This window comes from Megalops cyprinoides, chromosome 6 (genome assembly GCF_013368585.1).
Source record: "Megalops cyprinoides isolate fMegCyp1 chromosome 6, fMegCyp1.pri, whole genome shotgun sequence".
NCBI classification, from domain to species: domain Eukaryota; kingdom Metazoa; phylum Chordata; class Actinopteri; order Elopiformes; family Megalopidae; genus Megalops; species Megalops cyprinoides.
In genome coordinates this window covers 36,910,291-36,982,379 of record NC_050588.1, presented here as the reverse complement: position 1 = coordinate 36,982,379, position 72,089 = coordinate 36,910,291, and the positions used below count along the sequence as shown (strand labels likewise).

The 72,089-nt window shown below is 42.4% G+C and overlaps 2 protein-coding genes across 2 annotated transcripts in view; both read right to left on the bottom strand.

The window, feature by feature from the left end:
- The window catches only part of LOC118779684 (phosphatidylinositol 3,4,5-trisphosphate-dependent Rac exchanger 1 protein-like), a 93,050-nt gene extending 61,374 nt beyond the window's left edge, over window positions 1-31,676 (bottom strand). Inside the window, exons 1-4 of the mRNA XM_036531873.1 lie at window positions 31,204-31,676; window positions 6,712-6,777; window positions 4,554-4,676; window positions 1,216-1,320 (exon numbers count right to left, since the gene is read on the bottom strand). Of these exons, the coding sequence (XP_036387766.1) occupies window positions 1,216-1,320; window positions 4,554-4,676; window positions 6,712-6,777; window positions 31,204-31,344 (435 nt within the window). The 5' untranslated portion in view covers window positions 31,345-31,676. The remainder of the gene's footprint in view (window positions 1-1,215; window positions 1,321-4,553; window positions 4,677-6,711; window positions 6,778-31,203) is intronic.
- Window positions 31,677-36,815: 5,139 nt separating this feature from the next.
- ralgapb (Ral GTPase activating protein non-catalytic subunit beta) lies at window positions 36,816-67,073 on the bottom strand. The gene is made up of 30 exons (XM_036530741.1): window positions 66,914-67,073; window positions 63,912-64,120; window positions 62,484-62,686; window positions 61,607-61,773; window positions 60,266-60,452; window positions 60,000-60,131; window positions 59,266-59,444; window positions 56,255-56,406; window positions 55,421-55,637; window positions 52,889-53,090; window positions 52,142-52,309; window positions 51,638-51,752; window positions 50,829-50,976; window positions 50,459-50,523; window positions 49,905-50,043; window positions 47,627-47,760; window positions 46,797-46,979; window positions 46,051-46,202; window positions 45,124-45,311; window positions 44,536-44,639; window positions 44,237-44,389; window positions 42,870-43,079; window positions 42,086-42,244; window positions 41,137-41,302; window positions 40,664-40,786; window positions 40,181-40,317; window positions 39,672-39,780; window positions 39,072-39,150; window positions 38,791-38,939; window positions 36,816-38,289 (listed from the first exon to the last, which is right to left on the bottom strand). Exons 2-30 carry the CDS (start codon window positions 64,086-64,088, stop codon window positions 38,096-38,098), a joined length of 4,491 nt encoding a protein of 1,496 aa, XP_036386634.1. The 5' UTR covers window positions 64,089-64,120; window positions 66,914-67,073; the 3' UTR covers window positions 36,816-38,095.
- Between the last annotated feature and the right edge of the window lie 5,016 nt (window positions 67,074-72,089).

Sequence of the window (72,089 nt, the reverse complement as noted above, 5' to 3'; positions counted from 1 at the left end):
ATTTTATACAGCTGGGTATTTACTGAGGCAATTGTGGGTTAAGTACCTTGCCCCAGCAGGGAGTTGAACCTGCAATCTTTCAGTTATGAAACCCGCTCCTTACCAGTATGCTACACTACCACCCCAACAAGGCTAGCCATCTACATGTACACAGTAATGGACTGCATATATATGGTACCTCTAAAGGGTATCATAGTGCTTTTACAGGGAAGGTGGAGTGAGTCATCTCTACTGCCATGGTGTTTTGCACCATCCTGGGTGATGCGGTGCAGCCATTTTTAGCCAGAACACTCACTATACATTAGCTGAGTCAGAGGGAGGGCGTTATTTAGCCAATTAAACTGGAGAATTACTGGAAGGTGCGACTCAAACAGCCTGAGCGGGGAAGGCCCTCTTCTGAGAGGTGTAACAGGATCTTTAATGAGCTTGATGAGTCAGGGCTAAAAGACTCATCCGATAGATGACATTTCCACAGCACAATTCCCTGGCCCACCGAGACCCACTGCTAATAGCAACCTGCACTTTCCAGGAGGTCTACTGTCTAAGTACTAACCAAGCTGAATGCTGTTTAGCTTCAGCCATCAGGTGGGATGCTGGATGGTTTCAGTGCTGACGCAAACAAGCATGCACGCACACACATGCACACACACACGCTCACATTTGCACACACACTAATTTAACATTTCAAAAGTCATGATCATTGTTACCCAGCTCACTAATTCTGAATAGGAAAATTTCTGCAACGGGGAACAATGATTCTACTGCTCACTGAAGGTCCCTTGAGGGAACACAGCACAGCAACCAGCAACAGCAGAGAGCCCAGAGATCAAAAGCAATGAATTTTAATGCCGAGGGCATTTAGTGAGCAAGTCGTTTCCATTCAATTATTCATGTGCAGGACTTTAATGATGCCCGTCTTTGACCAGTCAGAGCATTGAAACAGCTGTGATTTATTGGTCAGTGTGACAAGCTCTTCAAGTGGCACCAGTGCTACAATGCAATTTATTTGTGTTTGGAATCCTAAAATGCCACTAAGCAAAGCAAAATGTGTTATATCATTAGCAGATATAGTATTGTTTATCACCCACTAACTAGCCTTGCCACATGGAACACCACCTTGACCTTCTGGCATGAATCCCCACCTTGGACTAGTCCTCCAAATCACCCCTGCAGTGCCAATTCCCATCATTAAAAGAGGATAAAATCTCCACTCACCAGCAGGAAGGTTCTGACATTTGGATTCTTGTTCAGCTCCATTAGAAGCCTGAGCGCTTTTTCGTGGTTACTGCAGTACTCTCCATACACAGAGAATCTTCCTTTCTGAAAAAGAAAAAAAATCTAATCAAATAAAAAAAAAATCAACTATTCATACTGAATTACCTAAATTTCTAATTATATGACATAATAAGCGAGATTTCGCTGAATGATGAGTTGGACCACACATTTAGCCAGCAGAATTTAACAGCCACAGTGTTGACCCTCATGTGATGGGAAGAATAAAGTGTCTTTCATCACCACCATTATTCAAAGAAAAACGGTCAAAGATGAAAGCCACACAATTCACCAAGAGACAGGAGCACGGCTCAAAAGACACACTGACATACACAGTGCACTTCATTTCTCCTTCCTGACAGTCAGTATTAAACTTATGCCACTGCCACCAAAGGCAGTCTGGACAAGCCACTTCCCCACCAAGTGAGAAAAAACCTCAATGAACTCCCTCAGTCTGTAATATGCCTTTTTTTCCCCTCTTTGAACGTGGCCAGTTCATTAGCAGGAAAGCCCTTCCTCAGGCAAATTACCTTCTGAATAAAGACCTAGAGGTCATATTTACCATTAATTAATCATAAATATATATGATTTTTTGAAACTTTCAACCCAGAAGCCATTTGGAGGCCAACATAAATAAATCAATGTATATACTTCATAATACCATGGAATGACTGGGCAAGGAATGAGGCCAATATTTGACATCTGTAATATATCTCGATATTTGTTCATGTAAAGCTGGTTCACACTCAGGCCAAGCAAGCCTTTGCAGGTATATTTGCAGCTGAGTGTCGTCTCTCCTCCAAAAATAATCAGTAGACGAACCCAAGGGAGAGTCAAAAGGACTGCAAAAAGCAGAACTGGAGTCTAATAATAAACCTCATTAAAATAATATTGCTCAAGTGCATCAGCTTTACATGATGAGAGGCTGTACATGCCAGTTTAAGAAAATACTGAATGAATACCTTTTCAAAACTTTAAGCTTAAATTACTAATACATATGGGATCTTTAAGATACCATATCTGCAAATTGAGATAATTCTAAAAAGAATAACTTGAGGGTAAAAACTAATGCATTTCAGGAAACACATGTGGCTTGCATTGTGATCCACAATGAAATAAGAAAGAACTGCAAGAGCTGGGAGAACCAATGCTCTGTTATTTTAGCGTGTAACTGAAACTATATCAATGACAAAATTACACTGGAGAGTAATCAGACATGGGGCAGAGATGCCGGCAAGAATTTGACATAGAGTGGGGGTCAAAGGTCAGAGAGCGGCAAACAGAGAGCTACCATTTCACAGTGTGTCTATCCTTCTTTGTGTGTGTGTGTGTGCGTGTGTGGGGGGGTGGTCACTTCTGAAAGAGCAGAGCCTTGGTCTCGTATGGAGCTTGATGACATGGCCACGAAATAACGTTGTACCCCAGTGGCCTTCTGACTGCCTCCCCCCAACACAAACCGAGGTGGCAATCAGACCCCAGTCCCCCTACAGTCTATTCCCCTGTGGTTTCCCTTACCCAATCCTATCTCCAAACAAGACAGAATTCAGGGGGAGGGGGGCATCTGGAATGAGGTGACCCCATCAGAAGGTTAAAGCACGACCCCAGAACCCCTGTGACCTTCCGCTGGTGTTGCTCCCCAAAGGAATCCTTATCACAGAGGGGGCTGAGGAAGGCGATATGGCCAGCCAACAAGGACATATGCCAAAAAATTCTGCAGTTCACTGGCTCGTCCAATGTATGCCTGGAGCTTTCTAGCCTGAGGCTAACCAAATCAAACACATGCCAATAAACTGAACGTGTGTGAAAATGCACTTGGAGCCCACATGAAAGATTTTGAAAGACCAAACTGTAGCACATACTGAAAGGAGTTATGATTTACCCAGACTGATCTAGGATCATTTTGGGTAAAAAAAAAAAACTTTTCATGTTAAGAGAATCTTTTGTCATATTGTTATCCAATGTTACACATCAGGCATGACTAACAGTTGTTATGCATCCATTCAGGGATTGACAATTCTATAAAATAAGACTATGAAAGTATAAAAGTAAGAGTTGACAAGAGATACTGTTTGCATTGAATGCAAACCTCAGCCTGTGAGCAGCTCTCACATTAATACTACATTAGCAGTAATGTGTAAGATTATCTGAGAGCCATTCACAGCATCAAATCCTAATGAATCCTTTTAAAATACTGTTAAAACTGAGTTAGTCAAAATGATCAGGAACTCAGTGACAGTCTGCACCATTTCTGACTGCTTAAGCAATCAGAAAGTTAGGAGCGGTGGTGAAAATATCAGCTGTAAGCCACGGCTGGTCAGCTGGGGCGTCCAAAATATCAGGACTGGATCAAGCACAGACATGTCAGGCACGCCTATTGATCAGATTCCTAATTGCTTCTGGTGCCAATGCAGCACACAGGGAGATAAGCGAAGCGCCATTGTGGCCATTAAACAAAATAACAGGTAAGACCTGTCTGTCTTCAGGTTGCAGTTAGGGGTCTCCCTGGCAGGCTCTGTGTGAGAGATGGCTACAGGATGATCAGCACCATGCACCCTGCTAAATGCAAGCAGCTGTGAACTGGGTCTGCAAGACATCAACGGAAGGACCGTCAAGAAGATTCTGGTGCTGAATTTATGGCGATATGAAGCAAGGGTACGAAGGGAGACCTTTACTCTCCTTTTTGACATGGCTCCGCTGTCTGAGAGGTTGTTGCTACAAACGCACAAAGCCGACGAGCGTAAACAGTGACAAAGCTAAGCAGAACAGGTAAGGTTTATGAAAAGGCAGGAACTGCCTGTCTTGATGTGGGCAACAGTGTGGTGTAGTGGTAAGGAGCAGGGCTTGTAACTGAAAGGTTGCTGGCTCGATTCCCCACTGGGACACTGCTGTTATACCCCTGGGTAAGGTACTTAACCCACAGTTGCCTCAGTAAATATTAGGCTGTGTAAATGGATAAAACTGTAACCTATGTAAGTCGCTCTGGATAAGAACATCTGCTAAATGACAATAATATTAATAATGTTTAATGTGCTTTGGGGAAAAAAGACTGTTAACTAATCTTTGTATATTTGAACATGCTGGCATCAATATGGAGGTTCTTTTCATTGTTCACTGACACACCAGCTCTTCTCTATGTCAAACAGGCTTTTAGTGTCACTTAAAGGACAGGGTCAAGGGTGGTCCACATAAAGGACAGGTGACAGGGGTGAGTCCACAGAGAGCGTGTAGGAGCGAGGAGACAGGCGTTGGGGGCCGCAGCGGGGAGGGGCCGCTGTACTCACAAACTGGAGGAAGATGTGTCCGAGAGCATGGTGTGGCTGTGGCTCTGGCTGCAGACTGGACTCCAGGGCTGCCAGGACCTCTTTGTGAACCTCCAGGATAACCTCAATGTTGGAGAACAGAACCTTTTTTGGGCGATAAGACGGGGGGGGGGGGGGGGGCATGGCACCATGCTGTTAGCGAGGTTCTCACCGCGGAGAGTGCTGGCAGTGTTGCCGTGCCACCGGTCTCCTGGCTTCCTGGAGAGCTCAGAGCTCCTCAGTAATCCAGAACAAAGCCAGGACTGTTTCCCTCCCCCTCTCCCCCCCCACCCCCCAGTCCCCAGCCTTCCAAAGCACAAACATCACACCATCTCATTAATATGGATGCTACCAATGTGGAAAAGACAAAGGTATAAATGTATAAAACAGCCATGGTGCTGCTGTGAAAAGAGGCAGTGTTGGCTAAAGAGGAAAAAAATACTCAAGGTACTTAACCCCCAATTGCCTCAGTAAATATCCGGCTGTATAAACAGATAACACGTTGAACTGTCACCAATATAATCTGCTCTGCGTTTGCTAAATGACAATAATGTAATACAATGCAATGTAAAATAAGTCTAACAAGGAAAAAAAGCCAAATCAAATACTATGTCACACTAAGAGTGGTATTCTTTTAAAGTGAGGGACAGCAAATGGCTTAGAATGCAAACTGCACTATCTGATAATGCATGACCACTGAGCGTGAGAGGGGCCCATTAGCTCCTGCTTTCTCTCTCTGTCTGTTGAGAGCATTTGGCACAATTGCAAAGTGAAACAGCTGTCTGCTTAGTTTTGGATTTGGATTGATATTATGACAGCATTTCATGTTCATAAAAGGAGAGAGTCAGTAGCAAAGTGGCATACACATGTTTGTTAGGTTACGATCACAGGTCTGAATCCCAGGTAAAGCACCACTGCTTTACACTGGAGCATGGTGCTTACCCTACATTCCTTTAGTAATTTGTTGAGTTGCATAAATTCATATATAAAATGTACATTACAGTACGTATGTTCATCTGGAAAAAAGCTGTCTTCTTAGCAAATGAATGATTTTTTGTCATTTTAGCAGACGCTCTTATTAAGAGCCACTTGTATAGGTTACAATTTTTTCGTTTTAGCCATTTATACAGCTGGATATTTACTGAGGCAGTTGTAGGTTAAGTACCTTGCACAAAACTACAGCAGCAGTGCCTCAGTGGGGAATCAAACCAGCCACTTTTCAGTTACAAGCCCTGCTTCCTACCACTATGCCGCACTGCTGCCAGTTTAAGCACAGTTTTATCAGACCCTCCGAAAACATTTGGATTCCCCTTTAATACAGTGTAATACAACCCTGGACCAGATAGGGTAGAAAGAAGTCCTCAAACCCGGTGGCATGAATGACACACTAGCCGCTCCGCAGAAGAGGAACATGAGATCTTATGCATTCAGCAGTCCACTATCAACCGCTGGAGAGGTCGGGGTTGCAGTGTGGCATAGTGGTTAAATAGAAGGACTCGTAACTGAAAGGTTGCTTCAATTCCCCACAGGGGCAATTGCTGTACCCTTGGGCAAGGTATTTAACCCACAATTGCCTCAGTAAATATCCAGCTGTATAAATGGACAACATTGTAAATACCTGTAATTGATGTAAGTCGCTCTGGATAAGAGAGTCTGCTAAATGCCGATAATGTAATGTAATAATAATGCCTGATTTAGGAGGTGGACTGCACATACTGCCACAATGCTGAATTAGCCTAATCTGATGTAACACAATAAGAAAACGAGCTATGCAGGTGTCTGAATCTTGAGCTGATCATATTTTCTTAAGTGAGTTGCTCTATGTAATATATTTGGTACAAGATTACTTTGCTGAAAAAAATCATAAATGACCACCTCTGTCCAGACAATAAAGTCAAAAGTGCCCACTATGACACGTTTGGGAATTTAAATTCTCAAACTTTAGTGTTCCATCTCCTATGCTTCTCTTGCTTGTTTAGTAAATTAAGAATGGGCTGGATAGCATCTAAACTAATTGCTATTCACACAAGACTGCAACTATGAGCTGATGCAAGGAATAGCTGGAATAGTACTGAGCTCTTTTTGAACCATGCAATCAAATCCTTACCACCACAGACTGAATCTGTGTCAGAGCGTTTACCTTGACATTTTCTGGGGAAAGACAATGCTGATCTTCTGCAGTTTGCTGTATCCGGTGCAGAAAGGCCTACAGGAAGGCAGAGAAAGACAGGTGTCAGGCTGTGGTCAAGTCAGGTACCACTCTGACTCTCACAGTCTGTATCACCGCTGAAAGGAAATGAAACATTAAAATGACTATGTTTTTAATGCCATCAGGTTGCCATGGTCCCAGGACACAGGAAACGCAGTACATTTCACACATGGGCTAGGTTTCATGGTTGAAGATATAAAAAAATTCCAAGCCATTATCACTCCTTTAACTTGAAGTGTTCTTAATACTTGCCAGCTAAATCATAAACAATATCCAGCACACATTAAAAACCGGCAGCAACACGTTGGATACTGTCAGTGTTTTGTTGAAGTAATTGCTTATTCTCCTTGATTATGGCTCAGTTTGAATTTCCTAGCAGATGTTCACTCTTACTGTTAGGGCACACATACGCATCCAATTCAAGTCAAGCAGTAGAGACAGTTCTTCCATAGTGATTGGATGACCTTTGACCTATCTGCACTCAGGCATCTCAGACTTCTTTGACCCAACCATGATAGGTCAGGCAAACCAATGCTTACATAAAAGACCAGGGAAAATCTGGCATCAGCATGGTATTGAAGCAAAGCAGATCTGAGATCTGAGGACAGCCCAGCCAGTAGGGACATCTAAGCCTCAAAACAGGCACTGCTCTAATGAGATATCAACACAACAGCTGACAGAGGAATGTGACAACTCAGCAGCCTCAAAATGTCATTTTTTTCCCTTCTCAGATTCAGACTAACCAAAATCGCAAGATTTGAACTTCTGTTTCAACATAACAAGAGGAGATGGAAGTGAAAGGAGATCAAAGCTAAAGGATTTGGCAAACTGAAGACTACTCATGTTACTGCAGCTATGGAAAGCATATGAAAATGACCTGATGTTAGATATCTTTTATTTATTTTAAGGTAATGAAACGAGTGAAAGCCGTTAAACACCAAAACCAAGAATACAGCCCTAAATATAAAACACATGATCCATGTATGTCTAGAAACACTGAAAGCAAAATACACACTCCTTTGTCAGTAACTCACACCCAGTGCAAAATGTAATGTGTAGAGTTCAGGCTTATAATGAAAGACCAGAGAGTAATTTGCAAGCCCCCAGGAGATTCAATAAAGTGATTCTACAGTACATTAAATCATTTGATGTAAAGCAGGGGTGGGTGTGCCAGTGAGTATTATTTATTCTGCATTGATGAGATAATATTTGAGTGATTAATTATTTACTGAGGCCTAAAATCAATGCGCATTAGTACTCCAATGTACAAGCTTTAAGCATTTCACTAAGAAACGCTAGCCATGACGTGTCAAGTTTAACAGATTTACACAGCTCCATGTTTCATTCCCACATAAGCAGAAATAAAAAGGGTATGGGCATAGAGATGGAGCAGAATTACAGCTCTTAAACACACCAGGCATGTGTGCCATTTAGGTTCTGAGTGAAGGTGTATTATTTGCATAGTCAAATTTAAATGCCATTTTCCGTGTACTGAAAACATATAATGACATATGTAAATGTTCACATACAAAGCTACCACTAAGTACATACAGTACTAGTCAAAAATTTGGACACAACTTTTATTCTTCATTTCTATTATTTTCCACATTTTAGAGTAACACTAAAGACATCAAAACTATGAATTAACACAAATGGAATTATGCAGTGACCAAAAAAAGTGTTAAACAAATTCATAAAAACTTATACTTTAGATTCTACAAAGTAGGCAAGAAATACCTACATTTCTGGAAAGAAATTCATACATAGACATGAACTTCACTATTTACACTTGTCTAAGAAATAAATTTCAAGCATTTAAGCATAAGTCTTCAGATAAAAATGTATCCGAATGCATATTTCTTATTATCTTAATCAGGTGTGTCCAAACCTTCGACTAGTACTGGAAAAACTTCTTTGATCTAGGAGGGGTTAGAGTAAGCTAACTATGTCATTTCTAACATCAAGTTGGGTGAAGGTTGACATCCCTGATGTATAAAACCAAACCAACTATTATCGGAGGATAAATATGTATGTTGGACCATCTCTAACACCATTCACCAGGGTTATATGAATGAGGAATACTATATTCAGGACTCCCTCTACATGCTTTTGATTTACACGGACATAATATTTCGAACTCTGTTCCAACAGACTTCAAAAATCAAACCGATTTTGTGATTTTTAACAACTTTTTATATGGATCCTAACTTTTTCTTTTCCCCAACACTTGTAACAGAATATAACTTAGCATATTAGAAGAAACAGTGAAGTGGAGTGGATCTAATTAATCTACTGCTAATTAAAACTTGTACTGCTCCCATGGGAGGCCCCTATGGTGTACAGCTTTTGGGCTTTTTGACTCTGCTTGAAGGGTGCACTAATTAATCTCCCACATGGCAATTCTTGCAGCATCACTCATGTGGAAGATTGTAAATGACATGTAAGGAATGGAGGATGTGACATCACAGCTCCCACTTGACAACTTTCTCAAAGCAGGAAGTGGAGGGATCACAGCTCTTACCCTTTTCCACTTTTCAACTTAATATGCAAGGCCTCCCCACCCCATGAGAAATGTCAGCCATGTCAAATAATGTCAATGTGGCTTTCTAAGTAAACCAATACAATTTAACCTACTGAATCAAAGCAGCTCCACCAATCGATGCAACTCCACCAACACCAAAGGTTACTCGCTGATACGGGTCCTTCCTCTGGCTGGTGCAGACCAGCAGAAATGACTGCTTGTTTCATTTGAACAATAATGAAATAATGGATTTATACTGTAAGCAGAACACTGGGCCACCATGTCACAAGATGGAAACAAGGCTGACTTATTTTAAAAGCCCAGAACAGATATTTCATCACATTTTCACAGTTCAGGTGACCTTTCCACAGTGTTCCCTGCATCAGTAGACAATCACCGAGTGTCAGGCTCACCACGGTAGAAGCTCGGCTTTTCATCACACCAGTCTGGGTCTGGATCTAGAGATTACTCATCACTGGCTCAGAGGTCCTGGGAGTGAAGTGGTATAATATCATGTGGAGATCTCCACCCACAGCACTGCAACTGTTAGAACAGTCATTTTTCTTTAACGGCGTGGATTACAACACACATTAAAACATAAAGTTTGATCGAAAGGGGTTTCTAAGAAAATGTGAAAATGATTTATGCTTTAAATCACCATCTTTCAGTTGAACTTCGGTCTGTGATTGACTGTCATCATTACAGATCCCAATGTTATCCTAAGGTCTATGGGGTTGCCCAGTTTACTAGCAAAATTTCCAATCTTGCTCTTTCAATCTAGCATTCTAAACATCCCCCTTTTTTAAATGGTTAAATAAATCCCTCCCTCTCTGATGGGTCAGGGGGGATGTGGTAAAAATTGGCTGCCATGCATCACCTTGGTAAGTGTTACAAACTGGTGAAGGCTGTGGTGACCCAATCCCACTGGCTGTAAAGTATTTTGAAGACCGTGCATGAAGCAATATATATATAAGTTGTTCTTCATATTCCTCTTATTACTGTTATTATCATTATCCATAGTAATTGTAATTAGTGCTGAGCAATATATTTAACAGTTGGTAATTTACTCCAAGTGTAAAAAAAAAACTAGAGGGAGTTAGATAAAACTTGTTGTCAGACAGAATTCATCTAGGCAGAATACATGGTGTACTTGGTCATTAAGAAGTTAACACCATCTAGCAGCAATGAACACCTTAATCAATGGTTATATAAACAGTTTCAGTGATCTCCAGTGAAGAATAACAAAAAAGGAATGGCACAATCCCAAAACGGCGACTAACATGGCTTCTCATTTCTTTAGACTTCAGCCAATGCTCTTGAAGTGCACTGACTTCTAATTACAATGCAGGGTGATGGACTTAACTCAAAAACAGAAAACGGGGTTGCAAACGCCCCATATTTACTTAGTTCTCACCCCTATTTCAAAGGCAAATTTAGTCTTATGTGGTCCACCAAACTATTCTAAACCTATATCACAGCACCACAGATATGGCATGTCTTTAAGCTGCACAGCTCTATCCAGCATTTTTTAGTAAAACATATTACAAAAAAAAAACATCAACATAATAATATCCTCAGTCTACTTTTCACTGTATGTTTATACAATTCCCTTCCATTGTTTCTGACTGTTGAGTCACCAACCGTTTGCCACCAGAGTTACTTTGCAAATTGACTTTTATTGCTTTCATTTAAATAAATGTAGTTCCCTTCCAAAGAGACCTGTCCATTACACACATTAACTTGATAGGCACACAGTGCTTTGTAACAGGATATTATTAAACCACTGTTTATTAGCGAGGCATTAGGAAATGTAAGCCATTATCAGACATAAACAGACTGGCAGTATCTGTACCAGGGAAAGAGGTTGCACACTTAATGTGATTATTTGGGGCCTCTAAATAATCATGCATTTTTTTTCTTAGATGCCACAGTGGAAATTACATTCATTGAAAAATGTACTCAAGGCTGTAAAGTCTACTGACATACACAACAGTTAATCAACATTTTTTTTTTAATATTGAGTGATTTAGGACTCTGTGCAGAGTTTAGTTTTAATAACAGAAATGAATAAAAATAAGGGAAAAATCCAATGCTGCAACTGCACCAGATGAAAAGTAGCCACCAGACTTAGTATAGTGACACAACCCATATGCAAATGTATCACATGTAATCAAACTCAAATATGGTTTCGCACTATAATTCTACAGTAACATCAAAGCTTCAAATGTATTGGCCCCTGGGGACCATGTTTTTTTGGATCATATTAATTTCTTCTTTGTAATTCCATGAAGGTCCCATGTCCCACATAAAAAAATATGAATGGTACTTAAACTTCATGAGAAAGAGGCTGTGTTTTTCAATCTAAAAAAAAAAAATTCTGTAAAACTGAGTATGTTAAATTGCTGCTGGCTTCTGTGCTGGCGATATTTGTACAGTATTCCTTTCAGTTTTGGAACTCTATTCAAGCATGGCACACTTTTTTTTTTTCTTAGAAACTACTCCTTTGAAATTTTAACAGATCAGGATTACACATTCCAAATCAGTTTTATGGTTCATGATTTGAGACTAAATGTTTGATAATTCTTTCAAAAGAGTTGCCTTTTGACTTCTCCTATTAATCCTTACTGTTTTTTTATCAAGGAAATGTATTTGTGGAACTTCCAGTCAGAACAGCCATTTCAAGTTGAACAAAATCTGACACCTGTGGAGGACTTCCTGTTGCATTCTACAAGATGACAAAGTTTATGATTATGATTAACTATGATTAACTGGGATTTATAACCATCTGAAAATCATGTATGTTCAATGGGAAGGTAAAAAGTATTTTGTATTTCATTTTGCTGCCAGTGGTAATTGTACTGACAGGCCCAATGGTTCATGAGAAGTTGATGTTTAAGTGTTTCACAAAAAAAAAAAAAAAGTTTTACATTTAAAAAATTCTTCTAAAGTGGTATACATAAAAATATATATCTGAGCAACAACAGTAGTGTATGTTCTGTACATACACACAGTGCTTGCCCTTTAATGAGCAAGCTAAGCTTTTTATAAAGCAGACTTATGGCAGATCAGATCTCAGTATGATCTACACGGCCTGTCACTTCCTCTGGTCAGCCTGTTTTCCTTCACACATTACTGTCTTCTGGTCTGGGTTGCATCAACTTGTGATCTGGCCACTGTGTCTTCATCTCGAGCCACAGTCAGTGGGCAGACACCATGAAAACACAGGCCCAGCTACCACCAGCCAGACTTTCATCAGCTACCATCTGAGAAACACTTGAATGACACCATCATCATAATGAGTCACGGATGACTGGTCTTCCCTCGTGGGTGGCGCAGCGTCAGGACCAGCTTAATACCACGCCATGCCAGACCAAATCCCATTTTCTCACTCTACGGTGCCAAATGAGCGACTGTCCGCATTCATTGCACCGAGAAACGACAGTTGCTTCTGTTTTCATGTAAGCACTCAATGTTCCCTTTGAGAGCGATTATGGTATCAGTGCCCTACATACTGACCACGCCTAATGCAGCCAATAAACAATGCCATTCTTTAATCACCCACACAAACAAATTAGCCATATGTACTGATACTTCAAACTGTTTTTGTTCGTCATCTTTTGTGTTGAAAATATTGTTAGTGGATGATCCAGACGAGGATGGAAGTACAACAGAATTGCCCATTAAGAGGAAGGGTAATTTAATTACTATGCACAGTGCATGCCTCCAGCATAGCCAGTTTAAGACTGCGTTTGAGTGTAGGCTTTGGATTTGCTTTCAGTTTAGGCTGTGGGTTTGAGGTTTTGGGTAGGGTAAATGTGCGTAGGAGATTCTGCCTTTCTAAGAACATGACTTTGCCTGGTTTTGGTTATGCTGACCACCCAAAGGGGGATATCCGGTGCTACATATAAAAGAAGAGAAACCTACGAAATTGTCACGTTGTATAAGGATAAGGCAAGACAGTGTACAAGAGCCTCATTTTCTTTCAAGGAGACCAGTGATGGATAAACTCAGAAAGGAGCAAATCCGAAAATGCTTTTGTAGAGAATTTCATATGAACCTGGAATTAGAGGTATGTGCTATCACTGGAAAAAATATTGTTCCACATAAGCTGTATAGTATGTGGCACTTATATTCCACATTCTGAGCAAACAAAAAAGCTGAAGGATTTCTGCTGACTAACACATTCGAATAAAGCAGCCACAGTACAGTGGACAACACCTTCCACAGCCTCCCAAATCCAATTAAAAAGGAAACAAAACCAAAAAAAAAAAAACTACACAACACCAAAAGAGAAAGCAACAGTACACACATAACATGTGAGACGGGATGAAGAGTTCACTGCGCTCTCAGTATCAGCCGAGTTTCTCCTGGAGTCCTGAGGGAAGGATCTCGTCGTATTTTATGGTTGGAATGTACTCTCAGAGAGACACTGCCAACATCGGAATACTTGCCATCGACCGAACAGGATTTCCTTCAGCTAGCATGAAATGCGAAATGAGCACTACAGACAAATCACTCAAGCCTCTCCTCACAATAAAGGAATAAACACAGGCGCTCTGCTGGGTCCAAGAAGGACAGGCCCTGTCATTCATTGTCACGCCTGTCACTGGACATCTACTGAGTCACACGTGAAGCTGCTCTGAGTGTGCCCACACAAAACCAAGTTGTCGTTTTATGAGGCAAACCAGAACACAGCTATATGGTAGCCGATACGCTTTGTCTGTTTTAAGATTAGGATCTGGTCATCCTGACCTCGCTAAGGTGCTAATCACAGACGGGCCATGTGCTTCTTTTGTTCCCTGCGATAGTCATGAAATAAGCCCAGCTGCTTTGACATTCTGCTATCCTTTTTCTACCCACGCATTAGAATCTAACGCAATTACAGAGTCGTGTACTCAACTTAATTTCAACATAAAAGTGCATGGCTTCTGCAGGAAACAGCTGGTGGATGTTTTAGGGTCATAAAAGTCTTATTAATGGTACCCTGCCTGGGTTGGGCTCTGAGCAAGGAAAACCCGGGGAGAGTGTGCGGTTTGGAGTACCAAGTACTTACGAATCAGCCTTTTAAAAGCCACATACATGCTGTGTGCCTGGAGAACCCTACCACATTCCCTTATGTTCATTTTCAAAAACCTCAAATAATAATTTTAAATCAATCATTTGAAACTTTTCTAAAACCATAAATTAACTTCGAGGTCCAAACAGATAAACATGTTAAGGATGTAAATATAGGTTGAGAAATATACTGTTACATATACTTCCAATATAAAGCCTGTGGATCTGGTAAACACCACAAACAGCACACAAATGGCAAGAGAAGTTTCATAGTTTAATACCAGGTGCACAGTGATATGGACCGTATGTAGAACAGTGTGGGAATCCTTCATAAAACCTGTTGACCTTTTCACATAGGCTTTTGAAAGACAGATAACCCGAATAGCCTTGTACTAGCAAGTGTTACTCTTCAAAATGCACAAGCATACAAAATTATCCCCCATGACCCACGACTTGTGACCCTTGACCCTCTTTTTATGGACCAATCATTTCCATTCGTAAAACAAGCCGCTGTAAACGTGACGTGTACCTTCAGTCTGACTGTTCCGCTGTGCGTTAAAGACATAAACGCTCGCTTTAATGGCTATAAACAAGCATTCTATAGTTAGACCATGTCAAATTAGCTGAAAGCTTGTTTCCATCCACAGTCTCAGGCATTGGTGCTTCTCAGACATGGTTGTCAATAGGTAATCTAATGACTAATGGAGGGTGTGAGGAAAGCAATTGAATATCAATGAGCTCCATTCACGTTAGCAGACCGGACGAATTGCACAGAGTGGTCAAAATTAGACACAGCCGAAAGAATTCTTCCAATACACAGCGAAACCGAAACCATGCCTGAGGCTAGGATGGCCTTACGGGAAGGTCAAAACACCTCTGCTAAATAAGTGAGCCATTTTTGGATACTCTCCATTTCCCAGTGTGAATCAGCCATTGTAGCTAAATTATAGGTTGTTTACACTTTGTATTCCAAGGCAGAATGCAAAATGGTAAGCAAAAGCAATTAATGGAAGTAATAAAGGTCTTGTGTGTCAAACAAATTGATCAAATGAAACCTCTGTTTGCCAAGCTCAGCCTTAGCACCATCAATCCAAAAATACCCCTTTTTCATTCATACAGTGTACAACCAGAACAACTCAATATATTTGCCAATTTTCTGGTGCAGTAAAAAAAAAAACTGGAAGTATTGAGGATGGAATGTTATTCCTGTTAACACAACATTTACTGTTCGCTTAAAAAAAAAAATCACCGTTTCAGAAAGGAGAATGAAATTTGTCACACTGCAAAAGGAATCAAGGTTGAGAGAGGGAAGCAGGAAGCAAATTAACACAACTCAGGCCTGTTCAGAACATCACATGATCACAAACGGTTCAATGTTTGGAGCATGCAAAACTCACAGATTGCAACATGCATGTGAGTGTGTCTGTGTGTTTCACAAGGAGGGAGGGAGCAAGCTGTAAATACAGAGCCAAGTCATTCTGCAAGGGGAATTTAATTACTGCCATGGTTGAGTATGTTAATGTTGTCATCTTGGCACTGATGCCCCAACTCCCTCATGGCATTTTGGCCCAGTGCAAGCCGAGCCTCATACTACTTTTTTTTTTTTTACTGAGTTTTCTGTTATCACTGGTAGTTCAAATTTCATGTGTAGGAAGCCCAGTTCATTCTGTGGCTGAACACATATATTTGCATCTCCACACATGTCTGTTCTGAAATCTGACCAGGTGCTAGATAAGGACAAAAATCTGTAAGGATAAAATTTGTTCAGCTTTCATGTGGACATTACATAAACCATGCCTGCCTTCCATCTTCAGATCCATGATTTAAAAGTTTTAAAATAACTTTAAAAAAATAGATACCAATAGATTTGTTTAGCACTTGCCAATCAAAATCAGACCGTTTGTGGCAATGTGCCACATCACAAAGCCACAATTGTAGAAACAAATCAGGGTACTATTAGACAAGTAGGAAAGTAAACGGACCAGTCTCCTATCTCTACATCCAGGGAGTGTGTATCGTAAGGAAAAAGAAGGAGCGAGAATTGCATGAAACCTTGAACATCTTAACGTGAGAGTCATACAGGATACTCAACATGTGAAGTGACACGCCAGGAAAGTGTTCATCACCCCCGAGTTCTCCATGTTCCTTCCTGGTCTCTTCCTGGGGACAGGATAGAGGTCAAAACAACAGCTCACACATACATACATATATTTATATATATATATATATATATATATATATATATATATATATATATATATATATATGTGTGTGAATGCTCCAATTTTTGTGACTTTTATTGCTGCCACATTCAATTTCCTCTGTTTTTACAGTAATTACTCACATAATTACTGCTCACGACTGCAATGTGTGTAGTGATGTTGCTAGCAAAAACTCAAGTAGCAAATCCTGACTTCACATTAAATCAGGAAAAAAAAAAGTTCTGTGATTGAGGTTCAGTAATGTTAAAGTCTGAAATAATGTGAATGAACACCATAAAGCACAAACTAGAGCAAGAAACTAGAGCAAGTGCAAGAAACATCAAGAAACAAGCAACTAGAGCAAGAAACATCAGTTAAAGAAGTGAAACTGGGGAAAAAAATATAAATCCAGCAGAGACAGATAAGGTATGCCTTCTAAATAGCCTAATTAGTGAGGGGCTCCACTTGTTTTGCCCAGCTAGCCCATGTTCTCCATTTCAATCTTGTTTACGTTCGGCCGGGTGAAACAGAACACCTCACTTCCGAGAACACCCGTAAACTTGGTGCAAAATAACAGAATCAGTGAGCCGCTGTTATGAACCCAGGGGCATTAGCAGTCTTTGCTTTGCCACCCATTGTGATCCTACCAAACAAATGTAATGAGGACTGAATTATGTAACGGTAAGAAAGAATAGCCCATTTAGGGGTGTATTTAATCTCCAGACTTTACCAATGGTGATAATGAAAAAAAAGAAAAACATACAAACTCAGAAATACAATGCAGCAAAAATGAATGAATAAAATGCATGTAAAAAATGAATGAATAAAATGGTCTAAATCTAAATGCTTTGCTAGTTTGGGTTGGACTGAACTGGCTCCTTTGTGGAAGATGCACAGTGTTAACCATCTTATGTTTGGTTGGTGATGCTTGATCACTCTTAGAGGAGCAAGTTGAGAGGACAAAGGGTTAAGGTCCTTTTGGAAGTGTGACGTCAGGCTAACATTACCGCACAGGTGTTACCACATGTCATTAAAAGATGCTGCATTACAATCTAATCACATTCCTGTCATAGAGAAACGGAAGCTCAAACTATTCAAATGGGACTCCGCAGTACCTCCAAAGAATTTCTCAGCCGCCTAGAAAAACAGCAAACGGAAGCTCGCCACCAACAGACCCTGTCTGCGGTGCGCTGAAAGTTTGGCTGAACGAGGGAGAGGCCAGCGCTGACCCAGGGAGAGTTCTCTCCTATGTGTGCCGGAACACTAAATGAAGGCTCCTGTCTTTGTGGCCGGGCCCAGCCGAGCGTGACAGAAAAGCCTGATAGCAGAACAATGAGCCTGAATGGTGCAGACCTCTGCTGGTTGGCAGACCCAACCGAAGGGGAGTAGCGGGTGGTTTTTTTTTTTTGCATGGGACGGCTGGAACCCTGTCCATCCTCCCTCTCTTTCCCAAGCAGACGTCCTCTTAAACAGCGCCGGGGAAACCAACAATGTCTCCTTTTAAGCTGGCCCTTGTCTCCCGTTTCCTCTTTTAATTGCGAGTTCACGGATATTTGCGTTGCTCTCACGGGCGGGGATGGACAGCAATGGCCGCTGAGTCTTGAGGGCCCCTCTCCGCCGCAACACGGGGCAGAAAGACTGAGGGAAGGACCTACTCAATGTCTTAATTTGAGAAAGGAGTACTTCCTGCTCTCTGGGGTGCAATTAGCTAAAGCTCACTTCTGAATGGCTTCAGGTTTCGCCTCTTCCCATGGCACTGAAATCCAAGTGCCCTCATTCATTTGGAAATAGAGGAAGAAAAAAAAGACACCCTTATTTGAGTGCTTTGGAAAGTAAGCTACCTTCACATTGCATATGACACCTGCCATTATCCTTACCTGTTTAGCTATAGCTTGTTTAATAGCCACCACATAATCAAAGTTAACAGCATGCACTTCTAAAAGAATGTGTTTTAAATGCATATCTCTGCCTAAATGAATAACCTTGGCACTGCAGACTACATATAAAAATGTTTGTCTTCATGCTCCAGTGATTCTATACTTTCAAATATTATGCTGGGTGACTGTACATCATGACTGTACAACAGTAAAAGGAAAAAACTTAAGTCTAAAATATGGACATGAGAAACTGCATCTCAAAACTGAAAACGGGAAAAAAATCATTCATTCATTCGTTCATTCATTCAATAAAACAGTATAAGGCATAAACCAGCAGACTCATTCAAGCAGAAACAGCTAATGACACATAGGCTTGCTTTAAATACAACATTTACATACATGGATCACATTCACACACAGGCAGAACAATGGCATTTTCAGACTGTAGCACACACAGTGATATCGCAAACCACTGATTACTAGAGGTAAGACCAAACAAAATATCTCACTGAGTTCAATAATCTCAATACAGAATAATAATGTATTCTTTCTCCTTACTTTGGACAGTCACAGAGATCTTTCATTCATAATACAATTTATTGATATTCATGTTCACGTCAGAAAGAATTAATGCAGCGAGTCATTGCTTCCATAGAACAAAAGAGATTTTTGCAGCATGTGAAGGGAAAAAGGCTTAACTGCATGAATCATTGGTCTTGGGATCAATGCTCTTTGGTTGTGTGTATAGCTATAGGCACACTGAATGGAAATGTATGCAAGAGCCCTGGAGTGACACTCCACAGAGTGTGACAACCGCATGATTCAGGTTCGACAAGGACATCTCATTTACTTTGAAGCATCTTCTATTGGGAGGTTTAAATGCATAGATGATTTGACAATGGAGCCCAAACAACGTTTTCACTTATGTGCTCCCTGCAGCAGACAGAACATGCTGTACCATAGATACATTACATTCAATGTATCTTGCCTCAACTGAGAATACACTGATAGGATGTTGAGTGATGTAGCACACTAGTACTTGCATGAAATAATTAAAATAAGCAGTGTCGGAACTCTCCATAACCACAGCTCAGGGATACATCTGTAAAACAGAGAACTGAAACTGATTTGCCCAGGTAAATTACCACCTTGAGAGGGAAACTGCTGGAGAGCAGGATTAATCCAGTGAGAGATTATCTCCTAAATAAATGTATGCCCACTCCTCAGACACTGAGTAAACAGTGTCTTTATGGTTACCCTCTGTATGTAACATCAGCATAGTATAACATATGAGTAGAGACACAGTCTTTAAGTTTCTCAGGAGCACTTGGTCTTTCATATTTATTGCTTAATAGAAACTTAAACAGCATCCCGAGACCATCCAAAGATACTGGCAGGTACCTGTCGGTATCAAAGATAAAGGCCGGTACCCGTAGTACATTATTACTGTAATCTACAGTTTATATAACTGCCAAAATAACACTCAGTGTAGCAGAAAGCTATCAAGACTCGTCATACACCATTAAATGGTAAACGGCAACAAAAGCATATTCTGGGCAGGAAAATTATCCATATCTGTATCAAAATAGTACTTTCTTATATCACCCAGCATACAAGACATCAGACACATTGAGAAAGATCTGACTGTGGAAAGGCAGATTTGTTCAAAAGGTCCCCTGTCCGAACCAATGTTCATCCAAAGAGGTGACACACCCATCCCTCGACCCTAGAGTAACCCTCAGTGAATCTGCAGAGACTAGCCAGAAAAACGTCATATTCATAGACAGGATCATGTGGGTGAGGTTACCTTTTTCAGACAGATCTGCCTCTGGCCCGCTGGACACCCCCCATCCCCTGTAGTAATCTGACACACAAAAAGCTGGTTCATGAAGGACATGAGGTCACATTCAACAGTCTCATAGGGCCACTGTTTTATTGCCTACCATTTTCAAAATGGCCAGATTAATTCTTTCCCCATATTTTTACTTCCTTTTTTAATGTCTATCTTTTGTTGTTTAACAAAGTTTAATTCCCCCATCTATTACCATTAGCATGAGCTGGTAGGACAGAACAACAATTGTTTAACAAAATTCCACAGAAACAAGCTTTCAACAATGGGAAACAGTTACAGAGTAGTTCATTAACTCTGGGGTTTGTAAACTTTGTCAGGGTTTTTAGGTGGAGTTACTAACCCAGTAGCTTCTTCTCACCGTGGCCAACCAATCAGCCGTTTGGAAAATGAAGCTCCAGCACATTTTTTGCATATGCGTTCTCATGAAACAAGATCAGAGCTGGACCGGTACTGTACAAGGTTATGCAATAAGCTCACTCCCAGTCTGCACAAGTTAAAATTAATGTTAATATTAGTTAGGTAAAGTCAGAATTTGATCCTGATCCTGTGTAGCACAACTAAATGTCAATGAATATGCACACTACTTAACCTCATTTTAAAACATTTGAACAGTGCTCCCCATTTACCTCATATTACCATGTAAAAGTATATCATTAAAGTTTCTGTTCTCAATAAAACATCTGTTCTCACAATGCCCAATTTCACTTCAAAAATAAAACTTGTGTTTCCAATTGGGCAATCTGTCTGTGATTTTGTAATCAGGGAAAAGTAGTGGCCTTATCTACAGGCTCAGTGTCTGCGCTACGTAAAGAGGTCCTTTCTTCATAAAGGTCATTTCAGCACCTGATATCTCCCTAGAAAGAAACACATGTAGGAGAAAAGAGCTCATAAGTAGTTATAACCAAGACTTGTCTAAATTGTATCATTCATTCTAACAGGAAATACAAACAGTGAATGGTCATTCAGGCCATTTCTGAATAGATTTGGTGTACCATACAATACGCTCATTGGTTCTAAATGTTCCTCAAAAGTACTTACGCTTACCAGCCAACTCAGCAGCGTAAATCCAAGATCTCTTGTAAAACAAAAATCTTAAAAGCCCGACGGCTGCCAACTAACACTGCCAGTTGCTCCTGTGCCAGTTTACCTCATGTCATGTTCCACACTGGGGCCAGAATAGTGAGTTTAAACATGAACTGGCAATAAACCTGGTTCAATCTGTTCCTGTTATTTACAGTGAAATCACTGCTTCCCCCGGCTGTTCCTAGTCTAAACCAAATCAGACACAAGCCACCATCTAATCGGAATCGCCTCTCGCTCTGGTCAGCAGCCTGACTAAGCCCCGGACGATAACCTCTGGTCAGTCTTTAGGGAAGGCGTAATTAGCTGTCCTGACTTAGCCTTCCCATCCTACTGCTTTGTACACAACTACACATCAAGTCAACCATTGGATTTCTGACTTATATTTGTGTACCAGTATGTGTACAGAGTCCTTTGTTTGTTTTAAAAAAAAAGGAAAAAAAAAAGTAATGTAAGGACAACAACATTATACACAGACCCAGATTTAACCTTGGCTGGACTGGACTAGATACCACATCCAAAGTACCAGAGGCTGTAAAACAGCGTTTTTACTCTCTGCTGAAAAGGGCAGTGCTGTAGAATGCAAGAGAGTGCTACACCGCATCCCAGGGACAGTCAGTTCATTAAACCTCTTTAACTGGAGCCATCTCACTGCCATCCCAGGGGCAATGCCAGCTCATACTCAGCTCAGGCAGCTCTTCTCTCGTACTTTGAAAGGAACAACCAAGCTTTGATTACTGGTAGAAACAGGTTATTTTACCCAAAATATAACATCAGTTCAGAAGTAATTACACAGCCTGCCTCACGATCTTAAAGGGGCCATAGAGTGGATTTTTTTTCTTTATTTTTAACCATTTGTTGGTATCTAAGAAACTCATCATTTAGGTTTTTTTTTTTAATTGAACTTTTTAATTTCATGTTTTTAATGTTATGGTTGTGCTTCTCCCTGTCCTGAGAATGAACACACTGTTTTCAGTGGGAGTAACACATTTGGTCATTCATATTCATGAGACAATCCCTGATTGGCTGATAATAATCGTGACAGCACAGCCCCCTCCAGCCCTCAAAACATGAATAAACGTGCATGGCCCTCTCTCTCAGCGAGCCGGCTCACTCGAAAGACGGCTCAAAACAAAACCGCGTGACCTTAAGCTGGTCACACGCGCCCACCCACCAGCCAGTCGGTTGATGTGCTCCGATGGTACAGTCTGTCAGGGTTGGCCGATAATCTTTAATACAGATGTGCGGTAACACACAGCCCAGAATACAGCTGACTCAATTAACTACAGCTTATTTGGCTGGACTTGTAATTGTACTGCAGGCGTGTAGGTACTAAGACAAGAAGTACACACTAGTAAAGGCAGCTTGAACACTGCAAAAATAAGAAATAGTATATCACAAAGAGGCTGCAAGAATAGATTTTCTTTTTTCTTTCTTTTAGGGTAGCTAGCTACCAGGCATCAGCTATCATAACATCGTACAAGTTTACCTATCATCTCCTATCCCTACTACCCAGACACGAGCACATCGTTCATCACCTGCTTTGGTACTCATTATTCAGCAAGGTTACTTGCGAAGAGCCAGGCTGATGATCTCTCTGCAGTCACAGCAAGTCACAGGCACCATGGAGGGGAAACAATATGCAAATTATACACTAAATGATAGAACATGATTGGTCTGCTAAAAGGAAGCCCAGCTGTGATGTAGAAACTGGGGCTAATTGTGAACCACTTGTGCAAGAGGGAAATTTTCTTAGGTAGCAACCAGAGCAAAATTACACTGACCACAGATACCGTATTTTCACATTTTTCAGTTTTCCTTATAGAACACAGAAAACCACATCACTGACCACATGGCTCCTTTCAATATTTATTTTCCTTACAATCTGAAATGAGCAGATGGTGAAATATATCTGCTCCATTATTGAAGTTTTCAGATAAAACTGTCATTTCCAAAGTAGCTACTACTGCTACTACTATTACTGTTGTTGCTGCTACAATGGCTACTATTACCACTGTTGCTGCCGCAACTAATACTACTAATTATACTACTACTAATATTAATAATAATAATAATAACAATAATAGGGCACCTTCCAAACAAACAAACAAGTAGCCCTAAAGTGTTTCACAATGTAAAAAAAAAAAAAAGGCAATACATACAAAAACAACGGTAACATGCACATAAAATCAGTCGAGCAGATAGATATAATAGAACAGAAAGGGGGTAAGATCAACGGTACAATCAAACCCAGTGCTGTGACCTGGGAACAGCAACCCTGGGGTAGAGCTGATTCCTTTCCCACCTCTCCAATATTGCCCTAAAGATAAGTGTGTGTGTCTGAGTGGGATTTCCACAAGCATGTGCACCGAAAGCGTGTCCTGCAAGAGATAGCCCTCGGAGCAATTCCCACTCTCTGGTCCTTACTTCTGTTTGGGCTGGTTTGACAATCTTGACAAATGTCTGGTGCAACTTCATTATGCAACAATGGCAGCTATCTCCACAGGAAATGATGGAAAGGATTTTTTTTCGCCCCTTCAGTTCCTGCTGGGAAACAGGCAAAGGATTGGTTCACTTGGCTTTTGTCACAAGTGCACAAGTTAACTTGTGGTAGGGCTTGAATAATGCCATGCTTACACTGACTGGTCTGGGAGTGAGATGAGCCTGGTCTGACACTGTTGCTTGTTTAAATTGAATGGTTACACTTATGTTCTATTGTGATGGAAGTTGCCCTGCTAAATGCATGTAAAAATGTTAATGTTTCCATTGTCTCCAAAGACTGCCTCCATTCAATCTCTAATCAAGAGTTGCTTATAGCTTTACATAATAATACTTAATATATGCTTATATATAACTTCTCTATTATTTCTTTATACAGTAGACTGTATAAAGAAGACAGAGAAAGTGTAGTCAGAGAAAAGTCTACCGGTAGTAAAGATAATAACACTAAAGGAGTCCCTGTAATGGCAAACCAAACATGTCAATCTTTTACAGAAAGGTCAGAATTTTCTCAGCTTGTCTTCTTGATAAGAATAAAATTCTGGAAGATGGGAAGACTTTTAAGTTAAGAAAAACATTTTTGTCTCATCCACATTTCAATGATTTCCACAGAGAATATGATCATTATTCAGTTCACACTCGAACTTCAACTTCTAACTTTCATTAAAAAGATATTGTTGAGTCTTTTCACGGTACCCCAGTGACTCAATCTGAAGTTCACAATGGTTCTCTGGTCACCTTCTACTCTCCTAAAATGTACCACCCATATTACATTTATTCATTTGGCAGATGCTTTTATCCAAAGTGGCTTACATAGGTTACAGTTCTTTACAATGTTATCCATTTATACAACTGGATATTTACTGAGGCAATTGTGGGTTAAGTACTGTGCCCAAGGGTACAGCAGCAGTGTCCCAGCGGGGATCGAACCGGCAACCTTTTGGTTACAAGTCCTGCTCCCTAACCACTATGCTACACTGCCGCCCAGATATTATGCACATCCTAAGGCACAACAAAAACGGGGCAGGCTAACAGTTACTGACGACTGGGGTGTTTGATGTCCTCAATCCTCCGAATATTGCATCAGCCACACAAATAAACAAGAATGTGAGGACGCCAGCAGCAGCTTAGCACTGTAGACAAAGCAGACTGAATTAATTAACCCACAATCCTTGATTAACTCAGATTGGTAATTAAAAGTAAACAGCACATACATCTATCTGACCACTTCAATACTAAAGCTTTGCCTAATCAGCTGAAAGACTTTATTATGGACATTTTTACAGTAATGTGAAATATTGACCCATTAATTTTCTATAAAAAAGTCAAGCAGAAGAATCACTCTAATACTTCAAGTATTATGTCATGCTGATGTCCAGAAAAAAATATTTAAATTCAATATGTACAGGAGCGTGCTGATTGATACATCCACTGTGGAAATTTGCCATCTGACCAACCAAAATACAGGTCTGATTCTCGTGACAATATGAAGGTTGATTCAGAGGGATTAGATTTCTGTAACTCCACCCCAAAGAGACTGCAGAATGCCTTTCCTAAACTAGGGTGGAAAAAAAATCAGGACTTGTTCCCTTTACACATACTTCTTCATAAGTGGAAATTAATACGGACTCTTCCAACGATCTCTCCCATGGAGTCACCCCGATGAAAGACACCAGGGAACCTGCCGGAAACTTCACAGGACAGAGCTGCCATCCTGTTTGTGTGGCCCTCCACATCTGTGCAGCTGTACTGAGGGATATCCACACCAGCTGGCATCTCCAGAAAGGGTCAGCTCCCAGGCAGTCAAAGGAAACAGACTAATGACCTCTGACCCCTGATCCCTTCAGAGGAAAAGGGGGCATATTTCACTCACCCTGATAGAGATGCAAATACACAAGAAATTAAAGCTTGTCTCCTCTTAGCCAAGAAGATGAAGGTCCTGTTATTTCACACAGTTTGACTTCTTAATCACGGTCATCACCATTTAGAATTTTATAGATGCTATTTATACCTGCATGCAATGTAATTATCTTGAGAAATGCTGAAGCTTTAAACAGGTGAAGGAATTCAAATGATTTTGAACAAATAGGGTTTTGTGCCAGCACATTGGCTGAGCGCTACTGATCCACAAAATTGCCATTCTTCAGTCTGGGAGCCTTGTAATCAAGTTGTTAACATACTAGCCCAGTGGGAGAACAGAGAAGCTACAACCTCTGATTTAGATATTGATCTGGGCATAATATGCATTTCCACATCATGAATAAAATGTACTAAACAGTGAAATCTCCAACGTTTACATTAATTCTTAGATATAATTAATAAACAGTTACAATACGCAAGTCTTCCTAATTTTCTGTCAGGCTTTGGTTTACCTCAAGGAGGTATCCAGTGCTAGTATCTGTCTTCATTCTTTCATCTACATTTACAAATTGCCTATCCTCTCCCAAAGTATTTCAAGAAATGACTCAGAAAATGTCCTTTGTCTTACAATGTCATGACAGGAAAAAGCACAGTGGATCACTTTGCACGATAGGAAGTGTAGTTCTTTGTAGATTGGGATGACATTGCCATCAAACAATCAATGCCATCAAATCTCTGCAGCTAATCCAGAATGCAGCTGCACAACTCGTCTACAACCGCCCTAACACATGGTCAGGTCACACCCCTCCTCACCTCACTTCACTGGCTTCCTGTTATCGCTCACATCAAGTTCAAAACCTTGGCGCTGACGTACAACAGTTCTATAAACTGCAAACCTTTTGTTTATTCATTTCATGAGAGTAACACAAGGGTATTGGCTACAGCAAACAAAATTTTCTAAACAACAAAACAGAAAAAAAATTACCCACAATTCCTCTGATAACAACAGGGCTGAAGGCAATAGCTGTGCCAATGACATTGAAGAACGGCACTTTAACAGTCACTTAATGAAAGGGTTAATTGCATGCTGTAGCACTGTCAGAGACAATACTGAGACAGGTAGTAATTATGCCATGTCACTGAAAAAGGGAGGGAAATTCCAGATGTTTCTGATTGTTCGCAAGTCTGGCCAATCTCCCCTTCCAGCTTTCCCAGCGCTCTGACAACACTCATCCATTTGGAGTAATTACCATACACACGTCCTCCTGGCAAACTGGTGTGTTCCATTCATGCAGTTAAAATTGAAGGTCATGTTGTTTTTTTTGGGTCATTTGGACCACAAGCGTATGGGATTTGGGACTTGAAGAAGGTTGAGTCTTATGGGCCTGCTCTGTCTATAAAGTCCTTTTGAAACAAAGACTTTTATAGACGCAAAGGTTGCCCGTCACTTTCATGTTTTACAGTGAAGCCAATGCTTTTCAGTGTTGGGTTACTGGATGCCTCAGGTAAAGTCTCACTGTTATAAATCCGCCATATGGCACACGGCGTAATTACTGCACTTGTCACTTAATTGCTCCCTGGAGTGAGAAAAAGAGCTACAGCACGGCATCCATTTGCAAGGATCTTCAAACAGGGCAGGTGTGTTCAATTATTTAAATAAGACTACGGTAATAATTCAAAAAAAAACTTTTTGATGTGTCAGAATTTCTTCGTAAACATCTTTTTGACACCACAATCATCGTCATCTTTACAGAATACCTGATTTAGTAACATCAGCAAAAGCTCTGTGGCATTTGCTGGTGTTTGTCCTGTGGCACAACTGCCCAGCAAACAGGGGCTGGCTGAAGGTACTGACGGATGTCAAAACAGTCCAGTCAATCCACCCCAGCTCTCTTTACCCACTCAGAGAGAGCGCACACGATTCCAAACCCAGGAGCAGCGGCAATGCAAGCAACAGAGAGCTTCCTCATGGAGAAAATACAGCGAGCTGCACAAGGACTGATTCAAAGCCTCTGGCAAGTCCATCCATCCTCAACTCCCTGCTAACTCTGCAACCGTGGTGTGAGCACTCTGGGCTGTCTTTACCCAAACCATATGCCCTGCCTTCTTACCCTTAAGCTGCATGCCTTATCTGCGCCAAATGAGCCTTTTAATTACAAAGCATTCCCTCCTAGGGAAAGGAAAGCGAGTAGGAGAGTCCCTATGAAACGAGTATATGAAAATGAATACATTTTTACGGGAGGAATTTGAATATGCGTGAATTTTTAGAGACATGGCACTGATATTGGCCTCTCCAGTGATGAAACTCACACCTCAATATGCTCTTCACTGGACCCCTGGAAATACATACCCTCATACAGATACAGAATTTGGGGTTGAAAGAAAAAACCTATCAGGTTTACTGGATTTTGTCAGCACAGGCACAGACAAGACCAACTCACATGCGGATAGCCAACTGATACTCTTTGAAATGCCACCTTTTAAAAAAAATATATATATATTAATTTTATGTTTACATTAATAATATTATTATCACCAAGCAGCTATATACTGACTCATATGATGGATCAATAATGAATTTTCTGTTGCCGAGTACACATATGGGGATGAACAGGGCAGAGAGGCAGAGAGGGCCCAGAGACCAGCGACAGCGTTAAAGATATGGGACAGGGCGGCTATTCACTGCTGTTGCTGATCCACTCTCTCGACTCCCCCTTTTTGGGGGGAAATCAGTATTGTGTCATGGGAGAGGGGAGACAGTGAGCCCCCGTAAGACGTGATCCAGACCTCTCCCCGACAGCCAGGCTGGACGCAAATACTCTTATCATTACCCTAAAGGCTGCTGTTTCTTCTAAAGCAGACCCAGCCACTGTCACAGTTTAAAACGTCTGTGAGATGCATCCTCAGTTTTAGCTGGGAAACTTGGCAGAATGCAGATTGCACAGTAATTCATTTTTAATGCATTCCAAACTCGTCTGGTAAGGCATTTAAGGATGATTTTAGGAGCCTGCCTTCATATGAAGAGTTTTTTTTTTCATTATTCCTTTGTTAACCTTAGGGTTCTGTTCACCAAGCAGACATATGTCGATAGAAAAGAGTGGATGGAGCTTAACTCTAACTACAATTATATGACTATGTTTATTTTACTATGCTCCCCATAGGCAGTAATCTGCCGGGACTTTTTTGTTCTCATTACTGTGGTGTGTGTTCAAATACTTCTCTTTTTTATTGCATGATACCACATTACTCTCCTGCTGTATTGCACCAGTCTTCAAAAGGTCATGCATTTCTGCCAAATCTGTTGTTTGGGCACCACCTGTCTGAGCATGCTCTACAGCATAGGGGCTCTGCTTATGGGACGGGAGGGAGACAGGGGCTTACGCTGCCGCACGCGTTGGGGCTGGTTAGGGCCCGGGGTAGATCGTTTCACGGAGGAACCTTAAGCAAACGCAGGTGCCCTACCGTGAGCCAGTGCGCTCCAGGATCGACACCACGATGTGCGATCGCTATCACGACTGCAAACATTTGCGACGATGCTCGTCGACCGTCCAGGCACACTCTGAGCTGAGTTCATCCGTGCGGAACGCTCCGATCGTTCCAGCGACACACCCCTCCACTGCCCGCCGGCTTCTCGGAAGCGTTCGCCCTCTCTTCATATCGCGCGATACCCTGGCAGACTGCCAGCGAGATTTCAGCATCACTATTAGCAGCCAATATCGGATGTTAGAGTTCCTTAACTGATAAGGTGAGGCTGGTGATTTTTTTTTACATGTTGTTGCATCTCTGCTACTTGCCACCCGGTTAAGGAAAGCCGTGCACACAAGAAGAAAGAGGGGGACATGGTTGGCATCTAACTTAATGTGAAGAGTTTAAAAAAGCAAATCTGTGAACAGTGTGATATATTTCATGATAGCCAAGGTAGACACTATAGTGAACAGTCATGCTGAAGCCCCCGCTGCACCGTGATTTTGCTTTGTCTATACACTGATGTCCAACGTTATTTTCAGAGAGGTCTCATAAAAGGTCTTTTTTAATTTCAAAATCCTATCCATAAAGTGTGAAAGTTCAGTTGACCCAGTCGATTTAGGACATCGGATCATCTTATGCATTTAGTTACTGGGCAACAAACCTGGACGATCGACGAAGTCATGCCAATGCAAAATCATGGTCTCAGTAAATAAATTAATGACATCACTAGCCTACCGCAACGTCCATGAACAGCAATGACATTTACAATGAATTATATCTTTAACTATGGACCAAGATTGATGCGCCTGCCTCGGTGGAAATTTTAAAATTCCAAGCGTTGCTCAACATTTTCCCTCAGACTTGGCCAGGAGTTGTCCACTTTTTGAGCAGCACTACCTTTGGTTTCATAATGATCTCCGCTGGAAAAAATGAAACAAACGTCTCTGATCGAACAAACTGTAAAGTCGGCTGCGATCTCGTTTAAAAACACCAAGCTATCCGTCTTTGCTGTCAGTCCTGTCTACAAGCTAGCAAGGAGAGCAATGGGTGATTTCTCTCAACTCTTGCTCTACCCATGAAATGCCCACGGCAATAACAAAACCCTCCGAAGTCACGACTGACAAGCAATCATAAGAGAGAGAGAAGCCCAGCTCCAATCACTCTGTCACTCAAATAAACAGCTTCAATTACGAATGGCATGATATTATTTAGTATAATAAGATTAAATAATGGCATGAATGATCATGAATATGTACAATGTAAGTCTCAGAGGGAATAGGAGTCAAAATGAACCAAGCACCCAGCATTTCATTCAAATGCATGAGGAATATTTAAAACGCAAATTTGCTGTAGGCAAGTTAACCATGTTGCTGTTTGCATGTGCGGCTAAAACCAGAGGGCTACATACAACTGACATACATGTGCCATGTTGGGCTACTTCAGGCTGAAACATCCACCGGAGAGGCAAGGAGCGTCTTGGTAAACTGTGCGATTCAGGTAGGACCGGTGACCGGTGATGAGGTGAGTTTAATGCAACATTCAAACCTCTAAATCTACTGGAAACAATTTTAATTCGACCACGCTCTTTTATAAGGATACGTCTGGAAATTGTTCCGTCAACAAACACGACTTTACTTGCACCCCAGTACTGAGAAGTGCAAAAAAAAAGAGCATAGATCTGCGGTTGGCATCTAAAGAGAGCAAACTAATAAACCAAGTCCTACTCCAACCACCCCACGCCGTTTTTCTGATTAACAAAATACTGGCGCTTATTTTGGGTGCTGTGCGTCATGGTGTCGATTCACGATAAACTGTGTTTCCAGCTGCAAAACAATCTGTAGACTGGTAGACAAGCAGGGATTTCACCTATTAGGCTACATTTGCATCTTGCCGTTTCACCAAGCAGCATGTTGGCGTATTGTGCTGTCATAATGTAACAGAGGCAGTATCTCACTGAAGTTAGCTAATTATTTGCCCTTACAAAGGATGAGCAGAGATACAACAACTTACGGACTGAAGGAAAAGGAGAGTCCTCACGTAATCCCGCTCGGTATTCAAAATTTCATTTAAAACGCAAAGTCTCAGGCGGAGTTGGCGGTCCGGATCTTTGATGGTCTGAACTCCGTTCTCTGGGTGCCCTTCCTCCTCCATGTTTGCGTTGGTATCACTTAGACCTATAAATTTTAGCTAACAGAAACCCCTCATACAGAGTATCTGATTCGCTTGCTGCCGGAAGATCCAGGGAAACAGGTTTAATCCATTCCGCTATACCGCATGTTCAAACACGGGACCAAGGATGCGCGTTGAGCTGGTTCCAGAGAAAGTTTTTCTCCAAAGTAGCAGAACAATAACATCAGCGTAAGATAACGGCGTTGTGTGTTCGCTTGCCTCTTTAATAAACGCAAACAATGCATAATCCGTGTAGAACAAGTGCAGCAAGTAAGCATAAAATCGCACAGGTTTAGAACAATTCCAGTTTTAGCATGGATTAGTTGTTTTCTTAAATTGAAAAGTTAACACAACGCCAAATGAAAACACAAATAAGCTACACAGTAACCAAACGTGTTTGTGAAAGAGAACTAAAAGAACGTAACGCGCACTGCCAGGACTGCAGGAGCCAAAAGCGCAACCCCTTCAAACTTGCCTCTTCAGTGTCTCTAAAGGGAAAAGTAAACGCTCTCATACAACAGCAGGCGAAATGAAGCACCGCCTAGGGGTTATCTGTAAATTACCCCTTTTACAAAAGGCGCACTTCTACAACTTCTCGCAGTGGATATTGGTAGTTTTAATTTTCCCCATTGCCTATTAAGATTTGGAATATATTTATTCTTCTATTTATAACTTTTTAAAAATCTAGAAGTCAAAATACTAGAAATCATTCCAGTTGTTTAAATTTCCATGATTTATGGCAGGGGGAAATATCTGTACATCAGTGGACTATAGCCTACTGAAAATATGAAATATAGTTTGCTTTATAAATTCAGTTGGACCCGTGATGAACATCAAAGTCAAAATTATGAAGAGAACTAAAACAGCCGTACGTCTCTTTCCATTTCAGTAACGTCAAACACGGGAATTTATCGACAATCCCTGCTATGTAGCCTATGCGTGCGTTCACTGTCAGCACCTGTCTCAATTGTAACAACAGAAATGAGAAGACTGAATGGAAACAGCACGGTAAAGGGACAGTCAACAAGGCGGTCGAGGAGTCGAAATATTCATCACAATCCAGCACGACATCATTATCATTATCGTCGTCATTATAATATATTTTAAGTGTTTAAAATGCGTACCCTTATAATAAAACAAAACATTGCTTGTTTTAATTTATCCGCAGCTTTACCACTTTAAACAACCTGTAAAGCACTGTATGATTCAGGTAAAAGTTCATTGAAAGAAAAATCAAGTAACTTAATGCCAAGAAATGAACCATGAAAGCCGGCCAGGGACATGTGAGAAAGCATGCGGAGTGCAGTAGATGACAGACGATATACTGCACTATATTGCTGCCCTAAGTTTGTATTACAAATCTTCGTGCAGTCCCAAACAATAATATATATATGCACTCTGCGCTCACAAGGACTCTTACTACGGGAAGAGTGCTTTAATTTGGGCAGAGTAAGTGATGAGGATGCGATTTCGAACACCAACACAAACCACATGCCAACAGGAGAAATCGTTGTTTTGAAATGCCTCCTTGTGGTTGCAAATAGTACTGCAGCACAGTGGGTTCGTGGCATCCCCTTCGCTATAAAATACAGATCATGATCAAGCGCGCAGCTCGCCGATTTCAAGCTGTTGATGGATAAGGCGAGTTTTAAAAAAATTACATCAATGAGCTGGTCGGTGGTGAAGTGTAGTGGTTGTGGCTTTAGATACTGAAAGACACGTCTGTTGTGACCTTGAGCATAGTACACTCTATCAGTTTCTCACCTGAGACATTGGATGTGTAAATAGGTTAGTTCCACTCTGCTTTACAGGTGCTGGCTGAGGATGTTAAGCTAATAAAAAATGGGAAAAAATTATACAGAATACAGCCAACTGTTTATTACTATTACTATTATTATTATTATTATTATTATTATTATTATTATTATTGAATGAAAACTGCAATGTTTTCATTCAATAATAATAATAATAATAATAATAATCAAAACCGAAATATTGGTCATAGGCCAAAATTCAATCAGGAGCAAACTCACTCATTTTACATTGGACCTTGATGGTGTCTCCCTTGCCCCGAGTGCAGCCATCAAAGACCTTGGTGTTGTTATTGATCCCGAGCTCTCCTTTGAAACTCACATAACTAACACCTCTAGGACTGCCTTCTTCCATCTGAGAAATATTGCTAAAATCAGGAAAATCGTATCAATTAACGACGCTGAAAAACTAATCCATGCCTTTGTAACATCCAGATTAGACTACTGTAATGCCCTCTTGTCAGGATGTGCAAACGTCTCATTAAAACCCCTTCAGCTGGTGCAAAATGCAGCTGCTCGAATCTTAACTAAAACTAAACGCTTTGAGCACATCACCCCAGTTCTGGCCTCTCTCCATTGGCTACCTATTAAATACCGGATCATTTTTAAAATACTCTTACTCACATTTAAGGCTTTAAATGGGCTTGCCCCCCCCTATCTTAAGGACCTTCTTCATCCATATCTTCCGCAGAGAGCCCTTCGCTCCCAAAATGCCGGGCTTCTCACCATTCCAAGAGTGGGCAAAACTACTGTAGGCGGTAGAGCCTTTTCCTATCAAGCCCCTCTCCTGTGGAACAGTTTACCCTCTGAGATTCGGGGAACAGACTCTCTCTCCACCTTTAAGTCTAGGCTCAAAACATATCTATATAGTAAATCCTTCAGCTGAGGGACATGGCCTGGTGCTGGCGTGGATCATAGAGTCTCTGGTGGACTAAGTGGTCATTGCTTTCATGGACCCTGTGCCGTGATCTGGTGTTGACCGTCTTAGGGTCGCCCTCATGACTATGCCGGTCCCTTGCCTCCCGTCCCCTAGGTTATGCTGCCATAATGTTAGCCTGCCGGGGTCTTTCCTTATTGCACACCTTTTTCTCTGCCCCTCCTCTCCTGCCTCTCTGTTCTACATCCCTGCCATTCTTATCATCCACTAACCACTGTTTTCTGTTTGCTTCCTATTCCCTGCTCCGGGCTCCTGTCCGGAGCTGTAGCCCAAGCGTCTCATCTCGTTTTCCAGTCCTGCTACCTCGCTGCCCTGCCCACCAAAGCCAACTGCATTCCAAGACCCGGACATCCTAGGAGACATTCTTATAATCACTCTACTGTTAACTGCTATTGTTTGTCAATAACAAATGTACATTGCATAATATTGTGTCTAACTCTATCTGCCCAGTGCCGGCCAGAAGCAGATGGGCCCCCCCATGAGCCCGGTTCTGCTCAAGGTTTCTTCCTGATAGGGAGTTTTTCCTTGCCACTGTTGCCTTGTTGGCTTGCTCTCAGGGGGTCTCAGGCCTGGGAACAATGTAAAGCTGCTTTGTGACAACTTGTGTTGTAAAAAGCGCTATACAAATAAAAATGAATTGAATTGAATTGAATTGAATGTGCATAATTGCTCTGATCTCAGACAAAGTCACTCACAAGACCTGAAGCATATACAAGACACAGGTCACTATCTTGTATCTTGTATTGCAATCAGTGCATCTTTCATTATCTCACGCCTTTCTGTGGTACTGTTCACTCCACCTCTCTTTGTTTTCACAGGCTGGACTGTCTTTTCTGGGATCTCCTGATTGTCTTTGTTGTAAAATCTCAACATTCCGCAAATAGTTTAAAACTAATTTCAGAAAAGATCTTCCAGTTTTTGGTGTCATTTTAGCTAGTTGTTGGTGATATTTGTAAATGTTGACTTGTTAGTCTACATGTATCAGTTCTAAATGGAATTTAGAATGTTTTCAAAGCTGCGCCCTATTATGGAATTTTTTTTTTGCTAGAGCTACTTCGTAACCATGCAGTAATCCAAAAAAAAGAGTTCAAATCAAATCTGTCTCAACCAATCAGAATCAAGGAACCAAAGCTCGAACAAATCTGTGGTATAACCCATGTTAATGTAAGAAACAATTCAATTCAATTCAATTTCAATCCAATTCAATTGAAAATAAATGTGGTGCATATTTCTGGATTTACTTTGTATTGACTTTTGTAGCACACTGCAATAGGTCAACTCATCACTAAAAAAGGCAAGATTACTATGCGATTGATTTTGATGTCTTTTTCCCCAGTTGTCCTTTCAGGTGTTACAATGAGACAACATAGAGAGGCACATTGTGGCTGGCCATCTCATAAGAAAAGATCAGTATCACACTTTTGTATGATAAGAAGTTCTTTAAAATTTTTATTCAGTATATGTGTTACATTCAATATCCAATGTGTTTCTTTTGGACACATATATAATTGGCATAAATACAAACAAGCGTTTTTGTGCCTTTCCTAATGAATAAAGAGAACAGACAAATGAAATATACTTCACACCTTCATATTTACATATAGTCCTCCAACTAGATACATCTCAAGTTAAAGCCTGCAATATTTACAGAGAACAAATGTCGTTTCATAGGAACAGGGAAAAAAAAATCAAGTTTGTTCTGTTGAAGTTGAGATTGTACATCATATTTGTGGTACACAATGGCTTTGATCATATCTTTCAGTGATTTTTCAAGAAGCCACGTGCAGAAGCAACATGGAACACATTCCATTCCTCAAAGGGTTAGGAAAACTCCAAGCCAGAGCCTGAATCTCCATTCACATTTCACTCTGTCTGAAAGAAAAAAAATTCTTCCCTCTTCTAGTGTTTGGGTTAACCCATAGACACCAGACTGCTCAAACACTACCGAGAACTAAAACTTTAAAACAATGACGTAAAATAACAGAAAAAACAAAAAACAAAAAAACAAAATTCTTATCTGTAGTGGACCGCCCAGAGAAATGGACAACTAGTCAATTCCGAGTAAAGAGGCCAGTCTTTTTATTAATTGGGATTAATAATGTTGATTTACTCATTTTAATAACCGTGATAATAATAATAATCATCAGAAAAAATTACTTCCTGTAAAGATAAAGGTAAGAGAATCTATGTAAGAAGCTAAGGGATTGGGAATTTAGTAGGGAAAACCTGATTCATCAATGACTGATTGGAAGTAATTAAAAAGTGTCACTCAGAGTACAGTAATTGTGATGTAACATGTCCAACAGAACAATAAAAGGGTATTTAACCGCTATGCAATGGCAAAAACTTAGGGAAGCAAACATAAAATGGTCTAGAATTAACTGCAGAGACGGGGGAAAAATAATTTTCTAAAGCACAAGTTCAGTAATTAGATGAATGTCTGTACGCGGTCACGCTTGAGAGAAAGCACAGACAAATTTCTTTTTGGGAAAGAGTGGCCTGCCAACTTAAGATAAAATAACAGCGAGTTGTTCCCTTCTGAAGACTTTACCTGTCTCTACAGGAAAACATACACACAATGGACACAGGAAAAGAGCTCTTGGTCTGGTCAAGTTCCTTTGCACTTTAAGCTATACTTAAATAGCAAAGAAAGGGTTGGGCACTTCCTTGAAATAAGAAATATATAAAAACTCCAGAGCCTCCAGAGCCAGACCTCAGTATGTCACAAAATAAACTGGACTGATGAGGCACCCACCTGAAATGTCCTTTTTGTAATCAATTATTATAGGATGTCACTGCTCCTCAATCAAAAAATATGGCTTTCGATTTGACCATATCAGAGTTGATACAACGAGCAAAAAAAAAGACGGAAGACTCAAGTAGCTTGAACTGCAATTATATTGACTGTGATATCGCCGAAACAAGACCTCTGCCAATCTCTCCTTTCACTGTGACATTACTATGGACTCTTACATAATGAATGTTTATATATTATGGGCATCTGAAATAATGGTGCACAGATACATGGTCAGATGCAGTTCCAACAAAGTTCGGATCAAGCTTTTAAAAGGAAAGGACTCCGACCACTGCCCATTAAAAATACACCACTTCTTTGAGCGTGTGACAAAACATGCTGAAAAAAGCCAAAACTGTGTGATTAATGCCTTAACTGAGGTCAGCTGGTTGAAGTGCATTAAATACATGATCAGATGTGAATGCATATACAATATGGTATAAACTACCTGAGATTTAAAAAAGAAAGAAACAAACAAAAAAAACAACCTTGCTCATTTGAGTAGGGGGAGATCATCATTCAACAGGCTTGCTTTCTAAAAGTTTGGCAACTAACTGCTTGCTTATGCACCCATTACTGTAATTAAAGGAAGAGATTGCTCACGTTATGCCATTGTAGTGGCTGTAGTGGTAGTATTTTTGGTTCAAATGCTTCTTTTCTCATTTGCCAAGATATTGTTTGTTTCCTTCTAGGCCTAAGTAAAAAAAAAAAAAAAAATTACAGTAGTGTTAAAGATGATACACAGTTAAGATACGATGAACAACCAAATGACAGTATTGCATTCTTTGGGAAAAACAATAAAATTCCACTTCTTCTCTGGGCAAAGGTTTGGTACAGGTTTGCCACTTGCATTGATGGTATGGCCTAATTTTTGCTATGAGGGACAAACCCACATTTGCTGTGTGTAGTTTTCTTAAGCTTATGATGCTATGCTCCCAACCGCAGTGCCGAGGAGGCCCGGGCCTCGGGGACGGCCGTGTCTGTCCTATGTAGTGATTAAGGGTAAATAGTGTTAGGGCGGGGCACACTGGGGGGGGGTTGCCGTGGCTGTGTGTCGGTGCGGAAACTCACTTCTCTTTGAGGACATCCTGCATTCAAAGCGTGTGGCCACCGAGTGCTGATATAAATAACAAAATAGTTTTATAAATATATAGAATCTGCGCAAGTCCTTTTCAGTCTGTTTCGGGGGGGTCACGGATTCAGGCTCCTCTCTCCCACCTCCTGGAAGAGTGAGGTATAAAACTCGGGTTCCAGCTGCTTGTTGCGGTACTTGTTGACGATCTCGGCGATCTTCTGTTTCCTCCGCACGTGCGGCGGGTTGTACGAGTCGCTCTCCAGCCTCTTCCTCCGGCACGCGTTGATAACCGTCTGTCTCACCAAAAACCCTGAGAGAAGCGGACGAAGAGCACGGAAAACTGAGCATCATTGCTTCCCCCAGGCAGACTGACCAAGAGAGGAGTGCTTACATGCTGACTGTTGAAGGGGTGTTTTCATTGGACAGTGGAGTCGTGATGCAATTGTTTTCTTTGGTTCCAACTCAATCCCCACCCCCTAACACCATCTATTTGTAGTATTTGCTGTTGAAGTTACATTTAGTATCATAATGTGTTTTGGACTCTGATCTAGTGACTGATGTATGGTGGTACACTTGGCTCCCCTTAACTATTCAGGTTAACTTGTTGTTAGGGCTTGAACAGTGTTATGCTCACACTAGCTGGTTTGGGAGTGTTGTTAGCCTGATCTGACGCTATTGCTTATTCAACGTGAATGGATACACTTCTGTTCTTTTGTACTGGAAGTCGCTCTGGATATGAGCGTAATGAGCGTAAATGAACGTAAACGTAGTGTAATGGAATGTAACTGTGACATCATCTGAAACATCGTACCTAAAGCTCTCCTGCTGACCACCATCCCATCCACCAGAGGTATGACCATGCTGAACTTGCCCACGGCTCCGTGGAGCTTGATCCGGAACAGGCCGGTTTTCAAGGGGTGGATGAAAATGACCGGGACGTCCTTCTCCGACGCCATGGGTCTGATAGGGGACATGGAACAAATATGAGAGAAAGCCTGTCATCAGCCAGTCAAACGGAGCCCCTCAGCAGCAATTCCTGTGTACAGAGAGAGCCCGGGAGAGATGCTTCTGCAAGTTTCACACATGTGGTACCTGTAGGAAGTGCTGCTGTTCGTTGTTGTCTCCACTCCAGTGCTGGTCTCTGCCAAGAGTTCTGGAAGGGGAAAGTTTTCTGGAAAGCAGAGGGAAAAACTGCTAAAGGATTGCAAAACGCAAATATGCTCTCAATCCAGCTTCAACATTCTAGGACGCAAGTTAATACACTGAATTTTAATAATGTTGGGTGTTAATTTGCTGTTGACACCTGTAAATTTATGATTTAATATTTTTAATAAAGATGTATTAAACGGTGCTTAAGGCTGTTAAGACTGCTCTCTGGAAAAAAAATTCCGCAGTAATAATTACTTTAAAAGGAACCTCAGGATGAAGTCTTTAGCTGGATGTATGAGGCCAACAGCCTTAAAAAGGCGGATCAATTCCTGTTTCATGCACACAAACACTTTTCCTGGGTTTTACAGTCTAAATGAGTGTAAATGTTGGCAATAAAATTTGCCTGAAATATTAAGAAATAAACTCCTCTACACAACAACCAGATCTCTGGATACCAATTAACTGCTTATGCAGAGAAAAGTAGTGTTAAAACATAAAAATGTTTTTTTTCATTATTAATGCAGATTTTTAAAAATATTTTACCAATGTCGTCATAGCGCTCGACCCAAACTACTAGCACTTTAGTCTCTGGTCCCAAAGGTGGCACAGTTCGGCTCAAGGGAATCTTCTTGGTCTTCACTGTGGGACTCTGCTGATAGGACAAAATGGTGAGCTCATCTCACCTTCGGTTGTATTTCATGTTTCAGAACCAAATGTCTGTTGTTTTTTTAAAGAGGATCAATTACTGGATATCTAAAAAAAATCATTTTTCATCATTATTTTGTGTTTTGATGGATGTCCTTCAAAGCACAGAATAGCTTCTAGTTGTATTATTTCAATAACTATAATTGATATTTTGATGTGCACTGTACTATGATACTGCATTTTATATTCTAGAACAAGAAATAGTTTCAAATAAAATGTGTATTGGAAAGATACGTTTTCACAGATTTTTTTTTTATTCCAGTTTAATACCAGCTGGAATACTGAACTGCTGAAGGGAGCACCTCTGTTGCTAATGGAAACAGCAACCCTTCCTCAGCCTGGCTCACCCTTTGAGACGGTCCGAGGTTTTCAGAGTGGTTTGGGAAGAGCTCCAGTGTCAGGTTAGACTGTTTCAGTAATCCGGGAAGCAGGTCCATCTGAGAGTCTGTCTCCATAGTGGGGAAGCTGTTCTCTGATGACTCAGCTAGACAAGGAGAATGCACACACACATAATGTCACCAGTGCTCTGTCAGCCACACAGGGCTCAGGGTATCTGCTAAAGAAATAACAATAATAACCTGCAAAAGACAGACTTCAGACAGTAAACTGAAACATAGCGTCTAGACTTTAACGTATATTATGTCCGTTAAACAAAAGTGTTGTAGATGATTGCCTCTTAGAAAGACATCCTACATAAAAAGCCACCTGGCCATAAGCCACTTACTGTACTACACCATGACAAATGGGAAAAAAATAAAATCATAAAACCTGGTCAGATGACAGAAAAAGCAATGGTGGCTGATGTGATATAATAAGAGCAAGTTACTTACTAGAGGAGTCCATCAGTGATGGGACTACGAAGGCTATTTCGGTCAGGGCATCGGCGTAATAAAGCACCCTCTTCTCCCCGTTGAACACGCCCCCACCAGTGTCTCCTATTGTGACTGCCTCATCTGCAGAAACGGGACACTGCTATCAGAGCGGGGCCTCACAGAACTCAGACAGGACTCAGACAGGACTCACACAACCTCACACGGCCTCACACAGCCTCACACGGCCTCACACGGCCTCACACGGCCTCACACGGCCTCACACGGCCTCACACAGCCTCACACAACTTCACACAGCCTCACACAGCCTCACATAGCCTCACACAGCCTCACACAGCCTCACACAGCTTCACACAGCTTCACACAGCTTCACACAGCTTCACACAGCTTCACACAACCTCACACAGCCTCACACAACCTCACACAACCTCACACAACCTGACAGCGAGCTGGGCCTGACACAGGACCCTCACCTGGCTGCTGGCCCTCGCTGCCGTTGCAGGCGTTGATGGACCAGCTGGTGTAGACGCTCCCTGTCCATCCCGGGTGCTGGCCAACCTCCACTGGCCAACCAAGAGACAACAGGAACTCCAGGAAGTGGGGCTGGACATTGGCCGAGGACTCCACGTTCCTCAGGATCTACAAAGGAGAAAGAAAAACACACAGACAGACAGACACAGTCTTTAGTTTGGCACACTAAACATCAAACTCGCTGAGTTCCCATTTAATGTCTTATATAAGCACTGCAATGGCACAATGTACGTAAAATACGTAATTACATTATGTATTAAGGGTTTTCCTTACCTCTCCTAAATACTATGTAAAGAGGTGTACTTGGTGTTCTTGGTGTAAGAATGGATGAATACTTGTGAATGATTAATAGCCCTTACATTTCACACTCAGTAAGGATAATATATTTAGGGTTTAGTGTTGCAACGGCATGCAGAGAATACATTTATATTCTCGATAAGGCAAGACAAATGCAAACCTCCCACACACTCATACGCACACTACCGTAGAGTGGGCAAAAATTGGAGCAATCCAAGCAACCTGGAATCACAGGGTGCCTAAGAGCGTTGAGATGAACAGCTCCTGCCAACACACCCACCCCCATCCCGGGCGGAACAAAGCCAATTTGCTCTCTCACTGTGGGACCCTGCTTATTGTTGGCTGACGACACAGCTGGGATCGAACCCTGGCCACAGAACTTAGCTTGCGGTCAAGCCAAGTGCTCTGAACCACTGAGCCACCTGGGAGCCCCATGCAGAGAATGGTTTGAATGTATTCTAGAGACAATCTGCTGACAATAACTTATTTTGTCGAGTCATTCCACATCTTGGTCTCTCTCCAAATGTAGCAGCGCAGTGCCTAGATCTTTTGCCAGGTTCACATTCCGCCCTTTAATTGCCCACCAGCTCTTACCTCTTGACTGCTCTTCTGGCCTGCCTTCATGTAGAATATGAATACAGTGTCAAAGGGCCGGCAGGGGAGGAGGTCAAGGTAACCTATGTCATCAAAAAAGCCAGGCAAGGCAGACTCCAGTGCAATTAGATGAGGAGGTAAGCGGCTGTTTCCCGGCTCCTGCAAGGTGAACGTTCAAATTTCATTCCACTTCCAGTTACGACATCACAGGTTTAATAACATTAGGACTGCAATGCTTACGCTGAAGTGGGTGACTCACTTCCATTTCACAATTAACATTCGGTGCTGTGGCCCGGCATCAGAATGCCTCAACAATATGGCAAAAATTATTATTTCTAATTTTAAGTAAGAAATAATACATGATCATACTTAAATGCTTTTATTTCTTTACTGGACATCTTATGAAAAAAAGTATAATTTAACAGTAATTAAAAACCTTGAAATAAGCACAAATGCTGGAATTGTGTTCTTATGAGACCCTTGCTTTAGTAAAGTCATAGTTTTCTAGCAGTGAGAAATATTTTCTTGGAAGATGAATGATTTTTGACTGCAGTGAGAAGCCAGACTGAGGCAAGAAATATGGAGCAAAAGCCCCACTCCCACACTCACACATTCCCACACTCACTCACACACACTCACACACTCCAACACCCCCACACTCAGTCCCACACTCACACACACACACACACACACACACACACACACACACACACTCCTACAGTCACACACTAACACACCCCCACCCTCCCACGCTCTCTCTCACAGAGGATTTCCTGCCCTGTACCTTCAGTGCCTCTAGAGACAGGAAGCCGAAGTGTGAGAGGAAGAGGCGGGCGGTCTGGAACTCCTGGGAGGGGGGCGGGGGTTTGCAGTCTATCAGGGGGTCCGGGAAGCTCTTGTTCCTCCACAGGTCTTCGGTGTGGCGTTCCAGGGCCGTCTCGTACTCCATCTGCTTCACCATGACGGTGCGTAAGCGCTCATGCTGCATCTCCAGCTGGGGAAAGAGAGGGCCTTCAGCCAGGGGGGGGGTCCCGCTCCCCACCACCCCCAAACCCCACCTCCACCTCCACCTCCACCTCCACCTGCCCCTGCCCCTGCACCAGACCGCCTTCTGACACCGACCACCCAGATCCCAACCTCCTGCAAGTGTGCCGTTACAGGGTCTGCAGCTCCAAACATGCATTCCCAAATGTCGCCTCAAAAAAAAAAAAAAAGAAATTCCTAACAATTTGATGCTGCTATTGATACAGAGACCATGATAGAAATCGTGAAAAAATGAGAGAGACAGGAGGATATTTTTAGCTGATTCTAGGACTGTCAGTCTATGTTTTCTGCAAGTGAAACGAGATGGGGGAAACATTTGGCACAGCAGCAAAACGTCGGGGAAAGAGCCCTCTGTTTGTGTCCACCTTGTCCCGTTTCCAGGAAAGGACAACTCACTTCTGGGTCAGTGTACTTCAGGCTCGTAGTGAGAGTCATGATTGGCTCAGCCTGTCAGTTGAAAGATATTGCATTCCTCATAAATTCACACCACAAACGTCATCACTCAACAAACTTTTAAACCCCACACCAAAACGAAATGTATATTTCACACGTTTATGATTTATACGAAATATAAACACACGCTGTCAGTTCAGCCATGTTAGAGTTAGTTATTACGGTGATATTGTTTTTGAATTCAAAACACATAAAGAATAAAAAAATATAAAATGATTTACAATGCCATATATAAAGTATAAATGGCTAAAAAGGAAATTAAAGTACAGTGATAATACAGTCAAAATGATTTGCATAAAAACAAAAATTAATTCATATCAAAAATGAATTATCGTTTAATCTATGTGCAACAAAAAACAAGCGAATATATATAACAAACCACGACAATAAAGATAAAATCAAATAAATCATTTTGAAAATAAGGCAAGCATCAATATACAAACTATGTTTTATTGTAAAAGTATCCATATATATTTGCCATTTCAGTCTCTAATATACGTATGACGCTCATTGCTGTATGATCAGAAGTTATCAGGTGGAGTACAGACTGCTGCTGTAGGTGAAGTGGAGAGAGGAAAAGCATGGTATTTTTAATGAAGCATTAGGTAATTAAGCTCAGACACACCTAAAGACGGCACGCATCTCATTTCCTACCTCCTTATTGACGATGTCATGCAGGTCCGGAATGCTCAGGTCAGCTTTCACAAAGGGAATCTTATCCACCTCTTCCGGGAAGGGTCTGTGTTTGACGTTAAACCGAATACCGACGTCGTTTTTAGGGGTAGGACGGCTCTCTGGGACGAACACCTGCTGCAACAGAAACACGGATTGGGCGCTGGAAAAAGCACGATGTATCGTCTGTGGGAGAGAATGTTAAAGGCCAAAGAAAATACAGTATGAGAAGAACCGGATCTGACTTCTGAGGAGAGGGAACGTGATCTTGCGCATCTCACCTTCTGATTGGCCCGCGCCCCTCTGGGCTGGTGGTAGAGCTGCATGGTCCAGGCGTGTCGACCGGACATCCCTCTCATCAGCACGGTGACGGATGGACAGGGGTCTGCTGGGACACGCATGGGAGTGACTCAAAGGGACACGAGAGCAGGTCACCCAGCTGATGAGGGTCACGATAAAGCAAGCCGAATGGTGCACACTGACATGCATTGTGATGGGAAATGATGCTTCTGGCAATATAAGGAGCGTTTTGAACAGGTCAGGTGACAAGATGCGGAGACCTTCCATCGCACATGAATCTTTTTAGGTTTCAGGCACCCAGGTGCAGTTCGTCACAGTCCGTCCCACGGTTTTCTTCAGGCAGAACTGGAGAAGGTGCGATAACCACCACAGTGAGGGGGCGGGGCCAGTGCAGGTCAAGGGCGGGGTCAGTGGAGGTCGGGGGGTGGGGACAGGGCAGGTCAGCGCTGCTTGGGCGGGGTCAGCGCAGGTCAGAGCCGATCTGAGGGCGGGGTCAGTACTGGTCAGGGGGGCGTGGTCAGTGTCGGTCAGGGCGGGGTCCGTGCAGGTCAAGGGGCGGGGCCACTCACTCTGCTCGTTCCCCAGTGGCTGCTCCAGCATGGCCAGGATGACCGAGTTATCCAGCACGAAGTAGCGGAAGTTACTCCGGCTGGTGGACGTCAGCCTGGAGTACTTGATGAGGGTGTCCTCGTTGAGCAGGCTGCAGGGAGAGGCCGGGCCGCTCGGGGAGGGGAAGGCTCCCAGTACCTGCATGATGCTGAGAGAGAAGGACCCCAGAGAGAGCTTCAATAACACATTTCACCCAGCCAGCTGCTCAGCGTGTGAGAACAGGAGGCATAGGAGGAGTAACAATGGTGCAATCTGCCAGCCCGCTGTGGGCTTCAGTTAAAAAGCAACCAAAGCCGTCCCCTGCAGAGTTAAAAACACCTTACCCACCAATTACCTTTTAACATACCTATTCTGAAGCTGAAATGGCTTTTTTTTTAGTTTTCAGGTTAAATTCAGTTGATGAAAAAGAACAACAAGGAAAGCGCTGAATAAATCAATGGCCATTATAAAGGTGACTGGTAAAATGTCACAGCTTAATAGCTTCTCTTGGGGTTTATGTTTTCTGCAGAACCACATGGGATGCCTTTTAAAACTAGGTCATTCTACCATTTAGCAACATTAATACAGCAATCAAACAGACTAAATGGAACAGGATACATATGAATATAAAGAACTGAAAAACCATTATAAATCAAGTATGCAGATGAAATATAGAGAACACTCATCAACATGTACTATTCGGAGCCCGCTATTGCCAGTATTTTTATTACCGTCGGCATTTAAAGAACTCACAAGTAGGTAAATTATCAAAGGATAAATGAGATTAAATTTCCAAGGAGCCAGAAAAAGAACTCAAGATGCCTCTCATAGTGTTCCCCCCTGCACTGTCTGAGTGAGCAGATGGGTCCAGCGGCGCGTGATGGCACCCATCAGGGCGGAGCTCTTACCAGGACAGGGTGGCTTCTGCCGCGTCCTTCACCCTCATGGAGGCGGGGTTGTGCTCTTTGTCCCCCTTGTACCTCACCTCCTGGTCGCCGGTCTTGGACTTGCTCCCCGATATGCCGAGCTCCACAATCTCCAGCACCTCTATCAAGCAGTCCTGGAGGGGGAGAGAACAGGACCATCAGCTTACCTCTCAGTGCGGTGTGCGTGTTTGCATAGCCCTCAGTGCACCAGGCACGTTAGCATCGACCTCAATACAGCAAGAGTGTTAGCATACTGGTCAGTACAGCGGGAATGTTAATTAATCAAATAATTAAAAGCCCTTAATACAGTGGGCATGTTAGGCTAGCTACAGTACAGCGGGCATGTTCGCACAGCCTGGTTGTACAGCAGGAGTGTTAGCACAGTCCTCAGTACAGTGGGCGTGTTAGCCTAGCTACAGTACAGCGGGCATGTTAGCATAGCCTGGTTGTACAGCAGGAGTGTTAGCACAGTCCTCAGTACAGCGGGCGTGTTAGCACGGCCCATTACAGAAGGCTTGTTAGCACGTTGGTCAATATAGCAGGAATATTAGCATAACAGTACAGCAGGAGTGTTAGCACAGCCCTCAGTGCAATGGGCCTGTTAGCCTAGCCCTTAGTACAGCAGGTGTGTTAGCATAGCCTGGTTGTACAGCGGAAGCGTCAGCACGCCTGTCAGTCAGGTGGCCGTGGCGTTGGGGTGCTGGGAGCCAGGAGGCGGGGCGCCCTGCCTTTTCGTTCAGCATGTCGGGGTGCTCAGTCAGCCACACGCAGAGGCACTGGAAGGCGGCCACGATCATGGAGTGGAGGTCCCGGGAGTGCAGCGGAGCGGGCCGGCTGCACTGGTACACGATGTAGCCGCACACCGAGCTCACCGCACGCTTCTTGTCCGTCGATTCCGCGTTCGCCTTCACCTGTGCGAGAAGGCCGACCAAAACAGGCTTGTCAATGAACAAACACCACAGACAATGATGGCGACAGGGAGAGACCCCAAGTCTGCATCCAGAAACTCGAATCCTGACTGCGGAACTGCCACTGTACTCCAGAGCAAAACACCTGACCAGATCTCTTCCAATGTCTCAAAACTGTGTCTTACTAAACTATAAAATAAAATTAAAAAATTAAAAGAATGTAATCTAATGGTTTAACGCACTTGTTAGCTCAACCAGCTAGCTTGTACCTTGTCTGGCCAACCATTGAAACCTGGCCATGCAGCCCTTCTAATACTGTTGACTCCTTATGGTTTTTTTGCTTGTGTTGTACTCTACCTCACTTGTAAGTCGCTTTGGATAAAAGCTACTAATGTCTACTTGGACAAATGGACAACACGTCAAAGTTGCAAGCTATGCAAGTTTCCTGCATAAGAGCAGCTGTTAGGCAAATACATTCCGGAATCTCAGTTCCGGGATTCGCCAGTGTGTAAAATGAGATAATTCACACTCATCGGTGTAAGCAGTTTCACCGTGTCACACAGCATGAAACCGCCCTAAGCGGGCGCTGGCTGTGTTTGGGGATTAGAGGGGTCTTGCCGCAGCCAGTTGCCAGGTGCTTTTGGGGTTACCTTGGCCAGGCCGGCCAGGAGCTCGAGAGCCGCCAGTGAGATGCTCATGTCGGGCCGCCACTGCGAGTTGAGCCTCTGGGTGACCAGGTGGATACTGCGGATGAGGAGGCCAGCGGCTGTATCTGTATGAAGAGCTAGGATATAACCCCAATACCACACCACCACAGAGAGGGAGAACAACTAGGCATTAGTAACTACGAGCAAAGCAATCCGACGAGCACACAGGCAGATGCAGCCAGACAGGCAAACCAAGGTGAAGAGGGACTACCATTCCAGTGGCAACTACCCAGAAGGCCGAGTACACAGTGACTTATCATACTGAGGGGGGGCGTTTAAGAGTAACCGATGGCACCTTGTCCTTTCCCTTCCCTTCAGGGAACAAACTTAAGTCCTGCTTTTTTGATGTTTCAGCATCACCAAGAGTTTGATAGTCACCGACATGAAATTATATTTTTAAAATAATAAAAACACTTGCTTAAATATGTCCCTCAAAAGGAAAGGACGAAGAGCCAAAGTGGTCAGAACGAATGTTCTAGAACATTCTTCAATTTGCAGATCGAAAGACAACAGTTGCCCTGAGTACAGGAATACTGGTGTTGCCACGGTTACCCCATGTTGTCTGACACCGTTACGACCTCACAGATCAGTTGCCAAAGGGTTGCCGCACACTGCACACACGTCACAAGGCTATTAACATGCAAAACTGAGATTCACAAAGGGAAACAATCAACAAGACACTTTATTCCAATTCACAAAGCAACCTTTTCACATGAGCATCACTTGTGTCCTTAGTTGAATGTGTTATCGCCAAAACGTTATGTTACAGTAGAAATCACACAACAAGAACACATTATTATTAAGCACTGCAACATGTCTTGCAAAGCCTTTCAGTAAGAAAAAGTAAGACAGCAAAGGGCAGCAGAAGGCAGGTATATAAAGGAACATTTCTATTCGATAAATGTGCATTGACATTAGCAATAGCTTTAGTCTACCTTCATTAATAAATCAATGCTGGCTTTCATGGAACAATATTCTATTTCTACTCATTATGACTTTCTTCATTATTGTATGAGTCACAATAACTCCTCTGGTTCAAGAGCCATCAAGTCCCATTGATAAGAACTCATTAGTCACTCTGTTATGGCATTGTTACATCACACAAAGCCTGACAATGTTCTCCCCTTTGTCCTTTTATCACTCTCTAATTATTCAGTCAGGGATGAAGATCATGCAGGACTATAGCTGACAAGATTTCGACACATAAATATTCAAGGAATATTTATTTAGAAACCGTTACTCTCTGACCCTCACTTCAATCGTTGCAAGACAGGGATGGACTATTTGGTTGATGGGCAGAAGTATATTCTTATTAATTTACTATTTTTACTTTTTTCCTAGACTTTTTAGTTGTTTCGGTTGTCTTGAACCAATTCTAAATCCAAAAGTCTTCCAGTTTTCCATCCTTGCCTCGGTCAGTTCTTGTAAGGCACTTCAGCTTCTCTCCAGACCATATTAATATAACATTGCAGCCCTGCATGACAATCGCATGCATGTGCCTTACACAGGGAGACGTGCCGTTAGTCAAACACATGTTCCTGGACCACTTACATATGTACAGAGTTCAAAGAATGATGATAAAAGCAACAGAGTGATTTATTTCACACTGAGAAAAAAAATTTCCTTTATAGTCCAGATTCTCACAGCATCACTGCACACATGAAACAGAAGGGTTTAACATACAGACTACTTTCACCCAGCGCTTGCCACACCTCCATACCACTTTTACCATGTTTGCTAAAAAAGGGTAAAGCCACATGACAGGTTTTTAATGTGTCTGTTTTGCCCTCAATGAGGCTTATCGACTAAGCAGGGCGACTTTACCATCTCTGATGGTAAACATTAAATGTGGGATAGGCAACATTAAAAGCTGCCTACATTAACAATGGTCAGGGAGATTCATTCTGCACCCTTCCTTTAAAAAGGCATTGCTACATCCTCCGGGTGACATCTAATGGACATACGTCATATGCAGTCACATGAACAAATCACAAGACATTACTGCTTGACCACTGTATTGAGCTCCAGCCAAACATGAGTGCATAGTGCAGTAACACGATAGGCATGACTATCTGTAACAGTATAACTAGATAAATAACAGTGAATGATACACATGGTCCCATTTCATTCTTCAGTGGGTTTATTAATTCTCTGGGTTTATTTATGTCATTTACAGACATGGGTGGTTCGCTCCCTTCTTTAAAAGCCCCCGGAACCTTACCATAGTCTCTGAGGAGCGCTTGTGCAGGCCGCTCGCTGTCCGGGGTGGTGGCCTCGGAGCTCCCCCCGCTGGCGGTGCTGATACCGCTGTTGTTGCGGCTGTGGCTCTTCACCGACACGTGGCTGCCTTCCGTGCTGCCCTGTGCGACCAGCAGGGGGCGGTGAATGGACCAGAGTGACATAACGGGGTCACAGATGACTGCGGCAGACTGTCTGCCTGCGCTGCACATCAGCACATCCTGCTCCTGTCCTACAACGTCAGCCTCTAACACTGAAGCAGTAGCCAATCGGGAATTTCTTTTAACATGAAACGTGACGCTCCCGTGAAACCGAGACTGCAGGGACCCATAACTGAGGTGGAGAGGTGATGCACTGTTAAGAGCATCCCGTATCAGTCCACAATGAGGAAGGAAAAATGGGAGCCACAGAAACGCCTCCAAGGGCACATATTTATACCTGCATAACTTCCATGTTGGTGAGTCATGTGTTAACAGAACAAAAGAGAAGTTTCACTAAGGTCACACCCAGACTGCCTGACGCATAACGGTGTCTTACCATTTCTGCCTGAGCTCCTATTGCCTCCAAAAGGGCCGAATCCTGGACAATATTAAGCATTGCACCTGCAAAATGAAGTTCAGCGTTTCTATCACATTGCTCATGTATTATTACATTACTGGCATTTAGCAGATGCTCTTATCCAGAGCGAATTACATAAATTACAGGTTTTTACAATTTTATCCATTTATACAGCTGGATATTTACTGTGGCAACTGTGGGTTAAGTACCCTATCCGAGTGTACAGCAGCAGTGGCCCTGTGGGGAATTGAACTGGCAACCTTTTGGTTACGAGTCCTGCTCCTTAACCACTGTGCTACACTGCCGCACTGAACAGAAACAGGCTACAGAATGGAGCTGAATGACAAACCCAGAATCATCTGCGTGTTGATGGGGTCAGTCTCGGTCTGCAGGGCCCCGATGAGAATGTTGACCAGCCGGAGCTTGAGGGACAGGAAGGTCACAGCCTTGTCCTGGAGGGAGTTTTCATCGTTGCTGAATTTTCCCTCCAGAAGGACCTGGCGACAGACAAAACGACCAGTTCAACACGGTTCGTAGCATGTGCCACGGAAATCACCACCATAAGAACCACACCAGCCAGGTCCGTTCCAAACAATTGAGTTACTATCCTTACAACTAACATGGCTGTACTCATATTATTCCAGACACAGCAAATGGTGCTTTGACAAATTCCCAGCGAGTAAATGACAACACAATTACTCTACCTTCCAGAACGCTCTACATTTCCTCTTATGGTATGCTTCTATCTCGCCTCCCTCTGTGATACCTCCTGATATGACAGCTCATCACTGCCTGCTGCTGTTATTGCATATTGCCTTGTCCTTTGCTTTTTCCGTTCTGTGTTCTTTGCCTTTCATCTGAATCCCCTTCCTTCACCTCCTCAAGAGGCCTTTTGCCTCTTGCCAGGTTTTCATTGCATTGAATTTAAGAATTAGTTCTTAAACTGCCTGCCTGATAAAAATGAATAAGAGCACTGGAAATCATTTAATTCTAGACATAAAATAAAAAATAACATTAATTGATTATTTTGAGACTTTTGAGATTTCTTTGCAGAAATTGTTCCAAATGCTCTCTACACCAGCAACATTTACAACTAAAAACACTCTCACACAGAGTATTTCTGGCATCTTTAGGAAAGAGATCCGGGGAGGGCCGCACCTCTGATTTTACATTTCCGAAGTGATGGGGAAGAGGCAGCATAGACAGCAGGATGTGGATGGAGGACCGTCGCAGGTCGGTCGGGTTCACGTAGCTTTTGAACTTGGACAGTTCCCTGGGAGGACAGAACAGGAAGGCGGTTAAGCACTAATGCAAGGCTATTCCCACAGAGCCACTATCTTGCACGACATCACAGCCAGCGTTATCTGCAACACTCTGTGAAATGAGGCGTGGCAGCTGAAGTCAGCAGCAGAATTTCCCTGTGCTTTCTTAAAACAGAAAACAACAGGAGACACCGCATCTCTAAAGGATGCCGGACATACAGACTCCGGTATCACTGGAACAGAACTGACTATGCCAGCAACATTTCCATACTTTTTACAGTGACTGAATGTGTTTATATTTATTATATTGACTATACTGGTATCCCAGCTTGTACATGACCTCTAGGGAGCAGCCACGGATGAGATTCTCTTTTACGGCTTTGCGTCCCGGATCACTTGCCTGTCAGGAAGAATGGTTTCCAGTGCAGAGATGAAGTAGGGGACGACGACGTTGATGCCCTTCAGGTCGGAGCAGAAGAGCGCCGAGGAGTTCAGGATGATACTGGCCAGCACGGGCCGGCAGATGAAGTCTGAGATCTGCAGGCCCTGGATCAGAACCATGTAGAACCTGCCGAGGAAGGAGCCGCGCTGTCAGCGCACCGGAACATTCTGCATTTTCCACTACTGTGCGCTTCCGTCTTCCTCCCTTTGTGGTACTTCCTGCCTTCATGGTAAACCATCACTGCCTGTTGCTTTTACTGCATATTGCCTTTATTATCTAATGCTTTTTGTGTTCTTAATGCCCTCCCCCTACTCCTTCAAGAGGCATTTTGCCTCTTGTCAGGCCGTCATTGTCTGTAAGAATTTGTACAGAGCACATTTCTGGAAATCATTTAATTCTAGCCATTAAATTAAAAGAAAAAAACACAGATGAGAAGCTATCTGATGCCAACTTGGATGACAAACAAATCATTCATATAATGTTTGCATTGTGGTGTCATCTTTGAATACACATTTTCTGTATCTGAGATCAATCTAACATTTTAAGATAACATTATGAAGCACATCGGGCTGTCCAGGTTTAATTATATTGTAAGATAAGACCAAAAGGGATTTAATGGTGATTATATATTACAGATAATTTTTACTGCGACAGGCGCTGCTATGGCTAATATTGTATCTAAACGAGCTGTTCATCTGCCATTACCTGGACAGGTAGACAGGCAGGATCTCCTCTCCAGTCTTCTTGCTGCAGAATATCCTGCACAGCGTCCCACACGCCTCGGCCCTCCCAGACTCGTAGTTATCGGGGAACTCGTTGGCGTCGAACATGGGGTTGGAGACCATGGTGTCTGTGGACATCTGGGACCCCTTCCTGCGTAGCTCCACGCCGGCTTGGGTGGCCAGAGCTGTGCCGGAGAGAGGAGCGGCCCGCTTGAATGGACCCACTTACCACCCGCAGCCACCACAGGGATCTCTGACACAAAGATTTTGCCAAAACCGTCTACGAAAAAGGGTATCGTTATTCGTCATCCGAATAACATCAGCAGGACTCTTGGGACCGTCTCACAAACTGGTTGCTCTCCGTAAAGAGTTAAAATGCCTCGACCATGATCAAACACAGGGCCTGCTAACATTTTTTGTTGTTCTGAATTATGAAATAAGGAATCTTGATTCCTGCTGATGTACTGACTGAATGACGCAATGTGACTGATTATCAACAAAATTCACCGGACCATGAATGACTGCCGCCCCTTGTTCCAAAGTTGGTGTACATTCCCTGCACTGAAATAAAATCTGGGTCTTTTCAGATGCAGTGATATTCATGGGGTGTAGGTACACAGTGGACTTTTACACTGTCGTCTTTTCAATGTACTGCTTGGTCTGTGAACAGTAAGAAATCTTACTGTGCCAAACTGCCCAGAGCCCAGATAAGACTGAAGAAACGCCTAAACAACTGCAAAGTCTCTTTGTCAGCTCCCTGTAATTTTCCACAAAAAAGAGCATCACTTGCACTTGCTGGACAGACATCCACACCATGCATTAAGACACATACAAACAAAACCAACCAACCGAGGAACAAAAAAAAACAAAAAAGAATAAAAGGAACAAAATTTTTAAACTGAGGGTAAACTAAGGGGTTGTTTGTTTGTTTTTTTTTTTGTAAAAGAATGGGTGGTGCACAAAGCTCTGGATACATGACGTGATCACAGACTGGCAGCAGCATGGTGGGTGGGGTTAATCCAGGCGGAATGAGTCCGGCCTGCAATCGCTTCCACCCGGAAACACAGGAAGGAAGTGGACGGTTCTCTTTCCCCAAGAAAACAGTGCAACGGCAAGGACGCAGTGACAACAATGTTAAAATCAAAGAAAAAAACTTGTGACAATGGCAAAATACAAATTAAAAAAAGAACAAAAAGAAACTGACTGCAATTTAAGAGAAGCTAATGTTCCTACTTACAAGATTTATAAGAAAGAAGAATTTGGATAAAAGATGCTGCAAAGATAATAGAAATAAAAATGGGAAAAATCAAAGGACAGCAGTAATATAGGCCTAAATATCTTTAGAGATCACGTCTTAGTATCAATAATCTTATCTTTTTCCAAAGCAGCCCTCTGTTTTGCTAATTATTGGAATTGTTTTAGTTTATTTCAGTAAATCTCACTATGTGAAAGCAAACTATTCTATCTACAAACACAATGGATTGGCAGTCAGGTTATAACGGCCAAGACTTTGACATCCAGCATGCACAACAGTAGCAGAAAACTACAACATACAAAGGAAAGAGACATGATGTATCAAAGATACTTCTAAAGATTTAAACTTTACATATCTTTCTAACACTTTCAGCTCAGAACGCTTTTGAAAGAAGGTCCATCCAATTTGTCCTTGGACAACCACAGGGTGAATCAATACTGGTATCAGTGAGAGTCTTAACACTCTCACAAGGGGATACACACTCTTTCTAGTATCTGTAACACTAGGTTTGTGTGCAGTTGTCATCTTCTTGGGATTATGACACTTGCATACCGTGAGTAAATTTATTTCACTTTTAATTTATTTTGGAAACTGACAATTCCACCGCATTTATTTTTTTTCCCCACAAGGAGGGGAGCTTTGAGGCGCTGTTAAAAGGTGAAGTGATTTGCCACGCTTTCCTCCTTAGCGACCAGAGGAAGTAAGAGTAGCAGGCTAATCTCCAGGCCCCGGCCTGCTGGTGTGGCCCTCAACAGAGAAAGAAAGTAGACCAGCAAGCTGTGATCAAACACAGGGAGGAAATAGCCTCCACAGCCGCACACAGTACCTGCTCAATAACTGCTGCAAGTGCTCTCGTCTTGGTTTAACGACAGGGCTCACTTTATTAGGCCTACTGCACGATCACACAATAAACAATAATGCTTCCTCTTGGCTAAATTTGGAGGGCCGTATAAATACAATTCCCACTGTGGAGAGCCTCGATATATTAGACTGAGAGGATGCGGGAGTCCTCTGAGCTGAAAGGGGTTAGCTTGAGACCACAGGGTGGTGCTACTTCAAACTGCGGGTTGCTATCCTTTAAAAATGCTGCGTTTTTTTTCGGGAGCCAAAGCGGATGGAACGGTTAATCTTGCAGGTAGGAAATCAAGGGGGGTAAAAAGGGAAAGGAAAGCATATGAAACGAAAAGAAAATTAAAAAGACTTAAGAAATTAAAAGAGGTAGGAAGGCCTAAGCTGGCGCGACCCAGAGCTCGCTCTTACCCGTCATGCTGCTGTCCCTGTTCATGCCGTTGTGCAGTTTGCAGTGCACCAGCGAGGCGTCGAACAGCCACTGGCCAAACAGGTTGAGGATGCTGTTCACCTTGGGCCGTGTTGGGGCGGGCAGCGGCCGGGGCTCCGAGCAGGTCTGGTTCGGGCTGGACAGCGGCGACGTGGAGGACGTCTGATGGGACACTTTGGGTGGGTGAGCTGTGGTCCCCTGGACATAAAAACGAGCATGAGTATTCACTCAGGCCGCTTCAGACTCAAAACTCAATCTTTGTGCCACACTACATTTTTAGCCAGTCTGTGTTTGTAGCAGTACACTAGTTGGCTGTCTAAGATAACAGATTTCCTGTTATGTACGACTGCTTGGTCACATTACAAAATCCTTCCTGTGGTTTGATACATTATGCTATCATACTGTTGTCATTTAGCAAACATTCTCACCAAGAGCAACTTACATCGGGTGCAATTTCTACACGTTACTCATTCATACAGCTGGATATTTACTAAAGCAATTCTACCTTGCCCAAAGGTACAGCAGCACTGCCCCAGCAGGGAATTGAACCAGCTCCTTACCACTATGCTACACTTCTTCCCATACATGACACATGATACATTTTCCTTTACATCTATAGTACTTTTCAAGGTCAGACAATTTGTCCCACAAATTATGATTACACTGCAGCAATGTATATACCTGGGAATCTGGGGCAAATAATTTAATTTAAATAATAAAAATAAAAATAAATAATTTGCTTAGGAATAATGGAATCTGCTTGAATAAAGAGCTCTTCTGCAGAGCCGAATGCAGGAAGTGGAGACGCGGCGTACCGTGGAGGCTTTGCTGGTGGTCTTGGTGACCCCCGTGGGCCTGTGCCGGCGGCTGTGGGGGGGCGTGGTGTTAGTGGTGGTGGGGGGAGGGGGCATGCTCAGCCGGTTCACGGGCGTGGGAGGGGCGCTGTCCGACCTCGGGCGGGAGATACCTACGGAAAGGTGCGAGATGGACAGATGGAAGAAAGGGCGGGCCTCCGTTAAAATCGACACGGCCCACACTTTTTCTGCCAGCGTTTTTTTTTTTCCCTTTTTCCCCCCATGCTCTGTTAGAAACCTCCCCCCCCCCCCCCCCCCCCCCCCCCCCCAAAAAGCACTCGATGCAAAAAAAAACTTCAAACCAGCAGCATGTATCGATCACTGGTGAACCAGCAAAACAGGAACAAGATGATTTAAATTCACATTAGATGGTGCCCATGAGGAATGAGAAAACATCACCTCCCCCCTGGGAGTGCAGTTTCCTGAATTCAGAGCACTTATGATCCTTATGTTTGGGTGAATCAAGAACGCATGCATAAAACTCAGCAGATTTCCTTGGCTTATACAGCGATTGATTCGGTAAGTCCTGCCCCACTGTACATGGATCAATAATGCATGAAAAATGAAAGGGTACCATGTATATGAATGTGCTGATCTTCACCAATAAGTCAGGTGCACCATAAATTACCTTTACCTACCTTTGACTATGCACAGCTCTGTTATTGAACTGCCAGAGCAATTTGTCAAAACAAGCCATTGACCTTACTACTGGAAAATAAAAAAAAATGCATGGCAGTGTGTGCAGGATGGAGAAGTTCACACAGACCTCTGGAAAAAGGTCCCAAGTATGTGAACGACAACGCTCCACCACAGCGCTACCAAACCCACTGGTCATAAAAAAAAATCATTCGATCAAAATGTGGTAACTGTGAAAGTAGCATTTTTGCAAAATGTGTTTATCCTTTAATCTTACAGTATTTCAGTAGTGTGTGACATCATGACAGTTTCATCACCCAATCAGATTTTGCAAACCCCTGAAACCCATGAGCTCAGATCAAAGCTCCACTGTGATTGGTTTGGAGCACAACTCTATACCATAAGAGGGTAGTCTTTCCCGAAAATTGTTCCTAGACACTGCGACACCTGTAGGAGAAACACATTGATTGCACTGACTCAAACACCGTATGATGAAAACTGCTATTCTTCTGTGGATCAAAGCAAGGAACTGACCAGCTCTAAAGCCAATTTGATGTTCATTCAGATGGCTGGATATAAACAGTACAGAAAGTTAAACAGTAAATGAAATCATTACATTACAATTTGTAATTCTTATATTACAAAGGTGGTGCATTTCCAATTTTCTCTTTTCCCCACCAGAAGTAAAAGTAATCATTTATAATACCCCGCACACGTGTTAGTAAATGTTAACTGTATTGATTTGGGTTAGTCAGGCTTAGTATACCTATAGATGGAAGTCTGTCACGAATATAGGTCCTAGACACTGTAATTCCTGAGAAACAGAGACAGAACAATACTGTTTAACAAGCGGGAAACTAAAATAGCCAACACGTTGCGGATGCAGGAACAAACAATGGTAACCTAGAAACACACATCCCCAAACTTTCAACATTCCACTGTTCCATTTTCAATGAGACAAATAACTTATTTTTGTAAAAAAAAAAAAAAAAAATCTCGAAAGTGCCTAAAAATACAGTTTTTTTATAAGTAATTACATGCAAATTATATTTGAAACTTAGCAGTTTATGAATAAATTGATAATTGGTTTAACTGTGTTGGACTTTGTTTAGGGCTGAAACAAATGCATGTATTGATCAAATTGAAATAGATGGCTACAGGCACAAGGATAAGATTTTAAAAGCAAACAGTGCCTGAACAGCTATCTCCAGGGAAAATGCAACCAAATTGCTGGATGTTGTTCTTTTTTGCTTCTGAAAAATTTTTTACAAAATACTTTTACTAAATCTTGTGCAAGCAGCCAACTAGCTAGCTAGTAGTCGTATCTAGTTAGCCAGTAGAATTATCTAGTCTATTAGTTAATTGTTACTTGCATAATTCATATCACAGTGGAAGTGAGGTACAGTCTGGCATCCATTATACTGCATTACTGTCATTTAGCAGATGCTCTTATCAAGAGCAACATAAGTTACAGTTTTTAGATGTTATCCATTTATACTGCTGGATATTTACTGAGGCAATTCTCTGTCAAGGCACATCAAATAACGGGGTGTTAGGAGAAAGAGGTGGTCACTGAGCAGCGGAGAGATGAAGCATTTGGTTCGTATTTTTTTGTGAAATGTATCACACTAAATAAGGATGCCTTATTTGTGCATGAGAAGGTGATATAAACATGTGGATAGCATGCACTAATCTATACCTAAAGGGTTATTATTGGCCTACTAGGTCCAGAAGTTTGCATTCCACAATAAATGCTGCAGCTTCCCACTGCTTTTTGACCCATTTCAAAAAACACCATCAATAAGAATCAGCATTTCTAGTTGTAAACCCTCTGGCCCGATTTATAGCACAAATTGCTTCATTGCAAAGATGCAATTTTATCATGTACCATAAGAGGGCAGTCTTTCCTGTATCTCTTTCTTTGAGACTGCAACACCTATAGAAGGGGAAAATTCATACACTTTTTAACAGTGACCATCAATCTGTCATCAACTTAGCAAAGCATTTGCCTTCATTTAGCTACTTGAACAATGAATGACATTTTATGTTAATTTGTAGCCAACAAACTCTACAACAATAAAGTAATCGTCCATTCATTGCCAGGGAAGAGTAAAATGCACTGCTGTTACATTGAATCTTGGACAACAATCAACAATGTCCACCTATGTCTTTGAACTGTGAACTTCACAGACAAGGAAAGGAAATCACTGCATTGCAAACGAGGTCAGTCATAACTTTGCAACAAGCTCGAGCGATACATCTGAGTGACTGAGGCACCACTAAAGAGGCCTGAGAAATTGTTCTTCTGTTCCCCTCTTTCACCGCGCGGTCCTTACCCAGGAAGGCGTCCACCAGGCAGCTGACCCCTCTCATGGCACGGAAGAAGATCTGCGGCAGCTGCTTGAGGCAGGGGTGCTGGATGACCTCCTGCGGAACGCCACTCACGTTGAGCAGCTGCTCCTGGAACTTTGGCGTGGAGCTGATGATCACAGGGTTGCTCAGGTCCACGGGGTTACTGCAACACAGCAGACGGCACAGGGGGATCACAGAGAGGAATGGGAGAGGGCTGCTCTCATGGAAAAAAATGAGGAAAAGGTAGTGACGTAAGGCATGTTGCTTTAATAGAACAGAGTTGAATAGAATGGAGAACTCAATAGAATGGAATGGAATGGAGAACTCAATAGAATGGAATGGAATGGAGCAGAATTGAATAGAATGGAATGGAATGGGGCAGAATTAAATAGAATGGGATGGAATGGGGCAGAATTAAATAGAATGGGATGGAATGGAGGAGAATAGAATAGAACGGGCACAGCTGTTGTACTGTAGGGTAAGGTACTTAACCCACGAATGCTTCAGTAAATATCCAGCTGTAAAAATGGATAAAACTAACCTATGCAAGTCACCAGACATCCTTAGATTATTGTCTACTAATTATTTGCCTGTTACTAACAGTTATGTATTATGTGATAGGTTTATTGTTTTTTACGCTTGCACGCTCTCATGTTCTGTACTTTGCCTCGGTTCAAAATCTCAACATGCACGGTGAATGACACCCTCCAAGTCCTACCTCAGCATGTGCAAAAAGCGGAACCACGTCTGTGCCACACAGTCATTGTCCATCTCAGCAGGAATAACGTTGGCGTCTTCATCCGGAACTTTAAACGGCGGGAAGGAGGGTCCATAGGTGAACCGCAATAGTCTGCAAGAAAAAAAAAAAAAAAAAAAATTAATTAAATTTTAAATATGTGCCACTTTCGATTACCCTCAGATAGCTGAAGCTACAGTCAGGTCTACCTGCTCGGCCCATAGGGCTGCACAGTGCCCCCTGGTTACCTGGAGGTGAGAGCGCAGATGACCTTGCTCCACTGCTCCACCACTGGGGGGTGGTGCCTCCAGTTGGCCAGCATCTCCCTGGCCGTCTTCCAGTAGGGCGGGGTGGGGAAGCATCGAGTGCAGGCCAGGAACCACACCTCAAACAGCACGCTGATCAGCTTCTCTGCCAGCTTCTCCGCTATCCCTCCTGCATGGAGCAAGGCATACATATATATGTATAACAAAATATCTGATAGGTATTGTGTTGTATGCTGCTATTATACAAAAAATACTGCTAAAAATAACAGTTCTTACATGTTTCATTTCATGGCCGCTTGTGTTTTTCTGTCCTGGATATGTATACACTCATTCAGTATCTACAAACCAATACGCAACAATCTGGCTTGGTTGAAAAAATGTGCTTACTGAAAGGCATTGCTGTGTCAGTCTGACTGAACATAAACTGTTTTATGCCTGACTCAGCCAGCAAATAGAAGTCTTCACCAGCGCATGAGAAACCAGCTCATCGTAATACTAAGAGTCTTATTAAATCAGAGAAAGGCACTTCCCAAGCAGACAATATTGCAAAGAACAGCAAACACCATCTTAACTGAGTTTTGTGTTTTTTTATGTAGTTGTAACTGTCAATTCTATGCTTATAAAGTAAAGAAGTAAATAAGTATAAATTAAAAAAGCTAGAAATTTTAGCTTTGCTGTAATTACTCTTAATTAGAAACCCACTAAACTAGTTTGTGTCTTACTATATGGAAATTGTATCACTTTAGCACATTGCTAATCAAATGCTAACAGGCAGAATACATGTGAACAGTTCAAAGCACAAACTGGGAATTAGAGGCAGACAGAAGAGGAGGCAGAACACATGGTTTTGCGTAAAACTTAATATCTAAAAAATATCAGCCATAAGCGCAGGAAATGGATTTTTTTATACATCTATTGGTGAAGAAAGCCGACTTATTGCAGGTGTTTTAAATTGAGTGTCCAATCAACCAACAGAGAGGGGGAACGTCATGTGAAGACATCTGTGCGTGACCTTCTTGCATTAATTACTGTGTCTGCACACCTACTGAACAGTGATGTATGGACCAACATATTAAAAAGGCTCACTTTCTGTGAAAAGCAAACTTTCGGTAACAAGTATTACTTTGTTCTGTACTAGTACAACATCACGGGTTCACCTGAATGTCACTCGAATTAAAACGACGCTGTGCGATAACCGAAAATTCCCTTCATGAAAAGCACTAGCTTCGCCCTGCTGCTCAGCATTAGGGCAGTGCGCGCTGCGGTCAGAGAGGAGAGAGGACAGAGAGGGGGCGAGGGGGCACGGGGCGGGCGTGAGCTGACCTCCCACGGTCGGCGGTGCCAGCAGAGTGTCGTTGATACGCAGCAGGAAGAGGAGCAGCACCTCCCAGGTCTCCCTCACCATGCTGCCCGACTCGCGCGCCAGCTTCTGCACCGCCGTCAGCACCTGCTGGCACAGGCGGAAGTGATTGGGGCTGTAGTGCTCAGGCCTGCCAGGGAGGGAGAGGAGGGGAGAGAGGTGGAAAACCGCATCAGACAAAGCTGGAGCGCAGCGCTACCAAAATGAAATGCAGGTTGCTTATTTTTTCTGACAAACATTCTTTAGCTGATCATTTCTTATTGCCGGCGCTTCAAGTACTCTCTTGTCTGATTTCATCTGGCACTGTTTGAAACTGTTTGACAGTGGACACCAAAAAAATGAAGCCTCAGTTGTCTTCATACATATATATATATATATATATATATATATATATATATATATATATATATATATATATATATATAAATACATATATATTTTTTTATTATTTTATAATGACGTATTTGCACATTTCACCTTGCATCAAGATGCAAGCTGAAAGCACATGAGAGACCATCTTTTTAGAAGACAAAAATCAAACATATAAATACAAGCTAAATTTACACCACTTCTAGGAGTTTTCATCCCATTCTTTATAGTTACATTTTGTTTTTAGGCATTAAGAACTCCACTGAAAGCAGACAAATCTTCAGCGTGAAAACTGAAAAAGCAATGGGTACCATATTATTGCAGCCAGTGTGGTTTGTTAGGAAATCTCAGAATAGTAGTGAGCTAGCAGGTAATCAGGTAGCAGGTAGCAGGTAGCAGGTAATCAGGTAATCAGGTAATCAGGTAGCAGGTAATCAGGTAATCGGGTGTGAGTGCAGGTTCCTGGAGTACCTGGGGAGGAAGAGGTTGTGGAGGTGTTTAAGAATAGTCTGCACGTAGAGGTTGGGCTCCTTGATGATGGGCTGAGGGATGGAGTCTCGGGGTGCCACCAGCGCCATGATCCAGTCAGTGTACACGTCCACGCACAGCTTAACAGTGTCTCCGTCCAGAGGTAGTGTGAGGCCGTAGCACAGAACTTCCATCGTCCACTTCACCTGTTCAAACACCACGACCCGCTCTTAGGACTGTGATAGATGACCTCTTGCACATTGACCCTAACTGGAGGCTAATCTGGGGTTTCTGCTACAAGATCACCTTTGCTACAACAATAGTGCATTATTTTACGTTACATTCATTTAGCACATGCTCTTATCCAGAGCAATTCCCAGCACAGGAGAACAGAAAGTGTATCCATTCAAGTTAAATGAGCAACAGCATCAGACCAGGCTAACAACACTCCTAAAGCAGAGTGTGAGCACACCACCATTCAAGTTAACTTGTGCTAACTTGAAACTAGACAGCCTAGAAAACTTAAGGTAAGGTGAGTACATACACTATGTTTCGAGGTTTTAAAATTGTTTGACAGGCTTCCTCTTGTATGCTTGTTTAAATATGATTGACTTAAAGCTGAAGGAAGAGGAAGGCACAACCAGAACCCACCACTGAACTATGAGACATCTTAACGGCTTTCACTGTCCCAAAATACACAGGACGCATAGCAGTGACGCTGAAAGGGGACATGCCTACGGCCCTTGGCCGATGGCTTACATTTTTTGCCTGCCGTACTACAAACAAACGCATCTAATGGCTTTGCCTAATAAGATAAAGGAGCCTTCAGCTGGGTGGAGAAAGTCAATAAAACTGCTGGCAAAAATGCCCAAGAGGATACACAGGAAATCCTTTCACTGTTATCACCAAGCGCAGAGGCCTACAACACAGGGAGCTACTACATAACATGTGGAAGTGAACATGTTATTCAGACAAAGGCGCTCCCAAGAAAGTTAAGGAAATTTACCACTGCACAAATATCCAGCGAAAATAGCCTCAAAGCCTCTCTTTGTAAACAGTCCTGTGAAAGTGATACTCGAACAGCTACCAGACGTTTAAAACCAGAGCATTTCAAAAACCGCTCGATTGCTTGTGTTAATACGACTAACGGTGACACTAATAATATCTGCAATGCCGGAGCAACAGTTGCAACATTGAGCTAACCAGTTCACACATAGTTGTTTCTACTTAGAAAGTCCAAACGAAGGGGAGAGGCCCTGTAGCAAGTCTACTTTCTGGGTCCATAAAATGGGTTTGAATGTTCAAAGCCTGTTTTCCTTTCCTGTTATTTGTCCTACAGGAAACAGTGGTGATGTAACTCAGGTGCATCGGTAAGCTGTAGGTTGAGCGCAGTTGAGTGTGCTGCCGAGTCCTTGGGTGGCAGACGCTCACCTCTTTGTCCGTTTTGAGGAGACTTTCGGTCACCGGGGATCCGAGGGCCGCCCCGAGTGGGCGCACCACAGCGTTGGCCACATCTCGCCCCACCGACGTGGGGTAAGTGTGCAGGACGCTCACGTGCCCCTGGTCGCTCTGGACCACGAGGTGCAACGACCGCCACTCCGAATACATGGTGCGTCTCTTCTACTCGATCCAACAGCTACCTGCAACACAACAGAAGGCCACTCAGGACTGCGTCTACCCTTTGATGTGGACATGGACTGCGGCTTGTCGAGCATAGCAGTCTAACACTATAAACAATGGCAGTCACATTACATTATATTATTGGCATTTAGCAGACGCTCTCATCCAGAGCGACTTACATTGGTTACAGTTCTTTTTTTTTTTTTTTACAATGTTATCCATTTATACAGCTGGATATTTACTGAGGCAGTTGTTGGTTAAGTACCTAAGCCCAAGGGCACAACAGCAGTGCCCCAGCGGGAAATCGAACTGGAATCAAATCGTTTACTAGTCCTGCTCCTTACCACTATGCTACACTGCTGCCCCAGTTAGCACATGCTTCTCTTTTTCTCTCTACCACCATCCTTTACAGTCCACAGGTAAAAGACAACAAGTAAAGAATGAGCATGTCCTGTGATATTTTGACAATAAGCTTGTGCTCAACAGCTGCAGCACTACAAAAGCAAAAGGTGGCCAGTTCTGCACAGCGGACAGGTAACAGCAATCCTGATGAGTTACCGTCCCACATGCTTTCCTTAGCTTGAAATAAAATGCAACCAATTCCAAAAACTTCAGGTTCTGTAAAGATTGTTTCACAGGATTCAAGCCTTATAGAAAATGTCCTGTTTAACCATGCTTGGTGTAACTGTACACAAGTTAACATACATATATTATGACCTAGATATTTCCCAGCCAAACTGTGGCTTCAGGAAAAAAAAAACAGCGGAATACTCTGGGGCTTAAGAACAAACAAACAAACAAAAATGGATTATTCTGTTGCTCCACAATTATTCTGCCTTCTATCCAAATGACAGCCTCAATCTGATTAAAGCATGTGGCGTAATGAAAACCAGCAGACCTTAGTCTCATGTGGAAATGAGACTAACCATCCCAGGCACTCAAAGATCACAGTTCCTGAGATATGGAATCACTGTGTTCACATCCTTCGGCCAGAGCTCCAAGTGTGTTCAAACGCAACAAGACTGAAATAAGACATGTGGACCATGCTATAAACAGAACAAAGTGTTTATTTAAACACCGCAGAGGTGTCTAAAAAACCCATGATTCATCTTAATCTTCACACTGATCTCTGTGGTATGTTAATATTAACAGAAATAAGTTAAACAGTCAAGGCCTCAAGAGCACTGCTCCAAACTCTGGCTGTGATAATGTTTATGTCTTTTAGCAATATAAACCTCGACTTTAAATTGAACAGACTCCTGTGATGAGAACAACTTCTCTGAAGAACATAAGGGAATTGGTATTCCAGTTTAAGTAAGAAATGCTTAGTTCAGTCTGATGAAATCATCAGTTTTCATTGTTGATATACTCAGTTCACTCAGGGCTTTTATGCGAAGCAAAAACTTTTAAAACTTTTTTTTTTTTTTTTTGCCAGTCAAAATACCAAAAAAAGTTAAGATGACGCTACAATGTGACTTTCTGCAGGTAGCCTCGCAGTTGTTTTAAGTTGTGTTTTGGGGTCAAGATCATTATATCCAGCAAGGACAGACGCCGGCACGTCTCTTATTTGTTCAGGCTCCTAAGCGAAGTTCATTAACATTTCACCATATATTAAATCATTTCGCTTAACACTACCAATACTTAGTGATTGCTGGGTTCTATCAATGCATGAGCTACCATGGCAAGGATTTGAAAATGTGTATCGGGGCCAATGAGTCGCGCTAGGTTTCTGGTTTATAACGTTACGAGCCAGGCTTGCTGATGTTAGCTTCCACAGCTGAAGGGCGGAAGGGCTGGGTTCATTTCTCAGTGCCTGCACGCACACAACGATAATAATAATAATAATAATAATAATAATAAATAAGCGGGTTTCCCTCTAGCGATCTACTTAACATAGACGTTAAGGAAGAAAACAGTTTGCTCGCTCAGCTAGCTAACTCCCTACAGATATGTGCATGTCATAATCTATCAAAATATAGCTAACTGTGTAGCTAGCGTTAGCTAGCCGGATAGTTTTGAAATGCCCTTACCGTTACTTGCTAATGAGCTAGATCACGGACAGCTAGAACACAGCACACAAATTATCAGATCAAGCTAGCTGGGTATCTAACCATTTGCTAAATAAAAAACAAAAAGATACAACTCGTTTAGCAGGCTTGGGAGCTGGTTTGCTTCTGGATGACCAGTTAGCTATCGGAGTAGTAGCGTAGCTCGCTAGCTAGCTAGCTAACTACTTAATGTCGGTACCCTGCAATGGTGGTGCAAATTTTGAACCATGTAGGGAAGCTAACGTTAGATGTACTTTGCACGATAGCCAGTAAGCTGTTTTACAAATGCACAGTGCTTGGCAAGTCGGGAGTAAAGCTAATTAACTAACCAGTTAACTTCCTTTCACAGAGCTGGCCGGCTAGGTAGCTAACAGTTCTCAGTAGGTGTGTTCACCATCTGCCTTGCAAGCCAGCGAACATACACAGATCATCTCATGCAAAATGTGGAAAATAAAGCGAATAACTTCTACACTACCTGGATAACCCAGCTAAATTAGCAAGCTATCGAACTCTACAGAAAACAACAGCAGCGGTATCGCAGTTAATATTTTGCACAAAGGTCATTTTAGCTAGCCAGTCGTGCTAGCTGCAATGTCGTCAGAGATGCGGTTAGCTAGCTAAACTAGCAGCGACGGAAGCGCTACCCGTTACCGGCCACAAGGTGAACTCGAGTCCCCTGCTCCGCTATAAAGACAGGCCGCACTGCGGGATAAATAAAAACAGACCGACCGCACAAATCAAGAGGTGCACAAACTAGCAAGCTACCTGTGTTGGGAGGAAAGGCTGACATATCAACCGTCCTTGTCTTCTAAATAAATATTGCCTTACAGATCGGGATACTTCAGCATCATCCCTGTTCCGCGACCACCGACACTGTGAATAGACCCTTCCGCCCCGTCTCCGTCCGGCGGAGTCCGGCACTGACACTGCGGGGAGCGGGGATCGGGACTCGCCGCAGATTGCCGAGAGTAACCGAGAGCTGCGCCCTCTGCCTGCGCTTAACCGCCGATTGGTACTCTTCCAGTTGATTTCAAGGTAGATTTCAAGATGCTATAGCATAGACTACACACAGGACATTCAATCTAACCGCTTTGGAGCTTGTTGGTCATGGTCTTCTAGTAATGAATCTATGGAAACCATTACGTGGTTTTAATGCTTTGCAACACATCATCACGAGTTTGGCGACAGCTCAAAATTACACAAAACGCAAATAGTTTCAGTGGTTAAGCGTGTAATACTATAGGCTAATGAGTTAAATAATTAAAAGCTGTGGATCAAGCACACATGTGCATTTAAAGAACTAACCTTGATTACTATGGTGAAGCTGTTTACCTGTATGGTACTGCAGACGGCCAAATGTGACTGCCATAGCTTTTGTTCCTGCTGTACACTTCTCACCTCCCATTTGGATAGCAGCTGGTTCCCTCCCACTCATTCAGGAATCTCACTGTCACCATAGATGACAATCTTCCCTTAGAAAGAAAATATTACGTCAGTGACCAGGTCCTGCAGATTATTCCACAACATCATTCCACCTCAGTGTATCGGCTGGTCCGCATCCATGTACAACTGCGCCCGCAGTACTGTTACCCCCTGCAGACTGGACTCAAGGCTGGTGGCGCCAGATGGCTTCAGCTCTTTGTAAATGTGGATGCTCAACTGCCATCAAAGTCCCCAGATAAGCCCATGTCTTGCCTCTCCTCATCTCTTTCAACTGGCCGCCATTCAGGACTGACATATTAAATCTGCCCACACTGTCCCAATGGGTCTTCACGCTGAGGCTGTGTAAGAATAACAGAATTAATTGTTCATTTCTTAGTTGCTTCCTTTTGCTTTTGAACAGTAGACCCGCAAATGTAGTTGTCACTAATTCCAGGAAAGCCTTCAATCTCTCACTGTGTGTTAGATTTTGCAGTTTGGTTAAAATATATTTAATACAGTGTCACATTTTCCTTAATCAGGTTCAACCAACTCCACCTCCTCTGTATCATTCATCAAAATATTTATAATTTATTCACTTAACAAGTGTGGAGTCAATCAAGGTACTTAATAAGGGAATGTAATAAGGGAACTACAGTGGCACTGTTGTACCTCATGCAGAACATGAAGAGTCCAAATGGACTCCAAATAGATTTTTCATCAGTAACTCATCTATTCCTAACTCTTCGATTGATTCTGACTTTCCAGACAGTTCTTCGTAGCGTCTGATAAAGTTGATTGTCCTAATCTCCCATCATCTCCTGTTCATTCCCAGCTGCCCATATGCATTGACTGGACAGGTCCACAGGAGTGTTCTGCGGGGATTTGTTAGCTGTACACAGGGCTATGGATTGACCACTGCATGTTACCTTGTAAGCTTGCTTTACGTACACATGTCTGACTAATGGTACTGTTTGCAAGTATAGTTTACACAATTAGAATATGCAGCAAGCAAAGAGACAGCATGAGAGGTGAAACCCACCTTAACTTTGTTTTATTTGTTCCACATGCTTGACTGCATTGTTCCCAACAACATGCTGATGAGGAAGCGTTATCATGTCCAACAATAAGCGTTAAGTTCTCCACATTTTATTCATTTAGGTTCCTCTCTGAAGAGGATATTAGATGAACACGTGCACAGATTAGTGAAGCTATTGTTAAATGACTTTGGCAGACGTTGTACCAGGTTTATGCAGAACCTGCATGTCAGCTTGGTTGCTAGAGTAATGATATAATGATTTCACCAGCATGGTTCAGTGCATTTTTAAGATCAAACAACAGCACAAAAATATATGATCCAGCCTTTCTACTTGCACCAAAACACTGAGACAGACCGAGGGAAATGGTAAACGCTTTTCTACTCTCACTCTTTTCCTCTGCCACCATTTGAACATGGCATTCAGGCTCATACAGTTAATTTTGCTTTTGATTAATGAGTAATTACTAATAATTATATTCAAATTGACAGAGGTTACAGCTTCACTTGCCAATGATATCCAAACTGTCAGAAAAGAAAAGCGAGCAGAGATTATTGATCCAAAAGGCAAAACACGTCCCTTTGTATTAAGTTGTATGACTACTGTGAATGGTTTGAAAAGTGATATGCTTGAAAGATGAACATGAACACAACAGGACAAAAAAGAAACAGCCAGTTATAACATAAGCATGAGACTAACAAATGTCATGCACAGTGTAGCCTCCTCAAAGAGCCATTTTACCCAAATAACAAAAGTAGGGTGTCTTGCACCTTTCCATACAGGCTTACTAAATAATAATGTTTTGACATTTCATATTCAATCTGACCATTAAAATCAGCCACGTTGACAACATTGTACTTGGGGGTATTATATCACTTCATTATGAGGTTTCCTCAATCTTTCACACCCCTGCTTATGGCAGCTTACTTTCCACACCTAATTAAACACCTGCCGAGGCCTGCCAGGTGTCAAACTCCAAAGGCCTGCTCTGAATCCCTCTGGTCACGGGAGTCAGAGAGCAATTCACAGATCATTAAAAGAGCCCCTTTTTGATGGGTATGTAACCTGAAGAAATCCATGTAATTTTGTGGTCTGTCTGAGAGGAGTTCGCTCCATGCAGTGACCGATCTTGCAGGCAGTGGATTGTTGACTCCCAGCATGTGGGGAAACAGTCTAGGTGCCAGACTGAGGTGATTCATTTCAATTGGCAACACTGATGTCCTTGGAAAGCAATCAACCCTAATGATGTGGGCCTGACTATGTAACACCACAGGATTTCTGTCATTTGCCCTGCACTATTCTCTGTGTACTGTCCTCTGAGCACATTTAAACGACGAGAAATCAGCTAGTTAATGAAAAATAATGACAGTAATATTCATAAAGAGATCTGGGAATACCAGATCAGCCATACTTTCCCCAGGTATCCTGCTTTTTTAATCACTGTTATATATTATACATTCATAAAGAGAATATTTCTGTCAAGGTTAATTATATGGCATGGCAAATTGGACTGTGCTCACGGAGTGCATGAGGATCATAGCAATATAGTGAATAATTCACAATTCTTAAACAAGCACTGTATTGTACAACATACATATTTAACATATGGCAGAAATGGCTCCCAGGGTTATAATAGCAAATTCATTCACTTTCTCCATCATATATCCTGTTATTTAGAAATGGTGCACAGCGGATATGTGAATGTTAACACTGGTCAACACTGTGACACTGTCTTGCCCTTATCGGCTGTATCAAATAAACAGGGCAATAGGGGACTGTAACAGTAGGACTAGCACAGATATCCCGCTACAGAATATGAAAACAGATTGTTTCAGCAAATGTTTGTTGTATTATTTACACAATGATTTTGGGCTATTAGACTGTTTGAGGACAAAACGACAAAAAAGGGATGGAAGGTCATTTCAGAGACCGAAGCTAATGTCTTGTTTCCACAGCACACATCCTTAAACGCGGTCACACGAAAAAAAAAGGTCACTCACAACCTGGTGTGGGTGAGATATGGCTGAGAGCACTACAGTTGGCTTGCTAACACTGGATGTGGCCAGGGTGTATAGACACAAGGGCAAATAAGTCTTGAGGTCTCCCAGGATACAGCTGATTTAAATCACACATTGAATACGTCAAGGCAGATGGCAAGATCCCTCAGTGCTTCACAAAAGGAGGGAGAATATTTGTTTCCATAACATTAAGTTAGGCAATAAGCTCCTGGAAGACCACTGTCACCTTGTAAAGAGAAGCACTGTATATAAAACCTCACTCTGTTGGAGGGGGGACTGATTTTTTGAAGGAAAGGCAGAGCTTGCAAGCTCTTTTCCTCTTTGCGTGTATCTCAGTTGAACACAGGCTGATGGCACAGAGTTATGTTTCTGTAAATGCATATGTAAAATTAAAAAAATGGGAGCATTATGCAATTAGCCCTGTGAAAAATAAAAATATGTATGCAGTGCAAATAGTCTATGTCATTTACTGCATATACTATGGGTCATTTTGTACTTCTCTATAGCAAGCTTTGTTCTTTAGTGTAATGGAGTTTGGCAAGATCCCGCATTGCTAGAAACATGACTCTTTCTGTCATGTAAAATCTGTGTAGCCAGCTAGGTGGTTAGTCATGCTTTTCTTGGTGATGTATTGATGACAAGTTTGCAGTCCATGAATGGTACAGTGCAAATTTAACCTAATGGTTTTAATGATCTTTTCTTAATGTAACAAGGGAATATCTGGACAGTAGCTATTTTCAGCACCACACCACAGCACAAAGCAATTAAAAACAGGATAATCAGTACCTTGTCCGTCCTCAGTATCCCCACCCCCACTACACCACGGGCCATGCAACATACACCACATAACTCTTCACCCCAAAACCACATTGTTAAACATGCTGGACATGGCGATGTGACACAAGGGCAGCTGAAAGGTTGCTGGTTCGACTCCCTGCTGGGACGCTGCTACTGCATCCTTGAGCAAGGTGCTTTACCCACAGCTGCTGCAGTATCCAGTTATATAAATAGATAAAAACCGTAACCTATGTAAGTTGCTCTGGGTAAGAGTGTCTGCTAAATGCCAATAATGTAACGTAGCTGCCATTGTTTATAGTGTTCGACAACTAAGCCTGACAAACCGCAATCCATATTCACAGCTGAGTGACACAGAGAAGTGTAGATGCAGTTCTAAGTGGCCTTCTGTTGTATTGCAGGTAGCCATAATGCAAGACACGGAGGGTGTTCTCTCAGACAACTTTACAACGTTTAACATGCTTTAGTTGCCTCCTCACCAGCACACAGCATTACAATGTTCAATATGCTTATTAAACACACTCAATTTTAAGAAAACGTGTCAACTGAAGTTTAAACGGTCTGACTGATCAACTAATTGCTAATTTTTACAAGTGTATACGTATACATGTCAAGAGGAGAAAAAGGTAATCATACTACTATTAAAACTACTATTATATTACTACTAGTAAA

What these genes read in the sequence shown, in the direction of transcription:
- ralgapb (XM_036530741.1), bottom strand. Translation starts at nt 64,088, where the DNA reads ATGTATTCGGAGTGGCGGTCGTTGCACCTCGTGGTCCAGAGCGACCAG. An exon ending in CAGGGACAGCAGCATGACGG is followed by an intron (nt 53,091 to 55,420) that starts GTAAGAGCGAGC and finishes TCTCCGGCACAG; the next exon opens with CTCTGGCCACCCAAGCCGGC. An exon ending in CTGCCTGTCTACCTGTCCAG is followed by an intron (nt 52,310 to 52,888) that starts GTAATGGCAGAT and finishes CTTCCTCGGCAG; the next exon opens with GTTCTACATGGTTCTGATCC.